General features: G+C 55.9%; 2 protein-coding genes across 4 annotated transcripts; one reads left to right on the top strand and one right to left on the bottom strand.

Moving 5' to 3' along the window:
- Positions 1-7,436: 7,436 nt before the first annotated feature.
- Positions 7,437-29,417, top strand: LAMB3 (laminin subunit beta 3). 3 transcript variants are annotated; one of them, XM_053998194.1, is made up of 23 exons: positions 7,437-7,495; positions 8,083-8,237; positions 16,158-16,272; positions 16,432-16,505; positions 16,607-16,786; positions 17,457-17,520; positions 17,787-17,962; positions 18,411-18,534; positions 18,791-18,979; positions 19,059-19,214; positions 19,652-19,851; positions 20,684-20,795; positions 21,096-21,468; positions 22,058-22,218; positions 23,191-23,399; positions 24,324-24,527; positions 25,116-25,260; positions 26,088-26,295; positions 27,226-27,367; positions 27,500-27,703; positions 27,818-27,925; positions 28,602-28,755; positions 29,199-29,417. In XM_053998194.1, the coding sequence occupies exons 1-23, from the start codon at positions 7,447-7,449 to the stop codon at positions 29,333-29,335; spliced, it is 3,639 nt and encodes a 1,212-aa protein (XP_053854169.1). In that variant the 5' UTR covers positions 7,437-7,446; the 3' UTR covers positions 29,336-29,417. The 3 variants fall into 3 exon arrangements, with proteins under 3 accessions (XP_053854169.1, XP_053854171.1, XP_053854170.1); XM_053998196.1 differs by lacking the exon at positions 27,818-27,925 and having other exon boundaries at positions 18,414-18,534; positions 27,500-27,676; XM_053998195.1 differs by lacking the exon at positions 27,818-27,925 and having other exon boundaries at positions 27,500-27,676.
- A 612-nt stretch (positions 29,418-30,029) lies between these two features.
- On the bottom strand, positions 30,030-43,024 carry CAMK1G (calcium/calmodulin dependent protein kinase IG). Its single transcript, XM_053998197.1, has 13 exons — positions 42,798-43,024; positions 39,169-39,285; positions 36,934-37,062; positions 36,625-36,699; positions 35,901-36,039; positions 35,692-35,815; positions 35,116-35,191; positions 34,504-34,616; positions 33,616-33,694; positions 33,096-33,183; positions 32,085-32,656; positions 31,571-31,687; positions 30,030-30,626 (listed from the first exon to the last, which is right to left on the bottom strand). Exons 2-12 carry the CDS (start codon positions 39,258-39,260, stop codon positions 31,594-31,596), a joined length of 1,581 nt encoding a protein of 526 aa, XP_053854172.1. The 5' UTR covers positions 39,261-39,285; positions 42,798-43,024; the 3' UTR covers positions 30,030-30,626; positions 31,571-31,593.
- Positions 43,025-64,544: the final 21,520 nt, after the last annotated feature.

Raw genomic sequence — 64,544 nt, 5'->3', positions numbered from 1 at the left:
AGAGGATGGGAATTGCTCTGCTAGGCAGTGTACAGAAATTAAAATACCAGCTGATGTTTTAGCAGCAGTTTTAGGGTGAGATTGGTGCATGTGGAAGGAGGTAAAGCTCATGTCCTCCCTCCCTTCCTTCCTTCCCTCCTCCCCAGGCTTTGGTGCCCCCCACACTGCTCGGTTCCCTGCCCACGAGGCTGTGGGCACTGCTGACCCGCCCCAAACGGGGCCATGGCCCTTGAGTCCGTGGGGTTTTCCCCCTCTCCAGAGCTGAGCTGTGCCGGGGCTCTGTGGGGCAGTGAGTCACCCCTGGCTCCTCACATCCCGCACGTCCCGGGCTGGCCGGAGGCTGCCGTGCCCGGGCAGCACCGCGCTCCAAGGAAACGCTCCTGCTGAAAATTGGGTTTTTTTTTTTTTTTTTTTTTTTTGCAAGTTTTGAGTCTGCTTAGGAAATTGCATTGCAAGACTGGCTGTAAAAGTTGCTAAAGACTTGTCTATCCCTCCTCAGCGTCTGGGGTTTTTTTTACTTTAAATAAAGGGTCCTTATCTTCTCTGCCAACTTGGCAGCCGAGGTTGCAGCTGATTCCTGAGTTCGGGCTGTGTTTTTTTCTCTTCTGCAACACTCAACAAAATGGCCATTGGAGAAAAGATAGCAGGAGGAGACAGCGACCAGACAGGGGAAGTTCAAGGTCACGGCTCCTCCCGCCGGCTCTTTGGGGGTCATTGTGCTGCCCCTTCCAGCCCCAGGGAGAGGCGGGGGCTGCCCTGGCCCTGCTCAAGCCCAGCAGCAGCGGCTGAGCTGCTCCCGGCCCCCGACACAAAGGGCACTGTGAAGCCTTGGAATTGCGACATTTCACCTACAAAAGTGATTTTTTGGTTGGTTTTGGTTTTTTCAGGCAGGGTTTTTGTTGCCTGCTGAACCTTGTGTTTGCAAGTCTTTTCCCGAGGGCTGGGAAGGGTATTTTTGTTGGTAAAATACTGATGGAGATGTCTGTGCATTCCCAAAGTACTGAGAGCTGGAGCTTTTGGGCTGACACAGAGCTCGGGATAATTGAATAAATATTTAGTTTAATAATAAACTCATCAGCAGATAATCATCTCTGGCAAACACTTCTCGTAGCAGCAGCACTCAGATTGTGTTGATCTAATTTAACAACATTTAATTCAATTTTGGTTTAGATTTCAGTAACAAAGTCTATGCAAGCTCGTTGTGTGGACATTTAAATTGAATTAAGTGGATAAAACGATTAATGATTAACACTAAATTAGACTAATTTTAGCTGTTCTAAATCTTATTTAAGAGAGTCTGCATGAGGATGTTGTCAGGTTTAATCGCAACTTTGATTAAACCAGGCTTTGTGGCTGGGGGAGCTGCACGAGTTTAACGTCACCGGGGGGAAGAGCTGTGCCTGAACTTCCCAAGCCACGTCAGCAGCCGCGGCTTATCGCAAATCTCGCCGGGAGGGGAGGCTGGGATGCGGCGGCTCGGGGCACGATGCTCCTCAGCCGCCCGGAGCCGCCAGCCGGGGAGATCTGCCTGGAGCTGCTCTGGAGGAGGGCGCAGGGGATGCTGAGCTGCAGCACCGGGGTGCCTCTCCCGGAGCTGAGCGTCCTCCTGGCACGGCTGGCTGGCACGGGTCACCTCGCTGCCCAGGGGTGACCTTGGCGGTGCTCTCGGGCGCGGAGCGAGCCCCAGCCCTGCGGAGGGCTCCGGTTTCACCGGCCGGGGGCTGGCACACTCCGTGCCGGCACGGCCGGGGGCACGGCAGGCGCTGGCCACGCCGCGGGTGCGTGCTGGAGGCTCCGGGAGGAGGAGAACTGCCCTGCAAGGGGCTGGGAGGGAAAGGGAGCTGCCCCTCCTGCCAGAACACCCCCAGAGCAGGCCCAGGAAATTTCCAGGATGTCCGATCTGCTCGGGCACAAGCTGCTGCAGGTGGTGTCACCCTGAAACACCCAAGGGAATAAGGACAGAAAAAGGAAAGGGAACCCTAAAGCCCAGCAGGCTGTGTTAAAGATCTGCCCCACTGCAAATGGATAAATAATGCAGGTTTGGTTGCACTAGCCCGGCTGTGCCTGCTGGGCTGGGCCCAGAGGAGCCTCCCCCAGGCTGTGGTGGACACAGGGTGCAGACAGCTCTGGCCACGTGGCCTGGCCGTGGTGACCTGGTCACTGTGGTGACCTGCCCTGCGCGGGCTCCGAGGAGCCATGGCAGCCCTGGGCAGGTCACAGAGGCACAGCCACAGGGACTCTGCTCTGGGTGCCCAGCTCTGCCCTGTCCCTCTGCCTCTGGGGGCAGCTCCTTGAGCGTGGCACAGCCACAGTGGGCTTGGCAGCAGCACGGGAACTGCACAGAGCTGGTGCCTCATCTCCCACGTGGCCGTGAGTGGACAAGGGTCGGGCACTGCTGGACACTGCCTGTGAGCAGTGTGAGCTCCAGGGGCTGTGCCCAGCCCTCAGCCCAGCCAGGCAGGGCAGCAAAGCTGGCACCAGCCTCTGTTCTGCCAGGGCAGCTCAAAGCTGGCAGGCAGGAGCAGCAAACAGCGTGTCCTTCGTGTCACACGAGGGGAATCTGTGCCTTAAAGGGCGCTCCTAAATGTCCCTAAATGTTAATTTAAACTCCTGCCCTGGGTGTTGCAGGGAGAGGCTTTTGGGGGGTTTGCTGGCTGGCACCAGCGATGCAGAGACCCCTCCATCCCACTGCCTGGAAAAGCCAAAACCCTCCAGAGGGGAGCTGGATGCTTTCCTAATGGAATATTTTCCTGTTTAGAAAATGGGGACGTGACAAAAATAACGCTGTTCCCCTGCAGGGATAATTTTATCAAGGTCCCGGTGGAAAGCGAGCACGGTGCCAGCCTGTGCCCTGCCAGCTCTGCACCGTGTCCCTCGTGCCTGGGGGGCTGTGCAGCCCAGCCCTCCTGCTCCACGGGGATACTGGGGATACTGGGGCATTCTGTGCCAACCCATCGTGGGTCAGGCCACAGGGAACTCCAGGGGTGGGGAAAGGAGCTGGGGGGAAAAGGAAAACCCCATTTAAGGGCAAATCCTGAGCCTTTGCTTTGCTGTACAAGTGGTGTGGAAGGGATCTGGGACAAGTGCTGTGCTCCTGGGCTGGGCTGGGTGTGGAGCAGGTCCTGAGCTCTGTGCTGGCCTCAGCTGTCCCTCCATGGCAGCACGGGCCCTGTCCCAGCTGTGCCCGCAGCTGGCACTGCTGCAGAGCTGCACAGGAGGCCACAGGGCTGCTGCCCTTTGGAGCCAGCTCCCAGAGTCATTGGAATTTAAACCTAAAGTAGGTCAGTGGCGTTTTGGTTCAAAGTTTTATTTGCTTTCAGAGCAGGTTTTCAGAACAAGAATTGGAATTTCGTCAGGAATTCCTGAAATGCTTTTAAAGGAGATCATGGTAATTAGCAAAGCCAGTGATTTAAATCATCTCTGCTGGAATAAGGAGGTGGTTTGCTGGTCAGATTTGGATTAAAATGGGAAATAAAAAGATTAGGTGGGGGAAAACCTCTTTTATTACTGATATCATTAATCCTCCAACGGAGAGGGTTATCTGAAAGTCACAACATCAGACATAATTTCTTACCCCTGACAAAACCCTCCCAAGTTTTGCTCTTCCCAAGCAGCTCCAGTGCCTCCAGCTCCATGTCCCATGACTCTTCCAGGCTTTTCCCACAAAGGTTGCAGGCACCTGACAGGACTCAGGCTGTGCCTGCCCAGTGATGGGAGGTTTCATCCCAGCTCTGGGAAGTCAGGGGCTGGAGGGGGCTGGGAGTCCGGACTCTGCCCTCCCCTGAGCCAAGATCCTGCTCAGCATAAGCAAATTATCTCTGTGCCTGTTTTTTTTCCATTGTAAAGCAGCTGCTTGTGCAGCAAAAGTGCTTTCAGGAATTGTGCTTCAGACATCTGTTAATCCTTCAATGAAAAATGTAACAGCAGCATTAAGTATTGTTCAATTTCTGTATGCTTGAACTGTAAAACCATCCTCAAGCAGTGTCCTTTTCCTTAGTGGAGGTTTTGCATTTCAAGGGATTAAATGTTCTTTATGCAGTGCTCTGTCCTTGATTTCCAGCTCCTTTTGTGTTTCTGTCAGCTCCAGAGAGAGAAGTTAAAAACTAAACAGAGCGGGAACATTCCTGCTTGGCCAGGGCTGGCTGAGGGTGTCACAGCAGCTGAATCCAAAGCTGCTGAACTCGCACAGTGTCCTTGGAAAAGCTCCCAAGGGAATGGAGTACTCGTGTGCCTCTCGACTGAACAGAAAGCAATGTCAGCCTGGAGGACGTGAAACAGAGCCACTCATGCAGGAGTCACATCCTTTCCCACTTGGGCTGAGCGCCTGAGTGTGCTCAGTCCTGAGTTCAGCCAGTTCTGAGTTCACCTGTGAGTGCAGAGGGGGACCTGCAGCGCCTTCTTTCCCTGTGCTCCTTCTGTGGGCTCCAGAGCCTTCCTTTTTGTGTTCATCCTACCCCAGAGCCTTCCTTCCCTGTGCTCCTCCCGTGGGCTCCAGAACCTTCCTTCCTGTGCTCATCCCCCTCCAGAACCTTCCTTTCTGTGCTCATCCCACCCCAGAGCCTTCCTTCCTGTGCTCCTCCCATGGGCTCCAGAGCCTTCCTTTCTGTGCTTATCCCACCCCAGAGCCTTCCCTCCTGTGCTCGTCCTCCTCCAGAACCTTCCTTCCTGTGCTCATCCCCCTCCAGAACCTTCCTTTCTGTGCTTATCCCACCCCAGAGCCTTCCTTCCTGTGCTCCTCCCGTGGGCTCCAGAACCTTCTCCCCTGTTCCATCACCGATGCCAGAGCCCAGAAGAAGCCTGGGGAATCTGCCTGGGCAGGGGGGCTGGGGCTGCCTCTCCCCATAGAGACCCAAATTCTCCAGGCAGAGGCTGGCAGGAATTAGCCAGTGTGACCTTGTGACAGGGGGGACACACGTGGCCCCGGCTGGCAGGGCTGTCCTGCTCCCTGCCGTGGTTTTGCTTTCCAACAGCCACCTGTGATGACTTTCTGCTCCCAGCGCTGTGGCTTCATCTGAAACTCAAATCCATCAGTCCTGCTGCCAGTGGGGCAGGGTCAGTGTCCTCGGAAGTGTCCCCTTCACCCACTGCTGCCTCTCAGGCCTGGTGATGCCACCCTCTGCACAGGTACAGCATCACCTGGGGCAGAGCCTTCCTGCCCTGGGGCACTGCTGGGCTGGCACGGGATCCAGGCTGGCACAGGGCTCGGCCTGTCCTGCTCCTGTGGCCTCCCTGGGCGTGGGGAGCAGCAGCCGGTGCTGATCTGCCCCTGGGGAAGAGGCTCCCCGCAGTAATGTCCCCTGGTGCCTCAGGGCAGGGGATGTCCCATGACTCAGAGCATGATTTCCTGCAGGAGTTAATGGTATTTGTTTTCCAGGGAATGTCTGCCCAGCCCTCTGAGGGCTGTGGGCACAGCCTGGCACAGGTTGGCACAGGCTGGAGAGGAACTCGAGCCCTGTGAGCATCCCCCTGTCTGTCCCACCGAGCCCAGATCGCTCCAGTGCTTGCATTTTATTTGCCGTGGTGCATTTCTAGCACCGGTCACAAGCTCCATCTGTAACGTGTTCCCTCCCTGCCACCCAGGACAGCCTGGAGCTGTTCCAGCTTCTGACTCCCAGCAGGGCTTTCAGGGATCCCCTGCCCCAGGCACCCGCTCACAGCCGATTTCCCTTTCCCGTTTTCATTGGCTTGCAGTTGATATTCTGTAAAGGAGCCGTTTCCTCGGTTTTGTTCTCGTTTGAACCCGTGGAGCTGGAATTGCAGGTGATGTTTTCCCTTGCTGTGGCTCTCCGGGGTCGGTGGGACCCTTCACACGAGGTGGCTCTGGGGGATTCGGCTGTGCAGAGGCCGTGTCGGCAGCTCGGGGCACGTCTCATCCCTCCATTTCTCTTTAAGACATTCCAGGCTTTCTTCTCGCTTCCCTGTGGCCGCCGGCCGGGCCGGGCGGGGCTGGCGAGGAGGAATGCGGCGTTACCGCATTGCTGAGCAGGAGCTGAGCGCCAGGTGTGCCGCACCTCAGCCCGAGCAAGCTCAGCGCAGCTTTCACACTCTGTAGCCCGAGGGACGATATTTTTTTTTTCCATCTCTGTGTGTAGCCCTGCTCGGAGCTGCTGGCCCTCCGCTTGACGTGCCTGTGTCACTCAGGGTGGGGATGGGACGTGGGTGACACCAACAGCGACGCAACAGGAGAGACCTGGAGTCACCCGATGGTCCTGCTGAGCCCCTCACCAGCATGGGAGAGGAGGTGACTTCGGGGTTATTTCACTGAAGTACATGGAAAGGGCTCGATGAAGTTTTTCTCAGGATGAAAACCAGTTTGAGCTGAAATTCAGCGCCTGGGCAGCGCTGGGTGGTGGTGGCTGCACTCTCAGCTGCCTTCGCTCAACAGTCTCATTCAAAGAGGTGTTTGGAAGTTTCTGAGTTTGCTGCCGCAGTTCAGTAACAATAAAGGTGTGCTGCCGTTTCCATTGGTATTTGAACGCTGGAGCTGAGGTGCTGAGGGCGGCGGTGAACACGGTGTGAACACGGCGTGCAGACCCTGCCTGGGAGGGAGGGTGGGCGAGCTCTGCGCTGCTGAGCCCGGTGCTGAGCCCGGCCGCGGCTCCAGGAGCCGGCTCCGGGCTCCAGCGCAGCCCCGGGCGGGTTCCATGGAGCCCAGCCGGGCTTTTCCCCGCCGCTGCCCGCCCGGGAGCTGCCGCTGCCCCCGCCGTGCCCGGCTGATGGCGGTGCCCGCCCGGGAGCTGCCGGAGGTATGCGCTCACAGGGTGTGGATGTCTGGGGATCCCTGAATCACTCCTTTGTCATCACTGCACCCACGGGCACCTTCTCTGCAGGTGAGGCAGGGCGCGTTAAAAGCCTGCGAGGATCGGCCGGCGCTCAGAGCTCTCGCGGCTGCCGGGGGACGCGGGGACAGCGCAGGGGACAGGGCAGGTGAGGTTTCTGTTTGCTGCGGGTGTGTGCTGGCAGCATTCCTCCCCTGGGCTGTCCCACGGGGCTCCTTTCCCTGCAGGAGACGCTCACAGGGGGTTTTTATGGATTTCTCCTTTTCCTGGAATGTGACTTCGGGCCACCGCGCGAGTCTGGATCTGGGATTGACTCTGGAAGTGAAGGGTGGGGCACAGAGAGGGCCTGGGGCACAGAGAGGGCCTGGGGCGGGTGCCTGGGGGCTGCACGGCTGTGTGTGCACGCTCTGTCCCCTCCAGCCCCCATCCCACCCGGCACCAGCGGGGCAGGGGAGGGGGCTCATTGCATTGAGGCAAATTCAGTTTCAGCATCTGATTTTCCTCTTCATTATTCTTGATTTTCCCCCCACGCTATTCTGTGTAGATTAATTAAAACTATCTCCCTGTGAAGTGGAAGGAAGGGGGACCTGGACTGAACTTTTGAACTGACATTTTCTGCTCTTTTCAGTCTTGCTGCAAACTCTTCCCCAGGTGTGTCCGGGGCCGAATGGAGCCTCGCTGCCAGCTGTGGCCATGGGCAGTGCTTGTGCTGCTGGGTAAGGCTCACACTGTGCTCCCAGAAGAGCAGGGCCCCAGCTGACTGAAGGGCAGCGCTGCTGATGGGAGCTGTGTGTCAGCAGCAGCAGGGCCTGGGCTTCATTGTAGTGCTGGGGGGTGGCAGGAGGCTGCTCTCTGTCCTGAGCTGCAGGGCTGGCTCTGGGACCAGGGAACAGCTCCAGGGCTGGCTCTGGGAGCAGGGGACATCACCAGGGCTGGCTCTGGGACCAGGGGACACCAACCTGGGCTGGCTCTGGGAACAGGGGACACCAACCTGGGCTGGCTCTGGGAACAGGGGACACCTCCAGGGCTGCTCAGTTCAATTGGCAAGGCACAGAGCATCCCTGCAACCCAAAACCTGGGGCCAGGACAAGGAAGTATTTTGAAAGTAACTCTTAGTACAAAGCACTCTTATTTAAAAATAAAGGTACCTCAGGGCGAAACACCCTTCTCTTTGTTGTGGGAAGGTTGTCCCAAGCATGGCCTCGTGGCTGGCTTGGTGCAGCAAACAGCTCCCCGTGCTGTGGGGCTGCTTGGTGTCTGTGCCCCCCGACACCAGCCCTGACCCCTCTTCCCACCCTTGCAGCTGCCCCGTGGCTGCTGGCCGCGCAGAGAGCCTGTTCCCAGGGAGCCTGCTACCCTCCCCCCGGGGACCTGCTGCTGGGCCGGGCCCCTCACCTGACAGCCTCCTCCACCTGCGGCCTCAGCAAGCCCGAGACGTACTGCACACCCCACGGAGAGGTACAGCTCACCCCGCACCCCAACCTCCCTGAGCCTTCCTCCTCCCCATCCTCACCCCCCGCAGGGATGTGCCTGGGGGGGCTCTGAGCTGGGACTGGGAATGGGACGAGCTTTAAGGTCCTTTCCAACCCAAATCATTCCGTGATGTTGGGATTGTCCCCTCCCAGCCGTGCTGGGTCATTGCACCACCTGCAGCGTCCCCTGGAGCCCTTCTCTGCCATCCTTGTGGATGAGCTGGGCACGAAGGCAGTGCCAGGGCATGGGCAGCCAAGTTCTGGCATGGAGCAGTGCGGGCAAAACATCCCAAACCCTCCTATCCCTGGACATTTTAGTTATAAACTGAACTTGTATTTTGCTTGTCATAAATGGGAACATTCCAGGTCTTTCACAAGGGCTTGGAGAAGCTGCTGAGGTTGTTTCCAATCCCTGCTTGTGTAGGGGCAGATCTGCTGGGGGGATAATGCTTCATCCAGCTGCAGATTCCCACTCTGCCACCGAGTCAGAGGGACAGTTCAGGGATAACTGCCCGAGCACACAGCTGGGAGCTGGGGGTGATGTGTCCCTGCTGTGAGCACTTCCTACAGCCGTTCTGTGGCTGCTGTTAACCCCGGAGGTGCCTTGGGAGGAGCCCCGAGGGTTCAGTGCAGGACAGGCAGAAGGGGTTTTGGAAGAGATGCTCCAGAGGAAAGGAGTGGCAGCTCTCCAGTGGGGCAGTGTTTTCTGCACCGAAGCCCAGCTCCAGTGAGTCAGCCTTCTGCTTTTAATTCCTCTGTAAACTGGAGGCCAAGATGTGGCTGAGAGCGGATTTGTTGTGGAGCCAGTGGTGTCCTGGCTGGGCTGGAGAGATTTCCACTCATCCCTGAGCTCAGGGAGGGGGCAGCTCCCAGCCCAGAGGGGTGTGAGCATTGAATCCTCCTCATGCTGGGCTGGCTGCAGCATCTCTCCTCCCTCAGGTTCTTTTCCAGGCTGACAGTCACAGTCAGGCATTTCCTCCACTCCCTTTTTCTGGAGCTCTTCTGCTGCTCCCAGGGATCAGGATTTGTGCTCACCACACAAATAAACCCCTACGGCTTCCTGTGGCTTAATTAGTTTTTCCTTCCAGATTTCTCCTTATAGATGAGGAAAATTGCTCAAAAATGTTCCTCTGAAATCTTCTTTTAACAATGACTTTTAGCAGTGACTTATATTTGAAAAGGGGGCATGGGGGCCTTGTGCTTGGGAAGTGAGTGAGGACAAAACCTTGATTAATCTGCACATGCCAGCAGCAGCTGGAATGGGCTGGGTACCCCCTTTGCCTGACCCCAGGAGCTCTTCCAAAGGGCATCATTGTGACCCTCTGCACCATCTGTAATCTTTGAGGTGGGGCCTGGACATCTCTGCTGGCTGTGCTCCACCTGGAGCAGGAGCGACCTGCTGGCTGCAGGGTTAGGGAGGGAGGGCTCCTGGAGGAAGGCAGGGAGCAGGGCTGCAGTCGTCTCTTCCAGGCCACAAGTCCCAAAACAATTTGGTTTTCATGTCCCTTGCCTTACAAGCACCAGGGTTAGAGGGGATAGGGAACAGTTAACATGATGTTGAGTTGGATTCTCCAGTTCTGGCTCTGGGAATGGGCTCTTCTCTTCCTGACATTTTGCTCCTTTCCTGTATTGAAATGAGAGATTCAGTTACTGATAGCAAACGCCCCGATTTCCGTTCTGCAGCTGTAATTGCTGATGGAGCTTTGATTACACCAACTCTTAACTTGGGAGAAATCCCCACGGGTTCAGCATTTCCTAATTTCCCCCTCCCTTTCTCTATTTCCCTAATTTAAACAAAACTGAACTTGATTTCCCTATTCCCATCCTATAAAAAGCAAGCATGTTTCATTTATGGACTCCTAGGACTCTTTTTTTGTTTTTGCTCTTGTTCAGTTGCCAAATAGGTACAAATCTGGAGGTGGTTTTGCAAGCTCAGCAGAGGGCATGGGACGAGGGGTTGCTGCAGTGCCCGGGGCTGCTCCCTGCCAGCCCCAGGGCCCTCTTTTGCAACTCCGGTGGTCACTGATCAACCGCAGCCTCTGCTCCATTGTCTGCCCCAGCTCCAGACCCCTCTAACCTTTATTCTTTGCACTCCTGATTGCTCCATGCCTGGCCGGGGCTCAGCCCGGTGAAATCCGAGCGGGACACTCGGCATTGCCGTTTATAGCCCGGGCAGGGAGCGGGGCAGGGCCGGGAGGTGGGGCAGGCGGGCCAATGGCCCGGCTGGAAAGCGCTCCGTGCTGGGAGCTGCTGCTGGAGCCAGCGGGGACACTGGAAATAAACCGGGGAAACAAATCAGCGAGGCTGGGTTTGGAGTCTGGCAGGTGCTGAGGAAAGGCTCGGTGGGCTGAGGTGTGGTTCAAGCCTCAGCTGGCGCTGCCTTTAACTACAGAATAGAAGAAATGAATATATCGGATATAGATGTAAATAGAAATGTATGCACAGCACTGAGGAGCACAGAGCAGCCCCCACTGGTACCTGCAGCCCCGGGGGGGCACAGAGTGGCTTTCACAGACACCCCGAGCATCCCTGGGAGGTCTCGGGCCAGAGAACAGGAGAGGAGGCAGGAGCAGAGCCGTGTCCCTGTGCTGCTGCTCCTGGAGCAGGCTGGGGGAGCGACTCTGAGTCCTCGCCCTCCGGCCCTGGGAGACTTTTGATATTCAAAATGTTGTTTGCAGGGGATTTCCTGCCTGTCTCACCTGATCTCTGTGGGCACTTGGTGGATGTGGAGGGAGGACAGTCCCCTTTAGCAGCTCTGGTGTCACAGTGACACGGATCTCACGGTGACAATCTCGAGGATTGAGAGGATTGAGAGGAGAGGTTCCAGAGGATCCGGGTCCCTGTGGGAGCCCGGGAGGGGGATGTGAGCCCGCTGGAGCTCCTGGCACAGCACAGGGGTCCCTCCTGCTGATGGATGGTGGCAGCTGCCTGGCACGGCTGCTCTGCAGCAGCTCTGGAGCCTCAGCACCGACTCCTCTTTGGCTGCTTCCAAAAATACCGGCCAGTGTCTGCCAGGAGGGAAGTGCCAGACAGGTCTGGAGCGTGCTGCTGCTGCTGCCTGGTGCTTGCACCTGCCCGAGTCCCTCAGGGAGCTGGGAGCCCACCCCAGCACGCTGGAGCAGGGCGAGCTGTGCCTCCCAGCTCACCTTCCTCCACAGCCACAGCAAGCTTTGCACAGGAACACAGCATCCACAGAGCCACCAAACAACTGTGGGTGGGCCAGAGCATGGCTTTAATTTGGGTTTTTCTTCGTCCAGTTGGGCTTTGCCCTGAGGGGTCGAAGGTAATGCAGCAAGCACAGGCTCAGTGCTTATCTCACTCCGGCATTCGGGCACGCCCTGCTCTCTGCTGCGGGATGTGCCCCTGCCTGCCCAAGGAAAAGCCTATTTCCCATGACTCTTCCCTCCTCCCTTCTCTGCATCCCATTTTTTTGGCCTCGCGGCTGCAGACTGACACATGCTGGGAGACATCTCGTCACTGCCTTGCAGCCGGGCTGCAGAGGCAGCAGGACCGTGTGGGGTGTGGGATAAGCTGGTGCACTTTGGGGTTTGCAGCCTGTCAGATCATCCTGGCAGATTTTAGATGAAGTTTTGCTGATGTGAGAACAGATGGGGTGAGGAAAACAGCACCCACATGCTTGCTTTTCAGTAAGGGAAAGGAACTTCATTTCCTTAAACCTCATCCCTGGGATGTTTGTCCAACTCGTGCCTTTATCCCATCCCTGCTGCCCCCTCTGAGTCTGGGGTAACACCAAGCTGGGGGCAGAGCCCTCTGTGACTTGGGCATAACCTCGGAGCTCATTTTCAGTGTCATTTCCAACCAGCCAAAGTGACACTGATGTCATGGCAAAGAGAATCTCAGGTTCAGCCTGGGATTTTGGGGCGTCCTGTGTGGGGCTGGGAACTGCACTCAGTGATCCCTTTCAGCTCCGTGATTCTGTGATAGATCTGTGTTCCCAAACTGAATCCCAGTCCAGTTTAGGGAATACCAGTTGCTCACTGGGAAGTTTAACCATGATGGCAGAGCCATGGGAACTTCTGCTGCTCTTCCCATGGCAAAGGAATGGATTTCTTCCCAGGCACGACGAGCCCTGCTCCAGGGGCCTGGCACAGCCACGTCCTGCAGATAACAGTGCTGGAACAGTGCTGGAATGGAGAACTGTCCTGCAGAAAAGGGGCAGGAATAGGGAATTACATAACCTGGCTTTGCAGGTGCCTTTGTCCCCCAGGTAACCCCATTGTTGAATAACCCTAAATCCCTGTGTGTGTATAAATTCCCATTGCTTTCCAGAGCGTTCCCAGGTAGAATTGGAATGGTGATTGCTGTCCCTATGGAATACTGGTCGTGCAAGAGCTGCCTGGTGGGGGGCTGAGTGCCAGGAGCCTGACTGGCACAGTGCTCTCTCCCTGCCACCAGCCAGCTCAGAGGTGGGACCCCCCAGGCCCCACGGCTAGGAGAGGTCTCTGCTCCACGGCTGCACAGCTCAGCTTCCCTCTCTGCTGATGAGTAAGTGCAGTTTATTTTGGGCTGTGCTCCTGTGCCAGGAGGTTTTTGTTTCAAGGGCTCTCTGCTCATGTCGAAATGGCAGCAGGAGCTCCTGAAATTACTTTGGTCAGGGGCCATCAGGTTAAACTGTGTGAGGTTTGCTGCCCCTGCATGAGCAGGGAGGCTGCTCAGGAGCTGGGTCACAAGGCCAGGGCGGGAGGAGAGCAGCACAGAGCTGCAGACCTGTCACCTTGGGCATTTCAAGTTGTTCTTTGTGGACTTTTCCCCCCTTCCATTTATTTCTGAGACATGACTCTATTTATTCTGAGCACAGTAGCTTTCCCTCTCACACAACCATGCTGTGAATTATCTTTCAAAACTCTGGAATGAATTTCCCTCAATCCCAGAGCCTCCATAACCCATATTTTGGGTGACTGGAGCAGACTGGAGGCACGGAGGGCGAGAAGTGATTTCCTTGCAGACCCAGAGCCTCTTTTACCTCCCTGAAATGGCCCTGCCAGCCCCCACCCCTGCCCAGCACAGCTCTGGCAGGGAGGGGAGGCCGTGCTGGGAGCCCCCGGGGTGCTGAGCCCCCAAACCTGCCCTGCCATGGAGCTCGCAGTGCTGCAGCCCCGTGTGCTCCTGGCCAGCTCCCAGGGACCCGCCGAGCCCGGCTAAAAAAGGAGAAATGGGAAAGAGCTGGCAAAAGGTACGTGCTGGTAAATCTCCCCTCGTTTTGGGCCGTCATTTTTGGTAATTGCCTCTGTCCCAAGGAACTTTGAGACACATAGTCACAGCTGGTAAGAGCAAATCCTGCTGTTGTGCAATGCAGGGGTTTCACAACTTACTCCGACGATGTGAAATGAATTTGGTTTCCAGTGTTAATTTTAGTCTTAATTTAAAAACTGAGGAAAAAAAAAAAAAAAAAAGGAGATGTTTGCAGCCAGCACAGCCCTGGGCTGCCTGGGAAGGGTTTGTCTCACACCGTTGAAGCTTCGTTTTGACTCAGCACCACGTTTGAGTGGGGCTGCAGCTGCACGGTGGCTGCTGGAGAGCGCCGCTGTCCCTGGCTGTGTGAATGATCTCATAAGTATGCACGAGTCACTCCTAATGAATAATTTAGCCGAGATTAACCTTTCCCCTTGCAGAAAACCTCCCTTTCTCCTTTGCTAAGCACAGTCAGGACTGGTGGGAAGTTTAATCACCGCTGGCAATTGTTCACTAGATTATTTCTGTGGATAATTCCTGCAGCTCCCTGACAATTTGCTGCTCGTGGCCATTATCTGAAATGAGTTCTGCCTAGTCCTGATTAAATTATTTGTGATTCTCACTGGGAGAGCCAGGGAAATGGCATGATTATATCTTTTCAGTGCTATGTTTGCTTACTTTGTGATATTGTTAGAAATATTGTAGTTTGCCAACTCCTGTGGTGGGGTATTTATAGACAGAGAACATAAAGATTGTGAAAAATAAGGAAATAGATGGGTCACAAGTGAGGATCTCACCGTGCACCCAGCTGGGGAAGGGTTCCCAGGCCTGGGACAGAGCAGACTCAGGTCTGGGCTGTGTCAGGAATGAAACAACAGATTAATTTTTGTAAATCACAGATTAATTTTTGTAAACCACAAATTAGTTCTTAAAGGGGAAACCATTAATTGTGGTGTCACCGTGGCCCAGTGGCTGCCACCCTGCTGCCCTCCCGAGCCCAGACCTGTCCCTTCCCCAGCCCTTGGAAGGGCCCTGTTAGGGTTTGGGTTGGATTTGGCTGCTCTGTTTGGAGCATCCTGTGGAAGGTTTTAGCTCAGGGGTGGCTGTGCAGTGCTGCTTGTCACTTGTCACCCCACAGCCCTGCTCAGACCCTGAAAGCTGATTCCCCTCCGGGGTCCCGGCATGCCCGTGCCTCTGGAGTCACCCGAAGCCCCCGCAGCCCCTGCCAGCCTTGCAGAGGGTATCTCATTGCCTTCCCCGTGCCAGCTGTGCCCCTGCCAGACCCAGACCCCCCTCTGCAGCCAGGGTGACATTTCTGAGCCATCAGGGCTGGCTCCTGCCATCTCTGGCACGCTCTGCTCCATCCTCACTAATCCCTCTGCGATGTGTCAGGGTGACAGACGTGTCAGGGTGACAGACGTGTCAGGGTGACAGACGTGTCCCACTGCTCCATTTGGGAGGCTCCTCTGCTCCTCAGGCCACTGACAGCTCAGACTCTCAGCAGGTTTGGGTTGGAGTTCAAGTGCCCTGCCATGGGACACCTTCCACTGTCCCAGGGTGCTCCAAGCCCCATCCAGCCTGGCCTTGGGCACTTCTGGGGCTGGGGCAGCCTCAGTTTCCCTGGATAACCCGTTTTCCACCAGGCTGGAGGTGCTGAGCCCTTCATTTCATGCCCTGAGCAGCATCTTTCCCCTCCCTGTGGTCTCTGAAATCCTTGGCTCCACTCCAGTGCTTCAGTCGGGGCCTCCCCGTGTCCCCCTGGGATGCTGCTGTGGGCTCTGGCACCATCTCCTAATTCCCCATCTCCTAATTAATTCCCCATCTCCTAATTCCCCATCTCCTAACTCCCCATCCCCCTGGGCCCTGCCCTTCCCACCTTGGCCTCACCTGGGTGTCTCCAGCCCAGTTTCCTGGTGGTCCTCACCCAAGCTGCTCGCCCACCCCGTGCCCTGGCTGCAGTCCAGCCCTGCCCCGCTCCCGGCTCTTGCTCAATCTCTTTCCTGCTGCTTTCTGCCCATTTCTGAGCCGGCTCAGGAGCCCCGCGGTGGTGGCTGCTGGTGGCTGCAGGGAGCGTTGCCTGCTTAGTGACAATTTGGGTATTTGTTTGCTCCCGGGGGACGCTTTCCCGTCCCCACGTTCCCCGTGCTCAGTCTCTGTTTACTCCTTGGGTGACTTGCTCAAGTGAAGGGCTGAACTTTGAGCCACTCGACTTCCCACCCCCTGGCTTCTGACCCACTGCTCGCTCCTGCTCTGCTCCCGGGGGACAGCCCTGGGGGCCGGGCAGCGCCCGAGCCCTTGGATAGGAGAGAAAGGCCCTTCTGTTCACCAGCCAGCCCCTCGGCTGTGTGGAAAGGGCAAACCAGCCCTGAAAGGCTGCAAAGGGCTTTCTATAAAGTGCTGGCGTCGTGGAAACCAGGGGGGGTTGCTTAAAAAAAATGCAATTTTGACGGTTCACCAAAAATCTGTGTTAGTCAAAAGCATTTTGGGTTTAGTTTTTGGTCCATAAAACCTTGAGCTGTGGTTTTCAACGAGGTGTGGAGGGGAGCACTTGAGGCCTGAGTGCTGTCAGTCTCGCTGATCGTGGTCCTTCAGCTCTAGCTGAGCTGATGCTCCTTGGTCCCTAATGACCCCAGCCTGGCTCTCCTCCCCACCCCTGAGGCCTTTCCAGGGGCTGCTGGGCGGTCACTTCACTGCCGCTGTCCCTCCTTTGCAGTGGAGCATGAAATGCTGCAGGTGTGACTCGAGGCTGCCGCACAGCTACAGCGGGCACCGCGTGGAGAACGTGCTGTCCTCGGCCGGCCGCGCGCGCTGGTGGCAGTCCCAGAATGGTGAGGGCCACCGGGGTCACCCCGGCCACAAACTGCTGCCAACAACCCGCCCGAGGGCAAGAGGCAATGGCGCTGAGCTCCGTGGATGGGGAGGAAAGGAGGAAAGGGCTGGTCCGTGTCCCCAGCGTGTCCCTGTGACGCTGCTCTCTGTGCCCGCAGGCGTGGAGCGCGTGTCCCTGCAGCTGGACCTGGAGCGGCCGTTCCAGCTGGACAGCGTCGTGCTGCACTTCAGGGTGGGTGTCTGTGGGAGCTCCTGTGCTCGCGGGGTGCCAGCCCCGGTGCCAGCCCCGGTGCCAGCCCCGGTGCCAGCCCGTGTGTCTGTCCCTGCCCGCAGTCGCCGCCCGCAGCGATGCTGATCGAGCGCTCGCTGGACGCCGGCAGGACGTGGCAGGTGCTGCAGTACCTGGCCTCCGACTGCGCCGCCGCCTTCCCCCGCGTGCCCCGCGGGCCCCCCGAGAGCTGGCAGGACCCCCGGTGCCAGGAGCTGCGGGGGCACCCCGTGCACGGGGGCACGGTAGGGACTGGGGGTTTGTGGCAGGGTGGCCCCGGGGTTGGGGTGGGTGGTGCTGCAGGGACACGGGGTAACGTGGGAGCCTGGTGAGGGGTGGGGATGGGAGCCTGGTACAGCTGGTGAGGGGTGGGAGCCTGGTACAGCTGGTGAGGGGTGGGGATGGGAGCCTGGTACAGCTGGGGGGAGATGGGAGCCTGGTACAGCTGGTGAGGGGTGGGAGCCTGGTACAGCTGGTGAGGGGTGGGAGCCTGGTACAGCTGGTGAGGGATGGAGGGGATGGAAGCCTGGTACACCTGGTGAGGGATGGAGGGGATGGGAGCCTGGTACACCTGGTGAGGGGTGGGAGCCTGGTACAGCTGGTGAGGGATGGGAGCCTGGTACAGCTGGTGAGGGATGGAGGGGATGGGAGCCTGGTACAGCTGGTGATGGGTGCGGCTCGGGGCACCCAGCAGTGCTGAGGACAGCCCTTGGGAAGATTCCTGCTCCCCTGCAGGAACGCCTTTGCTGCTCTGTGACAGGCAGGTGCTGTGCTGGACTTCCTGCAGAGCCCTCTGCAGCTCTAAACGCTGTCCCTGGGTTGAGCAGAGGCAAGTCCGGAGCACAAAGCGCCCAGAGCAGGAGCAGAGAGCAGCTCGAGTTTCCTGCTTTTTAACCTGTTTTCTTTCCCTCTAAGGTGAAATTCAGTATCCAAGACCTGGGGTCTACAATCAGCTCCTCTTACAGCCAGGCCATCGGGAGTAAGTGATGGGCCTGCTCCAGAGCTGAGAGGGGAGAGGGGAATGAGGCTCCTCGTGGTGCTGGGAAGTGCTGAGCTGGGGTAACTCTTGGGGGACCCTGAGCTGCACCTCTGGGCTGTCAAGGAGCAGCATTTGTTCTTTGCTGATGGCTCAGCTGCTGCTCTTTGTGCCAGTTCCTCCTTCCCTTGCCCCAAGCCCTCCCCACCAACTGCACGGAGCTTCTGCAGCACCTGCTGCCCCTCACAGCCGTCCCCTGTCCCCAACAGGGCTGGGGCCCTTCACCAACCTGCGCATCAACTTCACGGAGCTGCCCCACATCCCACGCCAGGGGTACCACTCGCCCAGCACCTTCTACGCCGTGACGGAGATGCAGGTGCTGGGGAGCTGCTTCTGCCACGGCCACGCCGAGCGCTGCGGCCCCGCGGGGGACCAGCACAGCACGGTGAGCTCGGGCTGCCAGGAGCCTGGACACCACTGGGATGGCACTGCCATGGGCTGCCAGGGGCCTGGACACTGCCAGGATGGCTCTGCCAGGGGCCTGGACACCACTGGGATGGCTCTGCCATGGGCTGCCAGGAGCCTGGACAATGCTGGGATGGCTCTGCCAGGGGCCTGGACACTGCCAGGATGGCTCTGCCAGGGGCTGCCAGGGGCCTGGACACTGCCAGGATGGCTCTGCCAGGGGCCTGGACACTGCCAGGATGGCTCTGCCATGGGCTGCCAGGGGTCTGGACACTGCCGGGATGGCTCCACTGCCTGCCTGGGGTACTCCTCAGGACACCTTGGCCACAGTGACCAGAAATGGGCTGTGGGAGGCTCTTGGGAGGCAGCGGGAGGGCGAGGCTCCGTGCTGAGCTGCTGCCACCGAGGGTCACAGCGTGTCTGTGCAGCAGGTCCCTGGCCACTGCGTGTGCCAGCACAACACGGCCGGGCCGCACTGCGAGCGCTGCGCTGCCCTGTTCAACGCCCGGCCCTGGGCCCCCGCCGAGGACAGCGACCCCCACGCGTGCCAGCGTACGGCCAGTGCTTCCCCCGCCCCAAATCCTGCCCAGCAGCAGCTCCCTGCCCCTTTTTGGGGTCTGTGGGGCTGGTGGTGACGCGGGGTCTCGGCACCTTCGCCTCTCATGGGCTGCAGCAGTGCCCAGCCCCTGGTGCCACTGTGGGGCTGTCACGGTGTCACACGGGAGCCTTGGGCAGTGCCACCGCTGCTGCCGCCAGAGGGGTTTGCACGGTGCCAGCTCCACCTGAGCCGTTCTCCGGGATTTTTTAGGATGCGACTGCAATGGTCACGCGTCCTCGTGCCACTTTGACCCCGAGGTGTTCCAGGCCAGCGGCGGGGCCAGCGGGGGGGTGTGTGACAACTGCCAGCACAACACCGAGGGCAACAACTGCGAGCGCTGCAAAACCAACTATTTCCGCAACCCGCGGCGGGAGCTGAGCCACCCCGAGGCCTGTCTGCGTGAGTGCCACCCCAAAGCCCCGCAGCACCTTCCCCAGGAGCTGCCCCCTCAGCTGGCACGTTTCTGGCCCGTTTGCAGCCTGCGAGTGTGACCCGGATGGCACCGTGCCCGGCTCTGTCTGTGACCCGGGCACAGGGCGCTGCGTCTGCAAGGACAACGTGCAGGGGGACCGCTGCCACCTCTGCAAGCCGGGCTTTGCCCAGCTGGCCGGTGCCAACCCCGCTGGGTGCCGCAGTGAGTACCCCAGGACACCCCCCTGCCCCCGGGGTGCCCCCTCCGAAAGGGAGCCGGGTCCTGCCCAGCTTTGCTTTGGGGTTTCCAAGCCAAGGGCCCCTTTTGCAAAGGTCCATAAAAGCTCCTGGTTCAGTCTGGGGGTGGTTTCAGGTGTACATTTAGCAAAAAGCACAGGGCAGGTGGGGTGTGGGGGGTGCGGCCGTGTCCTCGGTGCCCGCAGGGCTCAGGGGGTGATGGCACGCAGAGCGGGCAGGGCTGTGGGTCGGGGCACTGCTGTGTCCCCCCGGGCTGGGGGACGCTGAGGCCCTGGGGCTCCGATCCCCGCTGCAGCCTCTGGGGGACGCTGTCAGAGCGAGGGGCAGGGAGAGAGGAGAGCCCCCCGCGAGTGGCCGTGGGCTCCTCCCGAGGCTGCTCCAGCCGGCCCCTCCCTGTTGCAGGGTGCACCTGCAATGCCCTGGGGACGCGGCAGGACACCGTGCCCTGTGACGGCGACACCGGGAGCTGCTCCTGCCTGCCCGGCGTGGCGGGCAGCGACTGCGGGCAGTGCGCGGCCGGGCACTGGGGCCTGGGCAGCGGGCAGGGCTGCCGGCCCTGTGCCTGCCACCCCCGCGGCTCCCGCAGCCCCCACTGCAACCAGGTACCCCCAGCCCGCTGGCAGCCTCCTCTTCCTGCAGCAGCCTTTCCTTGCCCTTGCCCTGTGCTCGCTCCTCTTCTCTCCTTTCTGGTCGCTGCTGTGAGCGGCTCTCTGGGCTTGAGCCGCACGGACCGGGGTGTCACTGCCACGGCTCTGTGTCCCCTCCCTGGGGACCTGTCAGAGCATCAAACCCAGCTGCTGGGTGGCTCCTTTGTCCTGTCCCATCCATAGGAACCTTCACGTAAAGAGCTGTGTGTTCCCCACTGCATCCCACTCCTATTTTCCTTCTCCTAATTCTTAGAAAACACCACGACAGACTATTCAGGAAAATGAAAGAAAGGGGTAATTATTGAGGCAAGATTAAGTCACTTTAACAAGCCTGATATTTATCAAGAAAGTCCTAATAAGACATCTTCATCCAGGCGAGGGAAGTTAATTATGCTCATTTGTCAATGAAAAGCATGTGTGCCACTTCAGGCTTAAGAGGCAACTGGGAAAATTAAAGTTAAATGTAAAAAACCCCAAACCATGACAAATTCTAAGAGCCTAAGATAGGTTCCAAATGAGCTCAGCGTGGGGAGGAGACCTGAGATGGCAAAGCAGCTGCTCGTGGGCGATTGCTTTGTTTTTGAAAGGAGGCTCAGCACCCTCCTGGTGGTGCTGGGGCTCTTTGGAGCCTGTTTGCATCCTGTGCCTGAGCTGCAGCCTGGCACGGGCCCCTCGGGCATGGTCTGGGCGCAGGCTGAGAGGAGGAAATGGCCCATGGGTGGTTTTGGTGGCCAAGAGCAGCTGGGGGAGACCTCTGCCAGGTGTCCCTGACGTGCTGCCCTCTCAGTTCACAGGACAGTGCCCGTGCAGGGACGGCTTCACGGGACAGACGTGCTCGGCCGTGGGGCAGCAGCAGTGCCCGCCCCGGCACTACAGGGATGCACGGGGAGGGTGCACAGGTACTGCTTTGGCTTGGTGCTGCCTGGCTGGGACCACAGATTTATCCACCAGTGCCCTCCCAGCAGCCTTGGGCGAGTCCTGGGCCGGCCCTGTGGGGTCTGGGGCTGTGCCAGACCCCACAGGTCTCCTGGGCCTGGGGGCTCTTCCCGTTCCTCTGCCTGTGCCACCTTTGTCCCAGCAGGAGGGGAGGGACGTCAGCTTGGGCCGGGAGTCATTAACCCTAATTAAGGGTATATTTTATCCAGACATAAAGTGATTCACCACCACCTCTCTCTCTCCCTCCGCCTTTCCTGTCCCAGAGTGTGACTGCGACTTCCAGGGCACGGAGGAGGGGGGCTGTGACCAGGCCACGGGCCGGTGCCTGTGCCGCGCCGGTGTCGCCGGGCCCCGCTGTGACCGGTGCCAGCGGGGCCACTGCAGCTCCCAGCCCGGCTGCCAGCCGTGCCACCCCTGCTTCCACGCCTACGACGGGGACATCGAGCGCCTGCGCCAGCGCCAGGCCGGCCTGGCCAACGCCACAGCGCGGCTGCCCGCGGGCACGGGGGGCTCCCAGCTCGGCCCCCGCCTCGCGCGGGCACAGGGCAACCTGCAGCAGGCACTGGGCATCCTCGGCCACCCCGCTGGCACGCAGCAGGGCCTGGCCCAGGCGGGCAGCGCGCTCGCTGCCATCAGGTGAGGGACGGGCGCTGCCCGTGGGATCCACGAGGAGCTGCTGGGGTCTCTCCGTGAGCTGCTTGCGCGGGTTCTGCTTTGTTTCTGTTTTGGCCCTGCCGTGCCTGGCTCTGCTCACGAGGGGAGCGGGGAAGCAGCAGAGCAGCGCTTCCACGTGAGTCTGTCCCGCTTCCACGTGTGCCTGTCCCGCTTCCACACGTGCCTGTCCCTCTTCCACGCGTGCCTGTCCCACTTCCACGCGTGTCTGTCCCGTGCACAATGTCCCCAAGGCAGGAGGAGCGTGGGCAGCCTGCGTGGTGGCACTCTCAGAGCTGCGTGGTGGCACTCTCAGGGCTGCGTGGTGGCACTCTCAGAGCACATCCAGCATTGCTGGTTCCTGCGTGGGCACGGCCCTGCTGTGGAGGGGCTGCAGCCCAGCTCCCCTCTCTGCAATCCTGCGAGGCCCTGCCGTGTCCTCGGCTGTCTCTGGGCTCAGAAGTGCCCCTTTGCCAGGTGCTGGCAGCGCCCCAGCACCGGTGGCCCTCTCAGCCCTGCTCTCTGTCTGCTTTGCTCTCCACCTAATTCACATTTTGTTCTTTTTCTCTCCCAGGGAGCAGGTCCGAGGCATAAATCCCAACCTTCATTTCCTGGATGACACTGCCTCTCTGTCGAGGGAGCTCGAAGCCCTCAACAGCAGTTTGTTTGTCACCAAGTCCCAGTACCAGAGCAAGAAGGCGCAGTTTGAAAGCAGCCGCAGCACGGACCTGTCAGGTACAGCTCTGCAGCTGCAACATCTCTTCATTTGCAGTCATTAATTTACCTCGGCCTGACTGCCTGGGGTTTCCCCTGGCTGGGTGGATGAGAAGAGGATTTTTAACCTGCTGTCAGCCTCAGAACAGCAAACACATCTCCTCTCCAGTGGGGGGTGCTTCCCACGCAGCCTGGCCCGTGGCCGGGGCTTTCACCCTGCTGGGGGATTTGCTCTGGTGTTCTGGGGCTGGCAGCTCGTTCTGTGCTCCTGCTCCCCACCAGCACAATCTCTGCTGCCAGGGAGGGGTGGCAAGGGGACAGCCCTGCTGGGAGAGTGTCACTGAGTCCATGAGGCACCAGGGAATGGAGGCTGAGCACAGATGGAAGGGATGGAGGGTGGGGAAGAGAGCCAGGCGGCTGTCAGGCACTGGGGAGGAGAGGAGCTAATCAAGCCCTGTGACGATGCTGGTGGTTGCTGCCATGAGTCCTGCTCCAGCTCCTTCTCTCCCAGTGCCTCGCTGCTGTCCCCTCCCTGCCACAGCACACAGCTCGGGGACGTGCCAGCCGTGCCCAGTGGCACCAGGACGGTTCACTCTGCCCCTCTCTGTCCGCTCAGAGCTCCGTGTCCTGGCCACCCTCCTTCCAGCCTGTGCTGGAGGGGAATGATGGGGCTGCTTGGGAACTGGGAGGAGGCTCTGAAATCTGTCCTGCCCTGCCAAAGCTCAGGATCAGCGTGTGGGCCTTGGCTGGCCTCAGTTTCGTTACAGCCTTTTAACCCCAGCCCTGAGTTCAGTCCTTCAGGAGACCTCGAGCTCGCTGAGGGAATGGCTGAAAGGTGTTTGGAAGTAGAAGGAGTTTTTGGTGATGCCCTGGCGACTAATCCCTGCGCCCTCTCCTGTGCAGGAATCCAGCGCAGGGCAGAGGCAGTGCCTCCCCGAGGGCCGTGCTGCATTTGTGAGTCATTCGTGCCTTTTATCGCCTTTGTTCCCACAGGAGCCTTCCAGACCATCCGCTCTGCCTACCAGAGCTCCAGCAGTGCCAGCAGCCTGGCCTCTGGAGCCCCGGGGCTGCTGGCCCAGGCCAGGGAGAGCCGCCGGAGCGCCGCGGGGCTGCAGGGGGACCTGGCTGGGGACACGGCCAAGCTGCTGGCCCTGAAGGGCGAGCTGGCCTCGGCCCCCGACCTGACCCCTGTCATCAACCAGGTGAAGATGCAAAGCGGGTTTCTAACTCGCCCACGGGCTGTGGCTGGTTTTCAGGGGGGCCCTGCAGAGCTCGGGAGTCTCACCCTGCAGCACTGCACCTCTCCCCGGCCATGGCAGGACAAAGCCTCTGTCCAGGCAGACTCGGCTGGAGACTTGGCCGAGCACCCCCTGCCCGGGATCACAGATCCCACAGCACTGCCCTCCACCCCCTCCCAGCCTGTCCTTGTCCCTCCAGGGACTCTCTCATGGCACTTCTTGTATCTCCAAGACCCCCTTAATTTCTGGATGAGGTTTCTCTTATTTCTCCTTCGCTGCTTTGTTATTGCCATGGAGACCCATTTCGGTGTCGGTTGCTGTGGAGACCACCAGCCTCCCCTCTCTGCTGCTGGGGGCACCGGCACGTTCTGAGCCACCAGCCTGGCCTGGCCGGGCACGTGCCCTGCTGCAGTGCGAGCCTGGGGGCAGCTCTGCCACATGCCACAGTTAGACCTGCTGCTGCTCTAGGGGCTCCTCGTGCAGTCCTCCCCCAAAAGGAACAGGGCAGAGGGGCTGTTCTGCACATCCACACAGCTGTGCTGTTACTCATCGTGAGCCACTGGGGCTTGGCTCCTGCTTTGCTCCCGTTTCTGCTGCAGCTCGGGCTGGTGATGCCATGCTGACCTGATGCCTCAGGTGGGGGCATCCAGCTCTGGCTGCCCTTCTCGGACTGGCACACCTCCAGCGCTTTGGGCTGTGCCACCTGTGTCACTGCCAGCCTGCTGGGCTCCCTCCCGTGCCCACGCAGCTCCTGCAGCTCGGGCTCAGCAGGTCCCAGCTCCCTTGGCAGGGTGTGCCATCCCTGTGGGGCTGTGTTTGCCTCCCCGCGGGCACCGAGGTGTGTCCAGCCGGGCGCTGCCCAACCCCAGCTGTTCTCTCCCTGCCCAGGTGTGCGGAGGGGCCCGAGTGGAGCCGTGCACCCCTGCCCGCTGCCAGGGGCTGCTGTGCCCTCGGGACAACAGCTCTGTCTGTGGGGCTGGCCGGCCCTGCCACGGCCTCTTCCCGCTGGCCAGCGGGGCCCTGGCAGCGGCCGGGCGAGCGGCCAAGGAGTTTGGCAGCCTGAGCGCCCGGCTCCGGGACACGGCACAGCTGGTGAGTGTGGGCACTGCCCGTCCCCCCGCTCGCACCTCTGCTTACCACAGCAGAGAGTGAGCAATACCCACCTCAAACTCTGCTTGAGGCTTAACCCTTGGGCAGCTTCAGAAATCCAGGAATTTTGGAGTGGGAGGCTCCCTGCTGTGTGTGTGGGTCCTGCCTTCCCAGCTGAAGGCACGTGAGTGGCACTGGGCACAGCACAAGGAAGGCTGTCTCCCTCCTGGGTTGGGATCAGTATGGCAGAAGGGCTGGGAATATGGAAAACTCTTGGATTCTGGAGGTTTGATGCATTTGATACAACCAGAGAGACTTCATGGGTTAGGGCTCTTGCAGCTTCTTTCTGTGCCTTGCAAAGAGGAAGCGAGGTTTCAAAGTGATTCAAAATGCATTTCAAAGGTGTTTTTAAAAGCTGAACGGTGCCGTCCCTCTTTGAGAGCTTCCTTTGCAGACCCAAGCCTCAGTCTTAAACCTTTACAGCCCTCTCAGGCTGTGGCACAGTGAGAACAGGGAGCAGCAGCGCAGCGCTGGGGCAGGGCTGGGGCTGGGGATGGAGCAGAGGCCCCAGCAGGCCGTTGCTGTGTGCAGATTCAGGTGACGGAGCTGTCGGCGACTCAGGTGCAGAGCAGCACGCGGCGGCTGGCGGAGCAGCTGGGGGCCAGCAGGACGCAGCTCCAGGGCGACGTGCGGCGCGCGCGGCAGCTCCTGCAGCGCCTGCGGGCCCTCCTGGCAGGTACCTCTGGCACGGCCGGGCCGGGCTGCAGCCTGCCGCGGGCACGGCAATGCCGCAGCTGCCGTTTGCAGCGGTCAGAGAATCACTGGGCTTGGAACAGGCCTCCACGGTCACAGTGCCAGCCGTGCCCGATCCCCGCCTTGTCACCAGCCCAGAGGACCCGAGTGCCACGTCTGGTGTTCCCTGGACGCTCCAGGGATGGGGATTTGCAGCCAGCAGTGAGCTGATGCACAGAGGTTCTCTGGCCACGCTCACTGATGCACACAGACAGAGAGATGACCCTCCTCTGGAGCAGGCTGTTAATCAGATGAGGATTCCTTGTTGTCCTACAAACTGATAGGATGACTTATTGTTCATAGACAGATTGTAATACCATAATGAGCCTCCTGAGCATTAGCTGAATAAGAAAATCAGGTCATTTGGTGCTGCCTGGTGTTAATGATGAGTGAAGATATTTCTGAGCTAATCACTGGGCTAATGTCCCTTGAGCTCTGCCTGCTTCTGATTTATTAACTTTTATTTGTGAAATGATAAAAGGCTTGTCTTGAAACACACCCTCATCTGCTCAGTGGGGGCTGCCTGACTGCTCTGGGCTCAGCCATGGTGTTAGTGTTGCCAAATTCAAGGTAGCATTTCAGCTCTTTCCTGAAAGTTTTGCTGGTGTGAATGAGAAGTGCATGGAATTCAAAGAGAAGAGTTCAGAAGGGAACCTGGCAGCTGTCAGGAATGAGGAGATGTGTGTGAAGCATGCATGGGTGTCTGCCCTCCTCCTCCCTTGCGTTTGCGCTCCCACCTTCCCTGACGCTGTCTGTGTGCTGGCTCTGCAGACAAGGACACGGATCCTGCCTCCATCCAGGAAATCAGTGAGTCCGTTCTCTCCCTGCGTCTCCCCACGGACGCTGCTGCAGTCCGGAGGAGAATGACCGAGATCCAAAAGCTGGCGACGGAGCTGCAGTGCCCCGAGGACATCCTTGCCCAGACGGCCGAGGACATCGCCAGGGCCAAGAGGCTGCAGCAGGAGGCAGAGCAGGCCAGGTCGGTGGGGGTTCAAGGCCGTTGTCAGCTGAGGGTCCCTTGGCTGGGGTGGAACTGGTGGTTCTCAGCTGGGTTCAAATCTTGCTCTGCCCGAGCTGTCCTGACTTGCACAATCTGAAGTTTTAGGCCGGGATCTTCTGTGTCCATCCAGTGCCTCAAAGAATGAGTCTGCAATCTCCAGACACCTCCCTGGGGCCCCAGTGCGAATAAATCTCCCCAGAACAGATCCTGTTATAGATACCAGGACAGAAAGGGCTTTAGGAAAGCAGTGGAGGCTTTTCTCTTATCTCGAGTGCCTGTGCTGGGAGATGACAGCGTTGCCCTGGTATTAGTTGATATTGGTGACCTACATCCTAATTGCACAAGAGAGCATGGGGAGAGCTAATGGGCTATTTGTTTTCTGGGTGAAAGTTGGGACGATTATTCCACGGTCCCTTAAAAACTAATTACAGGGTGTCCTTGCCAATTTGGAGCATCTGCTTTGTCACAAGTTGACTTGCAGCAATACCCCAGTGAGAAGGTCAGCAGGATAAATCTGTAAACTCCTTGGCAGTGTCTGACACCTGCTTAACCTGCTGGAAGTGATGAGACAGGGGAGCCTGGCTTTCTCCAGAGCTCTGTCACCTGGCCCGAGCAGTCCCACTGTGAGCAGAAAACTGTTCAACGTTTCTGACTAGTTTGAAGGAAGGCAGTTCTCTCCCCTTCTTAGTTTGTCTGCTCTGCTTGAGGCTGTGAAGCAGAACTGATGTTCCTCTCACAAGGAAACCTGCTGCAGTGCAGATGTGTGGGGTTTGGGGGTAGGACATTGCGACCTTCCCAGTAGCAATCCTCTCCTGCTTCCCAAGCTCCCTGATTTTACCTCTGTGACCTCGGCTCCCAGTCTGAACCCTTCTCCACACTCACTCCTGCCTGCTTCCCACCTTTCCCCAGGAACCGGGCAAACGCCGTGGAGGGCAGCGTGGAGGAGGTGCTGGGGAGCCTGCAGCGAGCCAACACGGTGCTGCTGGAGGCCCAGGGGGCCCTCAGGGGCTCGGGCTCCTCGCTGCGCTTCATCCAGGAGCGCGTGGAGGAGGTGAGGGACGCCCGGCAGCCTCCCAGAAACCATCCGAGTCCTGTGCCCGTCTGTGTCCTTCAGCCAGCAGAGCTGGCACAGGCAGGGGTTTTGGAGGTGGCTCCCCTCCTGATGGGCTCCCTCTGCCCGCAGATCGAGGCTGTCCTCGGCCCGGCCGAGAAGAACCTGGTGGCCACGGGGGCCGGGCTGGCCGGGCTGGCCGGGCGGCTCTCGCAGCTGCAGCACAGCGCTGAGCAGAACCGCCTGCGGGCCGGGGACACGCGGGACACGGCGGGGACAGCGGCACAGCAGGCCAGCAGGGCCCAGCAGGTACGGGCTCACAGCAGGGCCCAGCAGGTACCAACAGGTACGGGCTCACAGCAGGTACCAGCAGGGCACAGCAGGTACGGGCTCACAGCAGTGCCCAGCAGGTACGGGCAGGGCCCAGCAGGGCCCAGCAGGTACCAACAGGTATGGGCTCACAGCAGGTACCAGCTCACAGCAGGGCCCAGCAGGTACGGGCTCACAGCAGGTACCAGCAGGGCACAGCAGGTACGGGCTCACAGCAGGGCCCAGCAGGTACAGGGTCACAGCAGGGCCCAGCAGGGCCCAGCAGGTACAGGCTCACAGCAATGCCCAGCAGGTACCAGCTCACAGCAGGGCACAGCAGGGCACAGCAGGTACCAGCTCACAGCAGGTACCAGCAGGTACAGGCTCACAGCAGGTACCAGCAGGGCCCAGCAGGTACCAGCTCACAGCAGTGCCCAGCAGTGCCCAACAGGTACCAGCTCACAGCAGGTACCAGCAGGTACCAGCAGGGCCCAGCAGGTACCAGCTCACAGCAGTGCCCAGCAGTGCCCAACAGGTACCAGCTCACAGCAGGTACCAGCAGGTACCATCTCGGGGTGTGCCCGCTGCCAGCACAGCACAGCACAGCCAGCTGTGCCCTGGGACACCTTCCTGTGCGGGTCGTGGCTGCTGAGCTGTCACACCCAGCATCACCCCGCTGCTGAACCTCTCCAGAGCCATTCCCAATCCCAAAGCCCTTTGCTGGGAGCTCAGTTCTGTTCTGTCCTGCCTGAGGCTGGAGCTGTCTGCCGGGCTGTGAGCACATCACAAACTGGCACACATTTGGTAACAGAGACAAAGCTCTGGTGCAGTATCCATTTAATATCCAAACAGGATCCAACACTGGCAATGCTCCCTGTGCCCAGCCTGCTGGATGTTACCTGTGGTTTTTGTTTGCTCTCTGCAGGCTTTTGCCCAGGTGAAGGAGCTGTACTCGGAGCTGCAGAGCAGGGTGGGGCAGGGCCCGGCGCTGGGGGAGCAGGGCAGGAGGGTGCAGAGCATCGGCCGGGAGGCACAGGCACTCTTCCAGGAGACCATGGGCATCATGCTCAGGATGGAAAGTAAGGCTCTCACAAACTCAATGCCATCGTGGCCTGGGAAAGAGCTGGGACTGCTGTGCTGGGGGGGAAAGGAGTGATGAGGGAGACAGCGCACTTCGGGCACTGAGAGGGTGGGATTTGGGCTGGATTGGTTTGGAGCTGGTGGATTTGGGTTTGGAGCTGGTGGTGCTGTGCCAGGAAATCGAGAGTTTTCAAGGGTGCCACCATGAAGGGAAGCCCTGCCTGCAGTGGCACTGTGCTCCCCTTGTCCTCCACACACTCACTTCCATTTTTTGGCATTTGGAACTAATGGCAGTGGTGCTCTGGGGGTTGTTTAGAGGGTGGGGAGCAGAGGGAGTGCAGGATGTTGGTTTTCTTGCCCTGTCAGAGCCGTGCAGGAGTGAGGTGGAGGCTCAGCCCAACCCCACCACGTAACCCTTCCCTGCCCTGCCCTCTCTCCTCAGCTTTAGAGTCGGAAATTCAGGAAGGCAACAAGGCTCTGGTGTCCAGGATGTCGCGGCTGTCGGGGCTGGAGGAGCAGGTGGGAAGGATCCGGGACAGCATCAAGAGGAAAGTCACCTACTACGAGAGCTGCTCCTGAGCAGCCCCGAGCCCAGGGCATCGCTGCCTCCTCTGCACTCATTCCCACTTCCCAGCTGGAGCTCTCCTGTGCCCAATATCCCTATTTTTAGCAAGTTAATTTGCCATACCTCTGGAAAATAGCTGCACTGAACCGAAGGAGCAGCCCCGTGGAGGGGGTTGGACTGGCCAAAGCTGCCCAGTGGTTGGAGGAAAAAGGGGGAGAGACATCAGGCTCCCATGGCAAATAAACACATCCCCAGGTTGTTATTTCCAGAGGGCTTTATAAACCGGGAAATCATCTTTTTCTTTTAGCCAATTCAAGCTCTTTAAGCTGAATTTCACTGTTCAAATTAAAGCCCTCCTGTGGGGTCTTCTAAAGCTTTTTATCTGTGCTGCAGTTAATTCTTCAAACATGCTATGGCTTCAGTACTTCCCTCTGAGATCTTCCTTCAAATAAGCAGATCAGAGAAACGGAGAATTTTATCTCCCTCTGTACGACATACCTATATTTATGCAAATTAGAGAAACACAGGCTCATAGTTGAAGGTGAAGTCAGATGTCTTGTTTGATTTTCTGCCACAATCTGCTTATTTTCCACAGAACATTTTGCCAGAAAAACACCAGTGGGAGCAGGTCTGGGATGCACAGGGAAAGCTTTAGGAGGGATTAAGAGACCATTTCCATGTCAGATTTCTATGAATAACCAAGAGACCTTTACAAAACAAATCTCAGCTTTATTAAGCCAGTGTTCATTGTGCAATTACAGCCTTGGAAGGGGAGCTCAGCCCTTGCTGTGGCATTGTCACACACAGGGAGGTTTCTAGCAGGTTCTCTCTCCCCTTGCAGCTGCACTGAGGGCTGAGCAGCCCGGGCAGCTGAACTCCAGGGAGCCAAAGCCTGGGACTAACCAAGCCCAAGGAGAGGAGAGGGTGAGGGCTGTAAAAACAACGGAGCTGCCACGGGAGTAAAGCTCTGCCTGGCTTTGGTTTGTGGGGCTGATGTTGTGCAGGGCGTTTGTGCATTGACAACTAAAGGGAGCAGGAAACAGAAGCTCGCAGCACTGGTGATGCCCCATGGTAATGTACACTGGGTGTGGGAGCAGGAGCCTCAGGCCTTCCCTCGCCTCCTCCCAGCTGGAATGATCCAGAAACACCCCGAGCAGACTGCAGGGATGGATCCTGGCACTGTGCCCCTGGCCACAGCTGGTCACTGCTCCCCAGAGCTGCTGGCAGGGCAGAGCCTCCTTTCCTGCTCACTCTGCTGGTCTCTGGCTCTGAAGTGCAGAAAAGAGTAAAAGAGCCCTTCTGGTTCTGCAAGAGAGAGAATTCCAGGTGAGGACTGGCTTTGTTTCACTGCCCTGCTCCCTGCAGAACGTGCTGCTAATGAGCAGCAGTGGGGCAGGGACAGCTCGGATCCCTTTGTGGCTCCTACAAAGGGCAGTGACAGCACTGACTGCTGGAATGAGCCTCTTTGGAGTCTGCACAGCTCTAACTCGCATTTGTCTCTGCTGTTAATCCACTGTCCTGATCAAACAACCTCGTCAGCAGAGACTGGCACAGGACATGAGAGGAGGGAGCTCACTTGATGTCGCTTTTGAGGAGAGCTCTGCCAGCAGGAGCTCACCTTTGGGACATTCCTCAGAGCAGGATCCAACAGCAAAGCCTCTCACTGCTCACACACAAAGTGGTGCAAATGATAACAGGGTTGAGCCAAACTGTGGCCAAACAGGATCCAACCTGGATTATTTTACTCATTGTTTTACAAAATGAGCATCTCTGGGCTCTGCTCACAAAGACATTCGAGCCTGCCCGGGCCAAGTCTGGGAAAGGGACGAGCTGCCTGTGCTGAGCCCTGGAGCTGCAGCTCTTGTCAGCCCTTTGCTCGTGGCCACAGCTGAGACCTGGCTGAAGAGCCCCAATCCCAGCTGAGGGACAGGTTTTGCATCACTGTTTTTCCCATGAATAGCTTGGAATCCTTGCCGAGTTTGGTATGACAAACCCACGCTTGGCTCCCTCTCTCACGTTCCTGGGCAGCCTCGGTGAGATGTAAAAGCTGGGCTGTGAGTCAGGGGCCCGGCCCTGGTGGAAGCTGAGAGCTGAGTCACGGCTGGAGAGGTGCTTTGGTGAAAGGCTTCACAAAAAACACGGCTTCGTTTATTTCGTGTACAGTCACTGTGCTGGCTGTGCCTTTCCCTTTTGCCTGCCCTAATTGGATTAATTAAGAGCAGCTGAAGACTGGACTGCAGGGCACTCACCTCTGAGCATGTGGCTGCCTCCATCACATGATCAAACAAACTCCAGTTTGCCCAGTGCCACAGTGAGACGAGTGTTTACTGGCTTTCATTGGAACAAGAACCTCTGACTTGAAATGACTGGTTGGGGGTGGGTGAAAGGGAACAGAAAGAAGAGAAATAGCAATTATTTAGGATCATTCTGCAGGGGAATTGTGGTGTCAGTGTAGAGAACATCAGCTGTCAGAGCAGGGCTGGGTGCAGTCCCTGCAGCCAAGGCAGGGTCTGGTCTCAGCACCAGCAGCTTGAGCCTCTGGTAACTTGTGGAAAACCAGTGTGCTCCAGTCCATGGGAGCTGTGCCACCCAGCCTGGGCACCCTGCTCAGCCGTGCTGGGACAGCCAGCAGAGCCTGGGCTGGGCACAGCTTCCAGCCAAACCAAGCTCATCCCTCCCCTTCTCCCTCCACCTGGCCACAACTCCCGTGCCAGGCGCCTCCTTCCATTTGCTGGAAGTTAGTGGGAATGACTGGATACCTACTGGGATTTTGAAGACTTTTTGAGCAGCACTGTCTCGGAGCAGGAGGACGCCTTTGTCTTCTCATGGCCCACACAGGAGGGGCTGCAGCCACAGGAGCTCCTGCCCGGGGGGCTGTGGGTGTCCGGCAGGGCCAGGCTGCTGTCCCTGGGCAGGGGTCCCTCCTCCGGGGGGCTGGGGGTGTCCGGCAGGGCCAGGCTGCTGTCCCTGGGCAGGGGTCCCTCCTCCGGGGGGCTGGGGGTGTCCGGCAGGGCCAGGCTGCTGTCCCCGGGCAGGGGTCCCTCCTCTGGGGGGCTGGGGGTGTCCGGCAGGGCCAGGCTGCTGTCCCTGGGCAGGGGTCCCTCCTCCCCCATTCCCGTGTCCTGCTGGGGCTGAGGGGGTTTGGGTGGGTTTGGGTGCCCCTGAGCTGCGTCCTTGTCATCGCTTGGCGCTGCTGGCGGGGGGGTCCCCGTGGGGCTGCTGGGCCTGGGGGGCTCTGGGCTCTCTGTGGCAGGGCCAGAGCCCTCGGCCGCCCCGTGGCCGCTCATGTGCAGCTTCTTCATGTGGTGCACGACGGCCGCGGCGTTGAAGGCTTGCTGGGGAGGGAGACAAAAGCCCCGGTGAGCAGCTGGCGGTGCCAGGACACGCTGTCCCCCCTCCCCAGGTGACAGCAGGCACAGCCCTGCCTGCACTGCCTGGTTGGGATGGGCACCCTCCTGCCATAAACACCACCTTTTCCATCGGGTGCGCTGGGAGTTCCCAGCTGCTTCCAGCCGAGGAGAACAGGCAGCAGCTGGAAATGACCCCCTGCCCTCCTGGGGGGGGCCTGTAGCTCCATGTTTGGGGTGAATCTCACTTTGCAGCAGGGAATATTGCTGCAAGCACCCTGTAAACATCGGCTGCAGGCAATTCCAGCTTTGGAGGATCCCGGGTTCTGGGTGCTCCCCCACCCAGCTGAAGCCCAGCTCGTGGTGGCTGACAGCAACTGGTATTTGTTGGTGAAATGGCTGTGGGCCCCCGGCAGCAGCCACTTACCCTCCATTTGCTCTTTGCAAAGTTTTTCTGGATCTGAGCACTGACAGATGGGTAGATGTCACGGTGAAGGGCTGTATTTCCATTAATCCTGCAGATGGAAGAGAAGAAAATGGGCTCGTAGGCAGATGGCATTTGTAAGGCATTCCACATTCTGGAAGCACTGAACTGCTTTGTACGTTCAATCAGCAATAATTAAACCCAAAGGAAAAACAGCAACAAAATGTAACACAAACACACACTTCAAAGCCTGGGAAAGCTCAGGGTGGGATTTCTCCTCTGCCTCTGTTTGTGGAGGCAAATATGCACAAATTGCATCTTTAATTATTCATGGTTTGCTTTCTTTGCACACAAGAAGGAGCCGGCCCGGAGCGCGGGGGAGGCGCTGACGTTCACGACGCTCGTGACGGGCTGGGGGACACTCCTGCTCTGGGGACACTCCTGCTCCTGCTCGCACGGAGCACAGCGAGCACACAGAGTCACACCTGGGGCCGCGGGACCCCCGTGGCCGCCCCGAGCTCACCAGGGGTGCCGCAGGGCCTCCTCGCAGGTGAACCTCGCGCTCGGGTTCTTCTCCAGTAAATGCCGGATGAAGTCCTTGGCTGTGTGGGAAAGGGGGAAAAAGCAGAGAGGGGTTATTGCCTCCTTCTTCCAGAGCTGATCCTAGCAGAACGTGGGAAATGCTGCTGGATGAGCTCAGCCCTGAGGAGGAGGGGTTTGTGTCGCTGCACCACGGGAGGTTCAGGGTGGATTTTGGGAAAAATTCCCTCACTGAAAGAGTGCTCAGGCACTGGAAGGGCAGTGCTGGAGTCACCGTCCCTGGAAGTGCTCAAAAAAAGTAGATGGTACTTGGTGGGGTTCAGTCAAAGGCTGGACTTGATCTTGGAGATCTTTTCCAACCTTAATAATTCTGTGATAACTCCAATAAAGGAAAATCCTTATAGTGACAGGCTCCAGATGAAAAAATATCAACTCTGGATGTACCAAAGTTCACTCTTAGATTGTGTGAGTTGGAGTTGAATTATTCACCTAAAAAATAACTCTAGAAACCATGAAGTGAAAACTGAGCAGATTTAGAAGTTGCCCTGAAGAGCTCTTACATCTCTCCTCTTTTTTTTTTCCCTTTGTTTGTCTTGCAGGAAGGATTGTGATGTTTGTTATTAAACCCCAGCACACCCCCTGCTAGGTTTGTTTGTTTGTGTAAAAGATTGATGTTGAAATAAGCCGTGAGGATGCTGCCTGCAGTGAGCTGTGCACAGGGCAGCTCCACGAGCAGCTTGGGCTGGTGAAGTGACAGGACAGAGGAAAAAAGTGGGGAAAAAACCGCAGTTTCCCTTCTTCCAGAATCACAGAATGGTTTGGGTTGAAGGAGCCCCCAAGCTGATCCAGTGCCACCCATCCCTGTCATTACCTGACTCGGAGATATCGTCCCAAAACGGTGACTCGAACTCGTAGTAGCCTTCCTTAATCTTCTCAAAGAGTTTGGATTCGGTTTCCTCATAGAAAGGAGGGTACCCACAGAGCCTGGAACAGAGCAGAGAGCCAGAGGCCCCTCAGTGCCAGCACAGAGTGGGCACAGAGTGGGCACAGAGTGGGCACAGGCTCCTCCGCAGCCCACGCGAGCGAGGAGTGGCAGCGGCGACAAGGAGAGCTCTGCCCCCTCTGCTCAGGGGATCAGCAAGGCTGCACAAAAGAGTTAAAAACTCCACTGCAGCAGCGAGAGGACAAAGCCACAGCTGGCACCGAGCTGAGCAGTGTGGGCGGAAACGAAACAAAAAGTACTCGGGAAGATGGAATGGTATTTGTAGGGAACCGGAGAAAAACAAAGCAGAGGATGAGGCACGGAACAGAGCAGGTGGGATCCCTTTCATCCCCGCTCCTGCACCCCCTTTAATTCCCGTGTTTGGGAGGAATTCGGCGCTGTGCTCCACAGAAAAAGGGCAGGTCTGGCCTCGCCCCCGCCCCGCAGAGCCCCGGGGGAGTCGGGAAAAGGAGCGGGATGCTGCTGCCTGCTGGTACTCACAGGATGTAGGTGATGACCCCGATGGACCAGCAGTCCACGGCCTTGCTGTAGGGCTTCTGGGCCAGCACCTCGGGGGCTGCAGGACAGCGAAACCAGAGGGCAGTTCTGAGCACTAATGAATTATCCAGCACTGGGGGAAGCAGGAGTCTCAGCCAGTCACAGCCCCATTTCCCAGCTGAATTGTTCTGCGGTTTTCGTATCTTTTTTATGCCATTATATAGACAGAGCCACAGACAATCTCTGCCTGCATGCTGAGGTTTAACCACAGAGCTGCATCCAGCCAATGCAGTCTGGTGGGAATTAAACAAAATCCCATTGCATTGAAATAATTTTTATAATTTTTTTTTCAATAAATATATTGCCCTTAAAATCACCCTTTTCTTTGCATTTTTAAAATACTGAGATTTTTCAGTCCCTATACTCATTTATAGGGTCTGTGCAGTGCATCTGTGAGTCCCGCGTTGTTATCAACATATTGATGTATTCCTTTCCCTCTTCCAGGCAATGTCCTGGATGTGCACAACCTCTTCTCCAGGAAATCCACCAGCACGAGCCCACTGCTGCCCCTTGGCTCACCCACGTATCCTGGAGTCCCACAGGCCGTGGACATGATCCCGTTCTGCTCCATTTTCGACAGCCCGAAATCCGTGATCATGATTTTGGAGTTCTCCTCGGGGGTGAGGTACAGCAGGTTCTCAGGCTGTGAACACGGTGACGTTTGTGGCAGGAAGATGGCAAAGAGGAGCCGGGAGGAGCAGGGAGGTGGGGACAGGGGCAGGGCTCACCTTGAGGTCCCGGTGCACGATGCCGTTCTCGTGGAGGTATTTGACAGCTGTCAGCACCTGGTGGATCACCAGGCTCGCGTCCTTCTCCGTGTAAACGCCCCGCTCCAAGATCCTGTCAAACAGCTCTCCCCCAGACACCCTGCGGAGAGGCCAGCTTAGAAAGAAAAGGACTGGGATAAACGCAAACAAAGCTGTTGTGTTGAGCTCCTGGTCCTTCCTCAGCAGTTTTTGGGAGGCTGAGGCTGATGGGTGCCCCTGGGTGCAATGCCAGGCTGCCAGGGGGCATTGCTGCTAAACCTGGGCAAAAATTCGGGTGAGGCTGCAAGGCAAGTCCTGCTAGGGCTGAGCTGCAGGTGGGCAGCCCTGCCTCAGGCTCCACTCCACAAGGGGCTAGAGGGTTTTGTTCTTTACTAAACCTGCAGTTAAGCAGCAGCAGCAGCCGGGTGCTCAGAGCTGTTCCCCGCTGCTGACACGGTGCCCATTCCATTTCTAGAAACCCTGCATGGCACAGCTTTAATTAGAAATACTTCTGTCTCTGCCCTGCTAAACTGCGAGGAATTTGCATAAATAGATCCAAACCGTGCTTCAGAAAGTTGCTGTTAGAATGGGGATGGGCCAAGGGGCCACAAGGAGTGTCCAGGCTGGTGCTGAAATCCCACACATCCCCTGCTCCTGCCCTGTCCCTCCTCTCTGGCCCCAAAGGAAAGGCTCTGCTGGAACTCACAGCTGCATGACCAGGTAGAAGTGGGTTGTGCTCTCATAAATATCTTCCAAAGTCACGATGTTTTCATGCTTTATCCTGCAAAGGGAAATGTGGGTCAGAAACAAATCCTGGCAAGGACAGAAGGGGGAAAACCCGGCAGTAATCTGCTTTAATCACCAGGGACAGTTCACTGGGATGTTCTGCGTGGCAGAGGATCATTGATGCCCATCCAATTCCTTTTGGAGCACCAGGCACCATCAGTGGGGGCACCAGACCCTTTATTTAAAGTTCCCAGCACATCAGGAATGCTCCTTGCACTGTCCCACTCACTTTTTCAGCACTGCTATTTCATTCTCCAGGCTGCTGTCCCTGTTGAGAGGAGACTTCTTGATGCATTTCAGAGCAAAGAGCTTGCCAGTGCTTTTCTGCTTCACCAGGAAAACTTCTGAGAAGGCACCTCTGCAGAGAGGGGGAGAAGCTGCATTTCAGTGGGTGCTGGCAACGGGAGGGACTCACTGAGGGGAAACAGCACAGAAAACTGCACTGGGAACTTTATGTGGATGCTGATTCTAAAGCTGAAACTGCACTGGAGCAGCCCCAGATGTAGGGTGTTCAAGGCAATGTAACTAAAACCCCACATTTTTTTTCTGTAGAGAAAACGTTAATTCTGCCCAGCCCACCATGGAGCTGCAGTTTGGGTTGTGCCACCCAACATTCTGCACCTCTGAAATGCAAAACAGCAGGAGAACCCCAGTTAATCTTTAAACTCAGCCTCTGCTTGTTCTCCTGCCTGCAGAGGCTGCTGTCCCCGTGTCCCCTCGGGGACAAAGTGACAGTGTCTGCTCACCCCGAGCAGCAGCAGGTATTTATAACCTGCCTAAAACCCCAATCCTGTCACAGCTTTGTCCCGGCGAGCTGAGCACGAGGCTGGGGCAGTGACAGTGACACTGGGCCAGGCCAGTCCTCACTAATCCTCATCAAGCCTTAATGAAGCAGCTCCTTAATTGGGGGCCGTTAAATGGGACTTGCTGTGAGTCTGCAAAGCCCTGCAGGGAGCTGAGGGCAGGGCAAGGAAGGGCAGTGCTGTGGGGGAAAGTGATAACAACTTTGAGGTGGTTTTAAGTCCCAGATCTTCATTTCAATTCTTCAGAGAGCTGAAGCAATGCATGTGGGAAAAATCCCAATTTCTAGTGCTAAATTTTCCTATTAAAGCAATAGTAGGAAATGAACAACCTACAAATCAGCTGCTGGGGCATCTGTTCTACATCTCTGTCCCAAACAGTTTATAATAATTATACCCCTTATTAAAAATGATGAATCAACAAGTGGGCTAGGAGAGAACAAAGCTTTTTCTAACCTCATTCCTTTAGCAAAAGCTGCTGGATAATTCAATTAATCTCTGAGGCTGACAAGGCACAGGATTTGGAGTAGCTGCTTCTTTGGGAGCTTTCTCATGGGCTCAGAAGTCACAGAAAATTTGTCCATGACAGAACTTGCTGGTGGAGGTAATTCAATTCCTCCCCCACAACCTTGGCAATGTTTTGTTGTCTCATCCCCATGAATAGGCAAATGAAGCTGTTAACGCACAGGGAAGGATTGTACAACTCCAGCATCCTTGTTTTTGTTTCATTCCCCAACTGAGTCAGGGTTCCTGAGCTAAATATACAACTTGTTATTGTCATTCTCTGCCTGCCAGCCCCTGACCTTGCAGTGCTCCTTGCAGGAGCAGCAGGAGAGGGGCAAAAACCTCCCTGTGCAAGAGAGGGGCAAAAACCTGCCCGTGCAAGAGAGGGGCAAAAACCTCCCCGTGCAAGAGAGGGGTAAAAACCTGCCCGTGCAAGAGAGGGGTAAAAACCTCCCTGTGCAAGAGAGGGGCAAAAACCTCCCTGTGCAAGAGAAGGGTAAAAACCTCCCCGTGCAAGAGAGGGGCAAAAACCTGCCCGTGCAAGAGAGGGGCAAAAACCTCCCCGTGCAAGAGAGGAGTAAAAACCTGCCCGTGCAAGAGAGGGGCAAAAACCTGCCCGTGCAAAAGAGGAGTAAAAACCTGCCCGTGCAAGAGAGGGGCAAAAACCTCCCTGTGCAAGAGAGGGGCAAAAACCTCCCTGTGCAAGAGAGGGGCAAAAACCTGCCCGTGCAAGAGAGGGGCAAAAACCTCCCTGTGGAAGAGAGGGGCAAAAACCTCCCTGTGCAAGAGAGGGGTAAAAACCTGCCCGTGCAAGAGAGGGGTAAAAACCTCCCTGTGGAAGAGAGGGGCAAAAACCTCCCCGTGCAAGAGAGGGGCAAAAACCTCCCTGTGCAAGAGAGGGGCAAAAACCTCCCCGTGCAAGAGAGGTTGTCTGGGGCTCAGAGGGGCTGGAGGGAGGGCAGGGGGCACCTGGAGCTGTGCCCGGGGCTGTTTGGGAAGTCTGAGCCAGGAGTGGGAGCAGCAGCAGCAGCAGCCTGGGCACCCCGGGGCTGCTCCTGGCCTGCCCCAGAGCAGGCGGTCCCCGGGACACTGGCCAGGGCCAGGAGGGCCTGGGGGCCCATCTGGGGCTGCTCCTGCCCCGGGCACAGCGCTGTACTCACGATCCCAGGGCCTCCATGAAGATGAAGGTTTTGCGGATGTTGCTGGTCTGCTTCTTCCAGGAGCCGCTGCCATCCTCCTCCTTGCGCCCCATCTCCTCCAGAGTGGAAGCAGGAACGCTGCGAGGAGGAGGAGGAGGAGGAGGAGAGGTCACTGGCACGGTCTGTGTTTGCAGCAGCCCAGGACCCCCCAGCCACAGCTGGAATCACAGCTGGCCAAGGCCTGGGGGCTGTGAAATGCTCCCCAAACCCCTTAGAGATCGGGTCTGGGGACTGGAGGGACACTGGAGCCTGAGTCAGGAACCTGGAGACAAGGGAAAAATAGATATAAAAGTGACCCTGGGAGCGGGGAGCATCCCCTGCCCAGGGCAGGAAGGGAGCCAAGGGCTGTGGGACACAGCTGAGCCTTCAGGAGACAAAGCAAAGGCTTTCATGGATGTTTTTTTGTCCCTTTGGAAAAGGCAGAAGTATTAAAGCAGAGAAAAAGCTGAAAGGTCTTTTTTCATGAGAGACTGCTTAGATATTGGATTCCTCCTGAACCTACTTTATCTCCTTAATTAGCACGTTTGCAGGGTTTTCAGCTCCTTGACACAATTTTTAAAGGTTAATTTAACATTATTGAAACCAAAATTGACTCAATTGTAAACAGTTGAAGCCTTCAGTCCATAAAATCACCGCAGGCCTCATGAACTTGATCTTTATTTACCTCTTTCTGATGCCTGTGTAACTCACAGAAATACAGCTGCCTCTGGAGCCCAGCCTTATCTTGCTCTTTGAAATCAGGGAAGGTCGAAAGTCCTTCACAAAAATGCTGATCAATCAGTAGAAAACTTTCTGCCAATTATTTTAAGTTCCTAAATAACGTTTTCTTTGCAGTCATCTGCCCCTCCCAAACCTACAGATCTGGACTATCACAGAAAGAGAATTTTCTGGCAGAGACATTGAGCTGGTGATGGCAGGTGAGTTTTATCCACTCTAAATAATTATCGGGCCTGGCAGGGTGGTGCTGAGTGACAGGGAAAACTGAGAGGAGCTCTCCATTCCTCTCCCTGCTGCTGTCAGCCAGAGAATATGAGGTGAAAAAAGAGAATTAGAAGCCCAAGTAGGTCAGCCTGGCCCTGGGGACAAGTGGCATTTTGGGCTCCTGTGCTAGCTGGGACCAGCTCCGTGGGACAGAGGGCACAGGGTGGAGAAACCCTCCTGCACTGGCAGAGGTGAGCGTCCCCAGCTCTGGGGGACAGTGGGTGATGGACACTCCCTTCTGAGAATTTGGCCCATCCAAGCCCAAGGCTTCAGTTTGCCCAGTCCTGGCTCGTTTCAGCTCCATTCCCGGAGCATTTTGATGTTGAATTCCTTGTGAATTCAGCAAGCTGCCTATTTTAAAGGGAATTTTGCTCCCAAGGGAAGGTAGTGTCATGTTTTCCTCATTCTCTGTGAATCATGTGCCCGTCTCAGAGCTGCTCCTGCTGTCACCTGGTGCTGGGGACAGGCTGCAGGAGCAGCTCTCACTCCCTGCACGTGGAGCTCATTTCTTGCTTTCTCACTTTTCCTATGCCATCAGCAGCAAGTCATTTCCTGCCTGCCCTCGCCTCTCTGCGAGGAAGGGGAGTAAATGCTGCTATTCTGGGAGCAAAATATTGGAATGTTGGAGCTCCTGAGATGGAAAGCTGCCCATGGCAGGGGGTGGGAGGGAAGGATCTTTAAGGTCCCTTCCAACCCCAGCCGTCCCAGGATCCCAGAAGCGCTCAGGTGATGGACCCGAGCCCGCTCTGCTCCTTCCCCGTGGCTTTTCCTCTTTTGGTACAAGGGAAGAGCTTGCCCCGGGGAGGGTGCAGGACACAGAGGCCTCTCGGTGCAGCCAGGATTCTGGGGTCAGGAGAATGGGAATTCCCTGGGTCTCAGGGAGCTCACCTCTGGCTCTCACTCTGCTTGCATCACCTGTTGCACTTTGCAGCAGTGGGTCACAGTGCAACGTTTGGTGAATTCTTGTTTGTCTTTTGTTATTTATTCAAGCTCTGGTGCAACAATCCCAAACCCCCAGACTGGTTTGGGTGGGAAGGGACCTCAAAGTCCATCCAGTGCCACCCCAGCCATGGCAGGGACACATCCCTCTGCCCCAGGCTGCTCCAAACCCTGTCCAGCCCGGCCTGGGGCACTGCCAGGGATCCAGGGGCAGCCCCAGCTGCTCTGGGCACCTGTGCCCTTCCCAGTGCCCTCACCTTTCCCACTGTTGGTGCCCAGCCCTGGCTTTGTGGAGGGACTCCCTCAGCTGGAGAAACTTCCCACAGGAGTGGGACCATGGCAGAAGTTGGGCAAACCCCTGGTGCTGGGACTGGCAGATTTCCTGCCCTGCTCTGTGCCCACGTGCACACTCCCACCCCTGTGGTGCCCTCCTTCCCCTGTCAGCTCCACCCTGACCCCGTCCAGCAGGGCCTGGGGACAGATCCCAGCCCCAGCCTCGGGATGCACACAGAGGGCACCCATGGGCACTTTGGAATTCACATTATTTTAAATAATTATTTAAATAATTCACATTCTTTTAACCCCTGATCCCAACAAGGGGCTGTGGTGCCCCTGTGCCCCTTCACCTCCTGGCAGTGCAAGCACACCAGTGGTGTGCCAGGGTGCCATGGCATAATTGAAAAGCTCATTAAGTGATGCAGGTGAGACCCTCTGGAGCTGAGAGTGAAGTGCATAACCCAGCTTTGAGTTGTGGAGCTTCCCCCTCGCCCACCACAACGAACACAGCAGCACGCAGGGCTTCAGCTGAGTTTGTGTCATGGACAGAGGAAAACAAACAAGTGTGATATCAATGTCTGACCTTTGGGCTCTCCTACAGCCTGAGCCAACAAACTGCTCTGCTCTGTCTGGTCCAGCTCGACACTGCTCAGAGTGCAGGGCTGTTATTATGACCTTGCCTAAATCTTTCCTGAGGAAATCTGTTCTGCTTCCACATCCCACAGCAACAAATCCATCTGCAGCCAGACCCTGCTTCTGAATGGATGCTCTGCATTAGCAGAATGATTGTAAGTCATGATTAACGGTCTCGTGACAAATTTCCATGTGCAGGGGGAACAGACATGCAGCTTTCAGGGGTTTGCCTTCGGAATGAGAAGTTTATAGGAAAAAAAATGAGAATACAAATTCAAAGGGCTTTGATTAAAAAAAAAATACGGCAAAGCAAGCAAATCTGCATGTGAATGAATGAATAAATGAATGAATGAAAGAATGAATGAAGTACCAGGGCAGCCTCTGTGTTCAGGGACAAAAGAACAAGAAATTGAAACCACGAGCTCGCCATTAGAAACAAACCCACGTCAAAGCTCCCGTATCCCCCCACCACGCCATCCATTCCAAGGCAACTTGGGCAACACTTGCAAAATCTCCATTTTCATTACAAATACCCCAGATTCCCTACAATACTCTGGATGTAAAATGCCAGGGACAGCTTTCTATGAAATCGCTGGATACAACACGAGTGCTGGAGGATACTACGGAGGAGAAGTCCTCTGGTGTTTCCCTGCTACAGGGTAAAACCAATTTAAAGCAAAGCGGGTGAGCAGGGGTCCCACCTGCTCCTCTGCAAGAGCAGGAGCAGCAAATGGCTCGCAAGGAAAGAATATTTTGCTTACCCAGGTCAGCACAGACAAAGCAACTCCTGTTGGCTGCTCGCGCTCAGCGCCGAGTCTGCGGGGATTAGAGCTCAGGAGGAGGAGGAGGAGGAGGAAGAGGAGGAGATGGAGCTGAGATGGTAACCAGGGAGCCAGCAGGGGCACGGGGACAATGCAGCAGGGCTGCAGGTGCCAGCAGGCTCAGGGCTGGAGCTCGGCGTGCAGCAGCCGCTCCTCCCGCTGCTCGGGCTGAGACATCCCCGGCTGCAAACAGAGCCTGCCTTCCTCACACCAACGGCTCCGGGGCTGGGAAACCGCCCCCATTCCCTGGGCATGGGCTGGGAGCTCTGTGGCACTGCCCTGCCTGGGACAGGGTGTCCCAGCAGGAGCTCCAGCACTGCCAGGGGATGCTCCTCACCGCCTCTGAATGGCACAAGCCCGTGGAGAACAATCATTGGGCACAGGTTAATCTCCATGCTCGCAATCTGGGGCTATTTTACCCCACACAATGGCTCTGTTTTGACTTTCAAAACCTCCCTGTGAGAGCCAGCTCAAGCACAGCACATATGAATAGAGGAAATATTAATAATTCCTTGAATCTTTTCTATGGCGTGGGATTTTTAGAGCTGGCAATAACAACTTTACTGAGTGCATTCTCAGTTGATTTACACTGCCATCTAGAATAATGCATGGAAAAAGTCCATATCATTGTGGAGTTTAGTTTTATGTCAGGAATAAATCAGCTCTGAGGCAATACTTGAAAATCACACTCTTTTTCTCAATATATTTTCCCTCAGTAGCTTGGTTCCAAGGCCAAGGCTCTTGGGTGTTGATCCCGTCTTTGCTGGGCCATCTCTGGGAACTCCCCCAAAATCTGGGGGATTTTGGTCAGGATTCCTGGATGTGGGTCTGCAGCTTTCCTTCAGTGCAAGGTTTGGGTGGAATTTGCATGGATTTTACCTTGAAAGCCACTGGAAGGCCTCACCTGTGGAGTGAGGGGGAGCCAGTCCCACTGCTGGGGGAGACACCAGGGTCAGAGTGATGTGAGAGGCTTTGTTAGGGGGGCTCATTGGGGGTTTATTGGGTTTTTTAGAGGGGTATATTAGGGGGGTTTATGGGGGGGTTTATTTGGTTTATTAGGGGAGTTTATTTGGATTTATTTATGGGGGCTTATTAGGGGTATTTAGGGGGGTTTATTAGAGGGATTTTTTAGGGGAGTTTATTTGGATTTATTTATGGGGGTTTATTAGGGGTATTTAGGGGGGTTTATTAGAGGGGTTTATTAGGGGAGTTTATCTGGATTTATTTATGGGGGTTTATTAGGGGTGTTTAGGGGGGTTTATTAGAGGGCTTTATTAGGGGAGTTTTGGAGGGGTTTAATAGGTTTTTTTGGGGGGGTTTATGAGGGGGTTCCCAGCCATCCTGGGATGGTTTGGAGGAGCTCGAGGCAGAGTGAGGAGCACAGAGGGAAGCTCTGACGTGCCAGCCCCCGGAGCTGTTTGGGGGGAGGTGGCTGGGCCTTGCCTTGCCCTGCAGAACTCGCTGTGAACGTGTCACAACCCCACAGCCGGGCCCTGCTGGGGATGGCAGGAGTCAGAGGAGGAGGAAACATTCCTGGGAAGAAGGAAGGAGAGCGGAGCCCTTCAGCTGCAGCTGCAGCTGGAGCTCAGAGCTCGGCCTTCAGGAGCACTCGGAGAAAAACACCAACAACCTGCAGGAGTGAGGGAAGAGCTCCCCGAGGGCTCTGCTGGGCAGGAATCGATGGAGATGGTGGCTCCTGGCCTCGCCTGGTGGAAATCTGGGCCGGCAGCAGCGCAGTTCAGGGACTCTCAGCCAAAGGCAGCAGGGAAAGCAGCACCGCTGGCTGTGCCGCGTGAAGCAGAGCCAGGGGTGGGAGGGAAACAGCAGAACCCTCAGCACAGCGGCCCCTCTGCTCGGGGGCAAGGTGCTGTTAGCCCCATCCCGGGGAGAAGCACCTGGAACACGCCTGGCAGGAAAGGAAAGACATCTCCTGAGTGTCGGGAAAAGGATGGAGAGGGACTTTTTACAGAGGCAGCTGGTGAGAGGTGAGAGGAGCAGGAGGAGTGGTTTTAAACGAAAAGAGGGAAGATTTAGAGTGGATGTTGGGAGGGAATTCCTCCCTGTGAGGGTGGCAGCCCCTGGCACAGGTGCCCAGAGCAGCTGGGGCTGTCCCTGGATGCCTGGCAGTGCCCAAGGCCAGGCTGGACAGGGCTTGGAGCACCTGGGGCAGGGGAAGTTGGAAATCGATGATCTTCAATATCCCTTCCCACCCAACCCCTCTGTGAGAGGGGAACAGGGCCCTTTGGGCAGGACCTGCGTGCCCGGGGGGTTCAGGGGGAGGATTTTGAGCCAGGACACCCTGAATGCAAACACACACTCAGGCAGGCCAGGGCCAGGGCTGGCAGTGCCCGGGCTGTGCTGGAGCCTGAGCCAGGGCTGTCATCCTCGGCTGCGGCTCCACCCGAGGGCAGTCCTGGCCCCCGGGGCCGTGGGTGGCTGGTGGCTGGGGCAGGGCTGGGTGACGGCTGCGCCCGATGCTCCTGAAGGTCTTTGCCAGCCCAGCGCGTTCTGTGGTTGTGTGCCAGGGTCTGGGACAGCCCCGCTCCGCCGGAGCATCCCGGGAGCTCCGGGCTGGTGCCAGCAGAGAGCACTGCAGCACAGCCAGTGGAGCACTGGCCTTTGGAGCGAGAGCAAACAAGGCAGGAGAAGCCCTTGCTTAAATAAAAGCTGTAAAAACACGAGTGATGCCGCTGGGATTGGAAGTTATTGCAGCAGAACTCCTTGAAATAAAGTGCATTTCAAGAACACGTTCTTCTCAGTCTGGGAGCATTGTTTGCTTTTCTTTGTTGCCCTAAAACAGGGGTTCTGTAAGGCAGGGAGGCTCCTTCATCCAGGGCACGAGTGGGAATGAGTTGAGGTGGGTCTGGATTCTTTGAGTCTGCATTGCTCAATTGGAAAGAGCTGCTCTTTTCTCCAGGCTTTATTTTTAAAACTTCAGTGCATAAATTGGTGAATGATTTACCCAAGGAGCTCAGTCCCAGGTTTTGCACGTTCTCCTTAACCTGGGAATTCTGGTCCTGGAGACAACCAATGTTATGGTAATCATTCATTTAAAAATGGTGAAGAATCATGTAATTAGCTGCTGATGAGCATTACTGTTAATTACCCTGTTCAGTGGCACATTTACTGCACAGCTTCATTATCTGTCCCTAAATAATTCCAGCCATCTCTTGTCTCTCCATCATTTCCATACAAACCTGCCTTTCTGGGATACACAAACCCCCACCCCAAAACCGACCCAGCAGCCAGACTCCGGGGCTTTGGGGCTGCCTTTCTCCAACCTGAGCCACGTTTGCTCTGAGAGCCCACGCCAGGAGAGGCTGGTTGGGCACCCTTGGCCACCCCGTGTGGAATTGCAGCCTCACATTCCCAACCCACAGAGCCCCTGCCACACAGAGCCCTTCCTGTGCTGACAGTTCATACCCAGAGCTGACTCAGAGGAAGCCAATTAGGAACCTAAAAGGGCCTTTCATTAGCCTTTTGAAAAATCCAGTGCTAATTATGCAGGTTTGAATAGATGTTTACTCAAGGGGTTAATTATGCATCCCTGAAGAGCAAAACTTCATTTAGTGCCTCTGGGGAGGCTCAGGGAGCGGTGGCTGCTGCAGGCTCTGGTGCCTGGGAAGCCTTGGGGCGTTCATCCCCTCCAGTCCCTGCCCATCTCCTGGCAGAAGCAGCCAGGGAGTGCCCATCCCTGGCTGGGAGGGTGGGGAGAGCTGCTGGGGGGGCAGCCAGGGCAGCCTGGGGCTCTGCTGGCCTTTATTTCATGTCCTTCCCTCGGGGCTGCTGTGACTGCACCGAGGGCAGCTCCCAGCACCGTGCCCAGGCTCTGGGATTCCCTGGGAGCATCGCCGGGACAGCAGCACCTGGGAATGGAACTTCAGCCTCCCCAGGGAGGCACCTCCCTGCCCTGGGCCCTGGCACCTCCCTGCTCCGTGCTCCCACCGGGGAGAAGTTCAATAATTCAGCTTGTACAGACAAACAAGGCAGCAGGAGCAACGGAATTCCGAATTTCCAGAGCCATTCCTTTCACACCTTGTGGCTGCTGTTAAAACCCAGGCTTATTAAGGCATTCCCAGCAAAAGAAATCTTTCAGGATGCTTACATCTGCCTGAAAGACTTCTCCAGGAGCAACTTTTCTTTGTCAATTTATTACTGTGAGCAGTAAATAATCGAGGAGATAACTGTACTGTAGAATTTGGTGTGGGGAAGAATGCGATTAGATTTCTGTGGGCTTGTCTCACACAGGATTATGCCTGTTTCAGCTCAGGTTTTTTTCCTCCCGGGCCACATAGCAGCTTTAAATCACTTTTTCTATTTTATCTGTGATTACAGGCTTAAGAACGTGAAGGGAAAAAAAAAAAACCTCCTGTAAGTGACACACCAACACTGACTTGATCTCTGGTGATTCTCAGCAGGCTCTAAAGAATTTGGGACAAGGCCTGAGAGGAACCCTCGTCCCTGGGTGAGGAGGAGGAGCAGGCACAGGGCACAGGGCACAGGGCACAGACACAGGGCACAGACACAGGGCACAGGACACAGGGCACAGGGCACAGAGCACAGGGCACAGGGCACAGACACAGGGCACAGGACACAGGGCACAGGGCACAGGGCACAGAGCACAGGGCACAGGGCACAGGACAGAGCACAGGGCACAGGGCACAGGGCACAGACACAGGGCACAGGGCACAGGGCACAGAGCACAGGGCACAGAGCACAGGGCACAGGGCACAGGGCACAGGGCACAGGGCACAGAGCACAGGGCACAGGACACAGAGCACAGGGCACAGGGCACAGGGCACAGGGCACAGGGCACAGAGCACAGGGCACAGAGCACAGGGCACAGGGCACAGAGCACAGGGCACAGGACACAGGACACAGGACACAGGGCACAGGGCACAGACACAGGACACAGGGCACAGAGCACAGGGCACAGGGCACAGGGCACAGGGCACAGAGCACAGGGCACAGGACACAGGCACAGGGCACAGGACACAGGGCACAGGACACAGAGCACAGAGCACAGAGCACAGAGCACAGGGCACAGAGCACAGAGCACAGGGCACAGGACACAGGCACAGGGCACAGGGCACAGGCACAGGGCACAGGGCACAGAGCACAGAGCACAGGGCACAGGACACAGGCACAGGGCACAGGGCAGAGAGCACAGGGCACAGGGCACAGGGTACAGGGCACAGGGCACAGGGCACAGGCACAGGCACAGGGCACAGGGCACAGGGCACAGAGCACAGACACAGGCACAGAGCACAGGGCTGGTTCCTGCAGGAGCAGAAGTGTTTGTTTTGCTTCCCGAGTGATGACAAGCGAGGAAACGAGAGCTGAATTTCACATCTGCTCCGAAGCCTCCTCTGATCCCTGCGAGTCGCCAGAACACAGCAGGCCGTGGGAAGACAGCTCACGGGAGAGATTTGTGCTTTTCTTCCATCAGCCTGTGCAGCAGTGGAAGCGAGGTGACAAAAGAGTTCCTGAGCAGTCAGAGTCCATCTCCCGGCGTGTGGGAGTGCTGGGGGGCACGGGGTGTGCCTGGACCGGGAGCTGCAGCCCAGCAGCCCTGCGGCAGCTCTGGGTGTCACCCCCGACCCCCCGAGCCCTGCTGAGCCCAGCGCTGCAGAGCTCACTGCACCCACCTGCAGTGGGGTGGATGGGGGCTGTGGGGGAGAGCAGGAGAGCCCAGAGCACCTTCCAGCACCTTCCAGCACCTTCCAGCACCTTCCAGCACCTTCCAGCTCCTTCCAGCTCCTGAAGGGAGCCCAGAGAGGGACCCTACCCAGAACTGCAGGGACAGGACAAGGGGGAACAGCCTCACACTGAACAAAGGGAATCTTTTGTTGGATGTGGGGAAGAAACCCTTCCCTGGCAGGGTGGGGGGCCCTGGCACAGGTGCCCAGAGCAGTGCCCAAGGCCAGGCTGGACCTGGTGGGAGGTGTCCCTGCCGTGGCTTCCCCCACCCCTCAGCAGCTCCGGCTGTGGAGAGGACTCTGTGCTGCTCTCTGCTCAAACAGGTTTTGGTGCTGCTCTGCCTCTCCCCGGGGGAATTGCATTTCCCAGGGCTGAGTGCTGCTGCAGCCAGAGTGGCCATTGCAGCCCATAAACCTCAGAACTGCAGCCCATAAACCTCAGAATATTTCCTCCCTGAGCAGAGGATTTGCCGCAGGACGGCTTTTGCAGTGGGGAGGACAAGGGGGGGTTTTCCTGGGATCTGTGGGGCCACTGCAGGGCCTGGGCTGGCCCCGTGCTCACCCCCAGCCCCCCGTGCAGCACGTCCTGCCCATGAAATCCTGTTTATCAGCACAGGTTCCTTGGAACATGAATAATCTCGGAGGCTCGCTGTTTGCTTGCTTCTCTCCTCGTGCTGCACAAACCCACCCTCGCTCTTCCCCTCAGGAAAAACAAATTAAAAGAGAAGGAAGAGAAAACCAGACCATTTTCCCCAGGCCATAGAATTTCTCAGATATCCATTTCAAGGTGTTTATTGCAGCCTTTCATCCTCCTCCCCGACTATTGAGGCTGAATTCCCTGCCTGGCAACAGATGGGACACCAATTTATTTTTAGCAATTTGTTTGCTTTGATTGTACCCTTGAACACCACCCTGCTTTCAGGTCCATGAAGCACCTCGGGGGCTGGCAAGGTGGGCTGAACTCGGCACCAGGGAACCGAGGAGAGCAGCTCCTGCTGGGGTGACAGCGTCCAGCCAGGGACGGCGAAACGACTCGCACGATTTCAGAAGGCAAAATGAGCGTTTATTCAGAAGCACCTCTCTCTTTTATAGAGAACATTGTCAACATTCATTCCATTGGTCTGAAAGTGAAAACATTTCACCTGATTGGCACACTGGCCTCAGGTCAGCATGGCAGAACAGATCTATGAACAATATGATGGAAAGCAAGATATCAGATTGTTTACATTCCTCCCGGACTTCTTCCCAGGCTTAGCCTGGCAGAAATCTTTCTCTCTTCCCCTCTGACTGAACTGAGAACATCCACAGTGGGGAGCCCTGCCAGCTTTGGGCTGTTTGCCTTCCCCTGCAGTGCCCCTGAGCTCTGAGCTGTGCTTTGCTCTCGGGAGGGCCCCTGGGTGAGGCTGCAGGAGCATCCTCAGCCTGGCTGCTCCACGAATGCCACAGAGTCACAGAAATGCCTCACAGAGCCCCAGAACGGGCACGTCACCCCTGTGTGCACAGGCCCTGCACACGACTCCTGTCTTTGCTAAAATTACCCTTTGAGGACAGAGAGCTGCCTTAGGCCCCTCCTTTTGTGCCTCCCCACAAATGGCTTTTAACAACTAAGTGTAATGGAGGAGCTCTGATTGGATTCCTCACTCAGATGGTTAATTGAGTATTTCTAAATAAGTTACAAAATGCATTCCTTTGGACTCAATTCCTTTTGCTTTATCCAGACTAAAATACACTGTTCTCCAGAGAGTTCTTTTTTGAGAATTGACTGAAGATAATTATTTCAGATAATTAAGATCACTGAGCAAAGTAATTTAATTTTCTTCCCTGCCTCTCCATCCCTCCAAGAAATGTAAATGTCTGTGGGACATTGGATCAATAAAAGAACCTTTGCAAAGGTTAACTTGGCCAAGGGTGTTGTGAGGCTGGGAGAGACCAGCACGGGGTGAAACCCAGCAGAGATGTTTGGAAAAGTACTGAGATTTCCAATTAAATTATTCCCCCCCACCAGGATTTTTTCCTGAGTTTGTTTTTGGATTTGTGTGGTTTGGGTTTGGTTGTTTTTTAATTCTTTGTGTTGGCCAAGGGCAGAGCAGGGACAAGGAGCTGAAGCTCTGTGGCCACATGACGTTATTGAAATCTGCTCTGGGCAGACACAGCAGGTGATGAGGGAAAGGTGAGTTGTGCTCAGGTAAGGAGTTCACTGCAGCAAACCTTTGGCAAAGCTGTGCTGGGACAGCAGCAGAGAAATGGAAGTTGGGGCTTGTGGAGGACTGGATAAGCTGTGTGAGAAAACGTATTTGAGGCTTTTACTTCCTTTTTCTGTCCGCTTTTCTGGCTTTTTTACTTTCTCTGAGCACCTGGGTGCTGCACAGATGGCAGGGGTGGTTAGGGGGCTCTGGCCTCCCAGTGCCCCAAGGTGTTTGTGCAGGGAGTTGTTGGTGTTTGTACAAAACCTTTGCTGCTCCCTTGCCCTGTAACCGTGGGTCTCAGGCTGCAAGTGGAGAAAGTGCTCAGCCTCTCATCACAGACAAGCAAAAAATAGCAATGCTGAGCCTTAAGCAGCTTTCAGGATTTCAGCCTGACCCAGGGCTGTGTCCTGGCTGTCCCTAAGCTCAGAGCTGCTCCCCAGCTGGGTCAGGCCTGCCTGAGCTGGGGCTGCAGGCTGGGCTGGGGAGGAGCAGCCCTGCCCAGGGGCTGAGCTGTGGGCAGGGGAGAAACCTCTCAGTGCTGCAGGAGCCCTGCAGAGACCTGGTCCTGAATCCTGGGTACCAAATACTGGATACTGGATAATAGATACTGAACACTAGATGCTAAATACCAGATACTGAATACTGAATTCTAGATACTAAATACTGAATATTAGATACTAAATACTGGATACTAGATACTAAATACTGAATACTAGATACTAAATACTGAATATTAGATACTAAATACTAGATCTTAAATACCAGATACTAAATGCTAAATACTAGATACTAAATACTGAATACTAGATACTAAATACTGAATATTAGATACTAAATACTAGATATTAAATGCTAAATACTAGATACTAAATACTGAATACTAGATACTAAATACTAGATATTAAATACTAGATACTAAATGCTAAATACTAGGTATTAAATACTAAATTCTGAATACTAAACCAACAGTTCTGTGTCGGTGGGAAATCCTCCCACACCCCCTTCAGCTCCAGGAGGGAGAGTCCCTGCTCCTGTGCTTGCCCGGCAGTGTTTGGTGTCCCAGGTTCTCCTGGCAGTCCCTGTGCTCTCAGGGCAGCACCCCGAGGTTTTGGGGGAGCAGAGGTCGGGGGTGTCAGTGGCTCTGTGGGGAGGGCAGAGCTGACAGAGCAGCCCCGGCTCCCCAAGCACCTGCAGCGTTTGGGAGCAGTGCCTGCTCCCCACAGCACCACCCTGGGAGTTTCCCAAAGCTGAACCTGGGGTTTTTTAGCCCAAATCCACTTGCTAATGGCTGCACACTTCTATGAAAGCTTCCCGTGGTGTGTTCATTATCATTTCTGTTTTACAAGGGCCACTCAGCAGAAGCACAAACACTTCAGTGCCCTGTCAGCGCTGGCTTTGAAGCTGCTGAGGAGGTGAACACCAAAGATCTGCTGTCTTAATTAGTACAGGAGGTTACAGAGATGCTAATACCTGATCTTGCAGGGCTGACAGAAAGGATTAAAGGTTGTGGAATCAGATGCCTGTAAAGCAGAGGGTTCTGGATGCTGTGGGGTTTTTTCCTGAGCTCACATGCATACACTGTGGCTTCCCTTTCTTGGCTGAAGGAGCTCCTTGGTGCTGGGCTGTGCTCGGGACAGGGGTGGGAGCAGCCAGGATGGGTCTGAATCCCCCCAGGAATTCAGGTGCTGGGTCCTTCAGGGTGTCTGTGTGTGACAAGCTACGCTCAGCCTGTCTCAAGGTGGTAAAAATCTTGCAGCAATTAATTAACTTATTGTATTTGTGATGTTTGCTGTGCCTCCTTGGCACCCAGAGGATCTCAGCTCGTTGGTCCGGGGGTGTGATTTATTGGGCAATTACACATCCCCACGCCATCACTCATGCTGGGAAGAGGTGCTGGGATCTCATCAGTCTGGGCAAACGTGACATGGGAGGACTTTTATCAAATGGAGGGGGGCTGATGGATGGAGGAGTCAGGGAGGTATTGATTGGAGCCAATATATTATTTTCTACATGAATATTGTGCAGACAGTGGCAGACAGAGACCCTGCATGGTCCTGGTGCTCCCTCCATGGTGAAGAATTCCCCTTCTGTGCAGCTTCACTGCAGTGAGGGATGTTCTGGGACCTTCAGTGACTTCTGAGGGAAACGTTTGTTCTTTAATTATGAAAGAGGCAAAATGCACAATTGTTTTCCTTGTGCTATCAGGCAGAAACAGCGTGGGGGGAATCCTCTGGGAATGTGGAGCTCCCTGTGAGTGCTGCTGTGCTTTGGGGTGGCTCAGGACCGTGCTCAGGTGTGTCCTGGGATGGCTGTGGGACCGTTGGGGTCCCTCGGGGTGGGCACAGCCAGGGCACTGCTGTCTCTGCAGGAACACCGAGTGCAGGAGCTCTGTGGGTTCCTCCAGATGCTGTAAAAGGAGCAGTGGCTGAGGCCAGCCACCTGTGGATAAACATCACTGCAGGGCTGGTGGCGTGAGAGGTGAGATCAGCAGAGAATTTTCGTCTTGGCTTGGTCCTGGTGTCTCTCCTGACTCAGACCCAGAACACCACTGCAGGACATGGGTTTTCCTTCTGGTTCCTCCAATTTCAAGGTCATCCCTGTGAGTTTAGCAGAGCTTTGCTGTGTGTGACTGATGTGCTGCCCCTGCTGTCTGTTCTGCTGTGTAATCCTGCATTTATTAGCCAGAGTTCTGCCCATGTTCATCAGGACCAGGTGGTGATAAGAAGGACTTGTGGTTTAAAAATTACCATCCTCCTTTTCTTCCCTGGCCCCCACCAACAACAGGAAGGGGGGGATTAATCTTGGACTAAAAGTCTTTGGTTCTTGGCTGGATCAGACGTCATCAGGAGATAACCAGGAATGAGACTGAGCTCCGAATCCTCGGTGACTGATCAAAAGGTGAAGAACCTGCGGGATTTTGGGGGTTGGTTGGGCTCAGGCAGCTTTGTCCAAGGTCCTGTTGTGCAAACAGGGAAGATTTTCACCCGAGTTTCTGTACCAGAGGGATGGGGGTGAGTTGGAGCTGTTTAAATAAAAAACGCAGGAGTTTTTCTCGCACGCCTTGTTCCGTTTGTCTGTCCGGGGGCAGGACGGGGCAGCCCCTGCAGGAGGATCCCCTGTCCTGCCCAGGTTGGGCCCCGCTGCCCCAGCCCAGGGGGCTGCAGGGTCGCTGTATTCTCCCCGCTCCCCACTGGAGGTCACTGGAACATTGGTTACCATTGTCCCCTGGAACAAAGGAGCTGCCAAACTGACGCTGGGCGAAATTAATGTTTGAAATTTTCGGAGATTTTTATCAGTTTCACGTATGAAAATAAATCTCCAAATTGCTCATAATCCCTGTGTGTAATGGGTATTTTATAAACACTTCTTATGCCCCGAGGAGACATCAACAGAGGCTTCATTTTACAAAAGTATGACTCAACTGGCAGGAATTTTGAGCAAAGCTCCTCTAATGGGCTCTCTGTGCCCCAGCTCTCTTTGTCATACCCTGATGGATGTGTCAGAACTTCTAAACGCACCTGAAGCCATTCCGTGGTTGCCAGCAGGAAACCTGAGTTGCCATCGCCACTCACAGCATTGCGTTTGTGCTGCTAAAAACGCCGGAGAGAGGATGAGCAGCTCGAGGCTTGCAAAGGTCATTTTAGAAAAATTAGTTCAGATCACGGATGCAAAATATTTTTTTTTTCCTTTTTCCCTCTGTCCTGGTGCAGGCAGCTGTCCCTGCCCACTCAGATTTTTGGGAAGCCTGCTCAGATCCCTCCCGTCTCAGAACCAGCATGAGCAGCCCTCAGCACTTGGTGCTGGAGCAGGAGCAGCTGATGAACGAACAGGAGCTAATTATCAGCGATAAGAAAAGTTTGGCAACTCGTCACAGACTCATCAGTGCAAACCAAAGCTGCTTCTCAAGCCGTCTATCAAAGCGCAGTTGCCGTTAATGATAGACTGAATAATAATTAGTATTAACTAAAAGGATCCCTTTCTATTTCCCAGTGATATTTAAAGCCAAGCAACAGACTCCTGGCTTTGGGTGAGATCCAGCTTCAATATAGCTCTGGGATTTATATTTCAGTCTTGAGATGTAAAGTGAATTTGTGGAATGTATCAGCTTGTGGCAAACCCGCTGCCATGTGCTGGGAGTGTTTCCTGGGAGTGCACCCGGGCTCCGTGGGAGCAGCCGGGGATTTCCAGGGCAGATGTGGGTGCTTCCTGGGAATGTGCTCCCACGCACAGCCTGGATCCCCTGGAGCCGGGCTCAGCCGCGCCCGGGGGCGGGAGGGAGCTCGGGATGCGGCGCTCTGCGCCGACATTTCTGTTGGAGAAGCGCGGTTTCCTGGAGCCACCCATCACAGTGCTTTGGGTGGGTTCAAGGCCATTTCTTCCATGCCCCTTCCACTGCCCCGGCTGCCCCAAGCCCTGTCCGAGCTGTGCAAGGGCTGCAGGAGGCTGGTGGCCTTTGGAGGAGCCCCTAGCAGACCAAAACTGCTGCAACTGCTCTGCTGGCCTGCCTGGAGGCTCTGCCTGAGCTGGAAGTGGCACTGGTGGCTCCTGAGATGCCCCCCTGCCCCCGGCCCAGCCCCGGGGCTGCTCTGAGCCCTGCAGGAGCTGCCGGGGCTCTGCCAGGGCTCCTGCAGCCAGAGCCTGGCAGGGCTCACCCTCCTGGAGGGTTCACCCCCCTGCCAGGGGCACTTCAGCTCACACCTCAGGTGTTCAGCGAGGCCCCCTGAGCCTCACCCCTCCCTGCGTGAGCACAGGGCTCAGCCCTGAGCTGGTGAAGGCATTCAGGGCATGAGGGCAGTGAGAACAGTGGCTGGGAGCTCTCCGTGCTGGGGACATGCAGGACCTGAGGTTTGGCCGTTCCCTCGGGGCAGGAGGTGCCGTTTCTGGGAGTTCAGTCCTGGAGGGGATGGTGCTGCCCTCCCTGGAAGCTTTTGGCAGATGTGGGGGACGAGGAAAGTGGCTTGGTGTGAGCTGCCAATAGCAGGTTATCCAGAAACGGGCCCCAGAGCATCCCTTTGCTTGTGCAAGAGGTCTGAAACGGCCTCGTGGGACGTGCAGGTGTCTGAGCCAGCCTGGAGAGGAGCCTGGCCTGGGTCTGGAGCAGAGCTACTGCTTCATTTCAAAGCTTATCCTTAAATGTTTGCTCTAAAGCCCTGGAGCCCCAAGAAAAGAAGATGCAAATAACTTGACTCTTTTCCCATGGAAGCAATTAAGGAACTGTGTTAATAAGAAATGAAGTTGTTTGTAAATTTTAATGGTTTAAAAGATGCCCCAGGGAAATCACAGACAAATAGGAGCTGTTTGGTGCAGACCCTTTCTAGCCAAGCTCCACCTCCGTGGTGGATGTGATCAATTAAAAATTATCAGGAGAAAATGTCACATTCCTTTTAATTTAATGCCTTTGGCCAGAAGGATTTTCTAACATAATGATTTGGGCTAGGAGGGGAGTGTTGCTTTATTTCCTCCCCAAAGGGAAAAAAAAACAACCAAACAAACAACCAAAGCAACCACTACCAAACCCCAAAGACAACCCCATGAAAATGTCTAAATATATGTGTTTTTTTTTTTAATTCTGTGACTGCAAAGCCCATCCCATCACTCTGAGGCCCAAGCCCAGCTCTCTGGACTGGTGTTTGGGGCAGGGAGAGCTGGGCAGGGCTGGTTTGGGGCTGGGATTATTGGCCAGGGATGGTTTGGGGCTGGTTTGGGGCAGTGACTCCTGGCCAGGGCTGGTTTGGGGCTGGGATTATTGGCCAGGGATGGTTTGGGGCCGGTTTGGGGCAGTGACCCTTGGCCAGGGCAGGTTTGGGGCCGGTTTGGGGCAGTGACCCCTGGCCAGGGGTGGTTTGGGGCCGGTTTGGGGCTGGTTTGGGGCTGGTTTGGGGCAGGGATTCCTGGCCAGGGCTGGTTTGGGGCCGGTTTGGGGCAGTGACCCCTGGCCAGGGCTGGTTTGGGGCTGGTTTGGGGCCGGTTTGGGGCAGTGACCCCTGGCCAGGGCCGGTTTGGGGCCGGTTTGGGGCAGTGACCCCTGGCCAGGGCCGGTTTGGGGCCGGTTTGGGGCAGTGACCCCGTGCCCCTGGCACAGGCAGGGGTGGCACGGAGCGATGCCCAGGCAGGAGCGGCTCCCGAGGATTCCCTGGCTGTTCCAGGAGCCCGGGCTGAGGGGAACATCCCCGTGCTGCTGTGGCAGCCCCTCCCCACGTGCTCCTCCTGCGATTAGGGCAATTTGTTTCCCCCGGAATTCCTGTGAGGATTGACAAGACACCAAAGTTCTGGGGAGCTACACAAAGGCCTCCTTTGCATATTAAAGACTCTGTGTTGTCACTTGACTAAATTTGGGAGAAACATCCACCACTGTGAGCGTCATTAGAGCTGAGATGAATTCCAGGGCTCATTAGGGGTGCTGTGACAAAGGGGTGGAGGAAGGACTGTAAAGTGGCGCTGTGCTTTTTCCCCAAAGCCCTGTCGAGGCTCATTTTCCCTCTTTCCAACTCCAGCACTCTCAATCCCCTGATAATAAATGCAGCTCACATAGGAACTACCCCCGGACTGATTTCTTTCCACTGCAAGAAGTGATTTAAAAGAAGACGAGAAAAGACATTGAATGTGTTCATTATTGATAATCTTAAAGATTTACTGCGGGCTTTCAGAAAAGCTGCTGCCTTAAAGCAAACTGCTTTTATCTCCTTTTTGTTTGCTTTGTTGGCTTTTGTGGGTTTTGTGTCTTTCCCTTCAGTAGCTCATGTAGGTAGAAGCTTGAGTTATTCTTCCTTTTCCTGAGGGGGAGTTTGCCAGCCCCTGCCAGCAGTGGGGAAGCTCCGCGGGAGCTGCAGGAGGAGGTTCCTGGCCGGTGCAGGGCTGTGTGGGCTGCAGCACACCTGCCTTGGGGGCCGTGGCCACTGAGAGCAGCAGGGTTGCCCGTTTTGGGGGAGATTCGGGAGCAGCGCCGTGCCCGGAGCTCTGCAGAGAGCTGGGATCCCACCCGTAGACACTGGTATTCTTTAGAGCAGTTTGAAATAGAAATTAATGGTAAATATTTAGAAAACAAGCAAAAAAAGCCCCACTTTGAGCAGATTTCTCCACGATTTGCCAGCAATTGCAGCCGTTTCCAGTCTCTTCCTCCTGAGCCTGGGCTCTGCTCCTGCTGGGGTCCCCTGGCTTGGGGTCAAAACGTTCTTCCCCTGGAGCATCACTGCTCTGGGGGAGCAAAGGAACTGGAGGAGCAAGGGGGGCTGGACTGGGATAAATCCCTCGGGCTGGCCCTGGGGAAGGTGCTGGAAAAGGCAAAGATGGGGATGGGATGGGATGGGATGGGATGGGATGGGATGGGATGGGATGGGATGGGATGGATGGGATGGGATAGGATGGGATGGGATCCATGGGATGGGATGGGATGGGTTGGGATGGGATGGATGGGATGGGATTGGATGGATGGGATGGATGGGATGGGATCCATGGGATGGGATGGGATGGGATGGGATGGGATGGGATGGGATGGGATGGGATCCATGGGATGGGATGGGATGGGATGGGATGGGATGGGATGGGATCCATGGGATGGGATGGGATGGGATGGGATGGGATCCATGGGATGGGATGGGATGGGATGGGATGGATGGGATGGGATGGGATGGGATGGATGGGATGGGATGGGATGGGATGGGATCCATGGGATGGGATGGGATGGGTTGGGATGGGATGGGATCCATGGGATGGGATGGGATCCATGGGATGGGATGGGATGGGATGGGATGGGATGGATGGGATGGGAGCAGGAGGATGGGGATGCCCAGTGAAAAGCCCAGGTTTCCCCCAGGCTCTGACCTCTCCCAGCCTACAGAGGGACACCGGGGCTGTTCAAGGATGGATCAAGGGCCAGCTGTGCTCACTGCCACTGCCCCAGGCTGCTCCAGCCCCAGTGCCCAGCCTGGCCTTGGGCACTGCCAGGGATCCAGGGGCAGCCCCAGCTGTTCTGGGCACCTGTGCCAGGGCCTGCCCACCCTGCCAGGGAACAATTTCCTCCTAATATCCAACCTAAATGTTGCCAGGTTCAGTTTGAACCCAGGGCTCCTTGTCCTGTCACTGCAGCTCCTGGTGAAGGATCCCTTCCTCGTTTCCTCTGAGGATGAATTTTGGGAAGTGAGGACACAAACCTGAAGTTCCTGAAGGTGAGGGATGTTGGAGCAGAGCTGAGTGAGCTCTGATTTTTGGTTTTTCCCCCTAAAGCTCCATCCTGGGGCAGCACTGGGGTGGGGTGTGCTGGCTCCCACCTTTCCTGCAGCTCCTCTGCCTTCCCGTGCTGCCTTTGCTCTGCACCGGGAGAGTCCCCAGGGCCCTGGAGCCATTTCACCCAGGGCTCACTGGACAGAAAACACCAGCACACATCACCACAACACACTGTCCCCGTGCTCACAAAGCAAAGCCACGTGCTGCAACCCTGTCACCAGCTCAGAGGCGTTTCACAGCATCATCCTTCACCAATCAGAATAATTAAACAGCCTCATTATTTAAAATATTCACTGAGTCCAGATTCCATGTTTGGCTTTCTTGGTCAATTTGGTTCTTGCTAATCTGGGGGAAGGAAAGAATGTTCTGTAGTGCTTAATTTGCATTAAAAACACTATAATTTGTAAGTAAATTGGAAAGCTTTTAAGTGAAGAGGGAACATCAGTGACTTGACAGTCAAAGCTCTCCTTTGTTTTTCAAGCACAATGCTCCAGAAAGATGCTCTTCCTTTCTTGGAATTACATGGCAGTGAGAATGAAGCCTTGTAATTGTTCATTAATCCACGGTCATTAGGAGACCAGCAATGAAAACCAAATCCAAAGCAGGCAGTGTTCCACCGGAAAAGTGATTTTAAATGTCTCAAGTTGCTGAAGGGGGGTAAATCGTCAGGAGAGCTGGGGCTGGGGAGGGGCAGGGATGCTGCTGCCTCTGTCCAAAGGGTGCTCCAAGGAAAGCCAAAGGGTTTCCAAAATCCAAGGGCTTTTCCAAGGACCTGTCCCTGCCTGCCCGTGCTGAGCCAGCCCGGACCTGCGGCCGCTCCCGGCTCTGGGTGTTCTGTGCTCGGTGTTCAGCCCCCGGTGCGGAGCGTTTCCCCTTCCTGGCGAGCTGAGAAGGGCCCAGGAGAGGGCACTGAGACCCCAGGATGGTGCAAAGGATGGAAAGATCCATCCGTGGGGCTGAACTGGGGCCTTTCCTACTGATCTGACCAACTGGCACAAAGAACCCAACCAAAGCGGCCTTTAAGAGACGCCCAAGGAGCCAGGCTCTGCTTTCCTTCTTTTTTTTTTTGGAGTATCTGATTGTGTGGATATTCCTTTAAAACCCCTTTTCTCTCTTGTATTTAAGATGTTGCTTTCTTTGTTGCTTCCACCTCTTTATTTAGGAGGAGGAGGAGGGGAGAGGAGGAATAAAGGCAGCAGAGGAGCTGATTTCAATGCAAATCTATTGTTCATAATTGCAGTTTTAAAATCTTCTCAACCTTCAGCTGAACAATGATAAAAGAATAATGGCTGTGAGTTATTAGCTGTTCCACTTACCTTCAAACTAGTTCTTACACTGTTGTGATACTTGGCTATATTTATTATTGTACTTCTTTTTCCTTTTGTAATGAGCTTGTGCTTCCTGTGGCCTTAATTTACTTTTCGGACCTCTGCTCATTCTGCATCTGTATTTTTGATGGGGATGTACAGGGCTAAAATCAATTAAAAATCTCTTCCATGGCTTCCAGAATAATTAGATCATTTCCCCATTATTCTGTTTCCAGGCCTGTCTGGTTAAGGTAACAAAAATTAAGATAAAAATGGACCAAGGCAGTGAAATCAGAGAGTTTTGTATGGCTCTGCTGGGCTCGATCCTGAGCTGAGAAGTTCCTCGTGGCACTGAAATCCAAATTTCTGCCAGCTGTGGCTGCCACACAGTGAGCACAGAGAGCAGCTGGACTGGGGGACGATGTTTTACCCCCTTTGTGCAGCATTTCACCCCCTTCATGTGTTTTCTGCACAGAAACGGCCTCAGGTATGGGATGAAGGGAACCCACCCCCAGGGATTCTCACCTTATGTATGCAAATGTCTGAGTCTGGATAAACACTCAATGCAGAGGGAATTCTTCATTTTTATTTGTTTGTGGTTTTTTTTTTTTTTTTTTTGAAGCATTTTGAGATTTAAAAGCAGCTATGAAAACCTCTCAGATGGAAAAGGAGAGATTTGAATTGCAGCAAATAATAAGAGAGAGCTGAGGCTTCTAAATCTGCTTAAACCCCCCAAGCCCCGGGCTTTGCCTCCCCGCAGGCTCGGTGTTGAGCACCTTTCCTGCCGAAGCGATGGTTGTGTTTATCTGCTGTGGCAGCAGATCAGATCGGGATGGATCTGCCTGCACCTGGCCAGAGTTCTGGGAGCCCAGCACACCCCTCTGGCTGCCCTGGCTGGCTCCAGACCCTGCAGGGGGCTCGGGGACCTTGGCACGAAGTCAAAATCATCTGTGGGTTCGATTTTAGCCCGTGGATAAAGCTGCCAACTCTGTGTGAGGAATTACAGGTCACAAGAGTTTGAGTTAATGTAACACAGGGTGAAAAAGTAGAATTTTGGGGTTTTTAGAATGGGGTTCAGGAGGCAAGATGGAGGAATTTGGGTGTGTCTTGTCGTTCTTCTCCTTCTTCTTGTCCTCCATCTTTCACTGGGATGGTGACACTTTTATTGGTTTAGAGTAGAGACACAGTGTCTAACATGGGTGATAGGTATTGGGAATGAATCAGAAATAAAGTGCGTGTAGTTTTGGGTATAAAATGTGAACACTGCCCTGAGGGCAGGCAGAATGCCATGGCCGAGCTGCTGGACAGAGCTCAGCAGGGCAGAGAGAGAATGTTCTAGAGAAGGGAAAATAAACAACCTTGAGGAGCAAAACCGACACATCTGGACTTCTTTGGCTGCGGGGCTGGGAGAAAAAGACTTTTTACCATCTCAGAGTCATCTTGAGCACAGAACCCCGAGAGAGAGTGACAATTTATCACCAGTTCCTGCCGGACCAGGCGCTCCCTCGGAGCGGGAGAGCGCTCGCATGGGAAGGTTTTGTGCTGGGGGGGTGGATGAGGTGTCAGCGGGGGACACGGAGTCCAGCACCTCGTCATGCTAATTCCCTGTGCCGTGTGGGACCCTGGAGGGGGCTGAGTCTGAGATCGGGGAGTGGCACCCCGCGGTCCCTGCTGCAGAGACACCTGAGAGCGGAACAACCGCGCTGAGAGAATTCAGGAGCAGCGGGTGATTCTCTCTCGGTGTGGTGAAGAAACTTGGAGCAGCTCCACGTAAGCCACGGAATTGTGGCACAGGATTTTCAGCGCTGCCTGGTTTAGGGGTGGAAGTTAACCCTTTCCTCCCCTAAAAAAGACATTGTGGGGTTTCTTCTGGAAGTACAACAGCAGAAGGGAGCGGAGGTTTCCCTCGCAATGAGAGGAGCAGCGAGGTTCTTGAGAATGCCACTGAGGACAGAGCCGTGTCATTAATGAGTCATTAGCGGCACTAATAACTTGAGAGTGGCATTAAGGACGGAGTTAATGACACGCAGGTGGAGGGAGCTCTCTAAGACGCTCTCACCACTTCCCAAAGGAGCAGAGAAAAGTCTCATCCTCATCCCGAGGGCGGCACCAGGCTGCTCAGGGATGAACAGGGAGGTAATTTATCCCTGAACCCCCGTGGTTCGGCTTGTTCTCCTCACTAAACCCTCAAACCAGCCCGGAACGGGGTCAGGCCTGGGGGAGAGGAGGAAAAGCCTGACTCATCCCGGAGGGAGGGAGGATCCCGCGCCAGGAAATCCCTGCGCCTCTGCCGGGAAGTGCTGCTGGCACCTGTGATCCATGGCTGTGGAACACGCGTTGGATTCTGAGCACAAACATGGAGTTGTCAAGGATTTCATTGCTTTTCCTCAGCTGCCTGAGGAGTGTTAGAACCTATTGGTTTTGACAATGCACCTCAATTAGGTCTTAAAATCAGTACTACACGCTCTGTGAAACTGGAGGAGCGTGGTGGATTCCTCGGAGGACTGAGCTGCTCGGTTTCAGCTTAAGGATGATGTTTCTCCACAAGGGAGTCACCAGTCACAATAATTACATCGCTGTCTTCTCATAGTATGATTTATTTAGATGTTGCCGTATGAATTAATTCTCTCTAATTGCTGCTCTTCTCACTGTAAATCAAGGTTTCTTGCTTTCTGGAGAGTAGTGAACATGATCCTACACTGAAGTAATTAGTCCAATTAGAAAGGAAAGCAGATGTGGAAAACCAATTACTTTCAGGAATATGTCTGCTCCTCTGTAGTCCAAACGCTGTTCAATCAAAATGTAACAGTAGTTTAATAAAACATTGTTTTATTCATAAACCCCATCCAGTGCTGAGACTCCACCTGCTCTTTTGGAGGAGCCACTTCGGGCAGCTTTGAGGCTGGGGAGCTTTCTTCAGACCTGCTCCTGCTTCACAAGCTCCAGGGAGAGAGCAAAGTGGTCAGCAAACTGATCCAAGTAATTGAAGAGCTGCTCTTACAAAGAGAAGGCAGAAGAGGGATTGTTGTGCTGGTGGATTCTGCGTGTGCACCAGCAGGGATTGCTCAGATTACAAGCACCAGCAGCAAGGCTCCCCCAGTCCCTTCTGCCCAGAGGAGCTGTTAAATCAGAGCCGGTGCCCAGCCTGGAGCGCTGTGAGGAGCTCCCTGCGTGTCTCGCAGAGAGCGGCCAGACCGCAGTGCTTGAACCCAGCACTCTGCAGAGCTTCGTTCTGACAGGGATTTCCAGCAGGCAGCAGGACCTGGCGAGGCCGGGAGAGGTTCTGGGCTCCCCCCGTGCCCGTCCCAGTCTGGAGGCAGGGCTTGGTATCCAGAGGATGCTCTCTGTTAGCAGAGACAAGGAATGGCTCAAAGCCCGAGCGCGGGCAGTGCTCAGCGCTGCTCTCTGTAATTAACTGTGCAGTGATGATGGCGAGGTGGCTGTGCCAGCCCCGAGGGCCAGAGCTGGGCACACACAGCTCCTGTGCCGCCAAACCACGTCCCAGCGGCCTCTTCGGGGTTCGTTTCCTGAGTTCTTCATTAAAAATACCTTCAGAGGAGTTTTGCATTGGAGATTCACCCATCTATTTTCCTCTATCTGCTGCATGGAAGACAAGTGTTCTCATAATTGGGCCATTAAAGGAGGTGTTGAAATGTTACTAATTGTCAAAGGCAATTAAGTATGGCAACATGTCACAGGTAAATTAACGAGGCTCCAGGTGTTTTGAGCAAATTGCAGTTCTGTGGGTGTAAAACACTTCCAGTCTTCTCTGCTGCTTTTCTGTAGGGCTTTGGTGTGCTCTGATTTTGGGGTTTTGCATTCACTAAAGCGCTCCTTTTGCTGTTGGAAAGTTCAAGAAGAGCACTCAGAGCTCCTGCAGACACTTCTCACGGCAAGCAGAGATCCCTGTTGTCTCCTGTCCCTCGCAGGGACACCTGCAGTGACCCCCGAGGATCTGCAGGGTTCGAACCCCGAAACGAACCCCGTGGGGTTTTGTTCCTTGCTCTTGGAACAAGGATGTTTTCATCCCCATCCCCACGCAGAGTTCCCACATTTGGGGTGCCCGGCAGCTGTGGCAGCGCTGCCACCCCGCTGGCACCGTGCCCTCCCTCTGTCCCTGCCGAGGATGCTCGCAGGGACCGCGGAGGGGTGGCACTGTCACCCAGCCCGTCATTACCAGCCTTTGTTGCTGTTCTCCTCCCCAGGCACGGCCTGTGATTGTGTGCATGTGCACACGCGGCTCGGAGGGTGGGCGGAACCCTAATTGTATAT

This window comes from Vidua macroura, chromosome 24, assembly GCF_024509145.1.
Source record: "Vidua macroura isolate BioBank_ID:100142 chromosome 24, ASM2450914v1, whole genome shotgun sequence".
Classification (NCBI taxonomy): Eukaryota; Metazoa; Chordata; class Aves; order Passeriformes; family Viduidae; genus Vidua; species Vidua macroura.
Note: the sequence above shows the minus strand (reverse complement) of the source record. Positions and strands in the feature narration are given on the sequence as shown.

Excerpts from the sequence above, each read along its gene's own strand:
- CAMK1G (XM_053998197.1), bottom strand. The coding sequence starts at position 39,260 with ATGGGGCGCAAGGAGGAGGATGGCAGCGGCTCCTGGAAGAAGCAGACC. Across the intron at positions 37,063-39,168 it reads TTCATGGAGGCCCTGGGATC|AGGTGCCTTCTCAGAAGTTT; the intron begins GTGAGTACAGCG and ends CCCTCTCTGCAG. Across the intron at positions 32,657-33,095 it reads TTGCAAAGAGCAAATGGAGG|CAAGCCTTCAACGCCGCGGC; the intron begins GTAAGTGGCTGC and ends CTCCCTCCCCAG.
- LAMB3 (XM_053998194.1), top strand. The coding sequence starts at position 7,447 with ATGGAGCCTCGCTGCCAGCTGTGGCCATGGGCAGTGCTTGTGCTGCTG. Across the intron at positions 21,469-22,057 it reads AGCGCGCTCGCTGCCATCAG|GGAGCAGGTCCGAGGCATAA; the intron begins GTGAGGGACGGG and ends TTTCTCTCCCAG. Across the intron at positions 26,296-27,225 it reads CAGGAGGCAGAGCAGGCCAG|GAACCGGGCAAACGCCGTGG; the intron begins GTCGGTGGGGGT and ends ACCTTTCCCCAG.